Below are 72,089 nucleotides of genomic sequence, written 5' to 3' on the forward strand. Positions count from 1 at the left end.
TTCTTACAATTTCATTGTCATTATCATATTTTATGAGATTAAGCTGTGACTTTTTATTTAAAAAAATTTATCTGTCTTTTTTTAACGCAGAAATTTCATGTCCTTGCAATGGTGGGGAAACCTTTATTTATTTATTTATTTATTCCCCAAATAAGTAGGAATCCAGTTCCCGTGTACTTTGATCTTCATCCTCCCTCTCTTTCTCTCACGACAAGTTATGTACCATCATCACGATTGCACGTAACCCCCCAAAATATCTCCACCACGGGACACTGGCGCCTCCTCCTTTTTTTTTTAATAATATATTTCAGTATTTCACTCTATTTTTAGCAAAGCCCCTCCTCATAATTTAATATCCATCTCTCTGTTTTCCCCTTCACAAAGTGGGATCCTTTTGGTCTTTTGCCCTTTATTTTAAATTTTTCTTTATTTTTTTTTCGGCCGACCAAAATATTTCCCCCATATGAAATGAATTCAACGCGTAGATCTTTTTTTAATTCGAAATTCTTCTCAACTAACGAGGGGTGAAAAGCGCATGTCAGGCTAGAGGGAGGATTCCCGCCATTTCACGTTGAAAGCACCCCTCGTTTTCAGCAAAACACACGCCGTGACCTTCCCACCGTCAAGATGCAGGGTGCGTTTGGGTTATATTTTTTAGACTCTATAATCAGGCTTATAATTTAATTCAGGGTGCGTTTGGTCCGAGCACGCTTGAAAGATGTGGGGATGCTTGAAAGAAAAAAAAAAAATCACACTTTGAAATCTCACACATAATTGATTTTTTGTTGATTAAGCAGCCACGTAATTGAATTAATAAAATGTTGGTGTTTGAATATATTTTAAGAAAAATACCGTTTTAGCTTTCAGAATCCTTTTTTCATCAAATATGAGTGTTTGGTTCATTGGTTGTGTATCTACTAACTAAATAAATGATTTAATCAAAGTGTTTGTATATATTTTGAGGAAAGCAAGGTTTTCATTTTTAAAATTGATTTTTTTTTAATTACACCCCAAACGTGCAGTCACTTTTTGGCCTGAGTGCAATCGTATAAGTAGGGGAATATTCTTTCAAGTTCGCATAAAAGAACTGTGCTCTTCGAGTGATTAAATATTTATTACTATCTTTTATAATGCGAGATATTTGCAGCCAATTATGAGAAAAATAACGGGAGAATGACGTTAAAATCACGCAAGAGATAACGAATAATGGCTGCTCCATCCGTCTCTCTCCTCTTAAAAATAATTATTTATTTTTAAATTAATTTTAATTTTTTATATTTATCTTTATTTAATAAAATATTTAATTTTAAAATAAATATAAAATAATTTATTAATAAAATTATTTGTTTAAAAAAATAAAATAATTATATTTTAAAAATATTTTATATTTTTAAAAATTTAACTCTTCAAATAATATTTTATAATTTTATAATGCAAGATATTTGCAACTAATTAAAAGAAAAATAACGGGAGAATCACGTTAAAATCACAAAAGAGATAACCAATAATGGCTACTCTTTTAGTTAAAAAATATAAAATATTTAAAATTAAATCTCATTACTTAATAAAATAATTAATTATTTTTAATTAACTTTATCTTTCTATTTTTTTATTTAATAAGATATTTAACCTTAAAATAAATATAAAGTGATTTATTTAATAGAGAAAATTTTAAAAAAATATAATAATTATATTTTAAAATTATATTTTTTAAAATTTAACTCTTTAAAAAATATATTATATTTTCTAATGGAAAAAGTGGACCATTAACACATTTTTTCTTCAAAAATAAATTGTAAATATTAAATATTGATTCTACTCATTTCATAAAAAAATATTTTAATTATGAGTTTTTGTGATTGTTTAAATTTTTAAAAATAATTAAAATTAAGAAAACAAAGTTTTAATTATTTTAAGATTCTGAAAATAATGTGACGGGGCAGGTGAGAAAAATATTTTAAAAATAATTTTTATAAAAATTAAAGAAGATACCTTTAAATTTAAAAATAAATAAATAATAATTATTTTATTTTAATCATCATAAATATTTTTTTCATAAAATCTTGATAAAGTAAATTTATTTTCATAAAATCTCAGAACAATTTAAAAATCACTTATTTCTTAATATTAAACAAAAAAGCCTTTAGATACCGGCCGCAAGCAACAATCTTAATTGTAAACTTATGGCTTCATTAATAATTTAGATATCTTATTTGTAATTAAAACTTATAAATTTGAAATTATTTAAATGAATTTGTGCAACTTATTTTTTTAAAAAAATTATATATTAAGAACTTAACTGTTATTAATTACCTATTTTCAAACTCAATCATCATCATCAAAAAATAAAAAATAATGCAAGTCACCTTGAATATCCACCGTAATCTTACCATGTCAATCCACGCCACCGATTTTGTTTACTATATTAGTTCATTGAAAAATAAAAAAAATATAAATTTTAAAGATAGAATTTGGAAAATATTTGTATTGTTTAAAAGAAATTTGAAAAAAGTGTCATAATTTAGAAGATAGACTGATGATGAAAGGTGAAAAAGGCAAAAAGGTCAGACAAAATTTCAACAGATTCAGTGTTCGCAAACATTAGTTACATTTACAGCCATTGAAAATGCCAATTGCTAAGAAAAAAACAATGCATTAAATTGTTTCAATATTTTATTGGAATTTTAAAAATGGTTATACAACGCACATGTGACCACGAGGTCAGCTGGGTGTTCCGGGATCAATTAGCACCAACCTCCAACTTCCAAGTTCAAGCACTAAAACAACGTTTATCTGATTTTGCACCCTTTGTTTTTTTATTAGATCCCACGAATCTTTTGTCCTTTCACATCTACTTCAAACCCACGATTTCACTACTTAAAGCTTGTTAGATCTTTCTTGCCGTAATCATAGTTTAGTTTAGTTGAATGGCACGTTTTTCCAGTGCTTTTGGAGATTAAGCTTATCTGCAATACCAAATATTTGTCACCGGGAAAAAAAAAAAAAAAACCAAGGCCCGTGCTCGATTAATCTGTGCGCCACTATGCCAGCCCGTACTTCACTTGTAAGCAATGGTGGAGCCATGATTGAGAGTCGAGATAACTCAACTTAAAAATTAATAATTTTAAAAAATAATTATATTAGACAAAAATATAATAATATAAGTAAAACTATTCATATTTTTATTTAAAAATATATTGAGAATTTGTTTGGGCAACAAAATTGTGTGGATAGAGTTGATATAGAGTTTAATTTAAAAAGAAAATACTATCACCTAAAAGGGCAACTTTAATTTGTTGTACTTGGATTTTATTACAAAATAAGCTACACTAGATCCATTTTTTTAATAATATGTTTAATGAGTTTTGAATTTTTTGATTTAAATTTATGAAATTGAGTTAAAATATCATTTATTTAAGAAGTTTTTGAACCCAAAATTTTTTATTAAGTCTAAAGGTTTCAACATTCTAAAACTAGAACTATGAGATCGTACTTCTTCTATTAAAAAATATAAGATATTTTTAATCGAATCTCATTTTATAATAAAATAATTTTTTATTTTCAAACTAGCCATATTTTTTCATATTTATTTCTAATTAATAAAATATTTTACCTTAAAATAAATATAAAATAATTTATTTAATTGAATCACTTTAAAAAGGCAACACTTATACTTTTTAATATGGGCGGTGGAGTAAAGACGAGTTATACGGCACGATTCAAATCCAAATAATAGTTAATAATTTTAGTGCGGACGAGCTTGGTGTATAGTTGGTATTTTTTTTCGTGAAAAATATAGTTGATAATTTAAATTGCTAGAATCGAGCTTAATTGGCGTGTAGAATTGAATTAATGTATAGCTAATAATTAAAATCAAAATATAGTTAGTGATTCGTGGATTTGACTACGTGAGTTTATACTTTTCTAGTCTCACCCGCTGCGTACAAAACTTGATTCATTATACAGCCATGCCTTTAATCTGATCAGTCTCTGTTTTGACTTTAAGATTAACTTTTTTTTTTTGGAATTACAAGGAGGAACAGAGCCACAAATTAAAAGCAGCAATTCTAATTAAATAATCTATTTTCATCTTCCATCACCATTACAGAAGATGGTGGTTGATTCAAAATATATAATTTATGTATTCTTTTATGAGCAAACTTAATCAAAAAATGACACAACACGAGCGTTTTGAAACGACACCGACACCCCCCCCCCGGCCCACCGTCCTCTTTTGGAGTATTGTTATTATTATTATTATTTTTTGGTGAAAAGTATTATTATTTTTACTGTTGCCGATACGTCATATGAGAACACGGTGCGCGTTGCACAGTTAATGGGGCCAACACGTGAAAATTTTATATTATTGAAGCAAGTTAACAATCAATCAACAAATGTTCCCATAAATTCAAAGTTTTAAAAATTAAATCATCATTAAATCGAATTAAATACTGATTCAAGATTTATTAATTTAATATGATCGAATTGATTGATATTAAATTAATACATATTTTTAATTTATATATTATAATTAAATAAAAATAAATTTAAATATATATATCATAAATGTTTGATAATATAATTTACTATTGATAAATATATGATTAATATTAATTATAAATAAATTTTTTTTCTTAAAAATCAGGAAAGATGTTGATAGAATGATAAATATTAAATATTTTTTGAAGATATGTTTAAGCTAAATTAAAAAGATTAAGTTTAAACAAAATATATACATAAATAATAGAAAGTGTAAAAATTAAAAAAATGTGCTGATATTAAAAAACATCAAGATATATCATATATGCGACAAATAAATAAGTAAAAATCAAAATAAAAAAGGGAAGGAAAAACAAAGACGAAATAACACATTTAATTGTATACCATAAGACATAAGTGCATAATATTTATTTGAGCCCCACATCGTCGTATGAAAAGAGTGAAGAGACGTGTATGACTATAAAAAAGGGCGGAGCGCACACTGACAGATACAGGGACTGAGCTGCATTTTTTGCAAACATCACAGCTCATGGCCCAAAGTTTTTAGTATTTTGGTTTTAAAACTCTGGTCAGTTTTTTTTTTTAAATTTTTTAGTATTTAGGATAGTTGACCGGTTTTTTAATGATTGATTTAAAAGAGTCGATTGAACTGAATTAAGAGCCAATCCTCCAGTTTGATTTTTAAAACCATGTATAAATCATTTTTAATCAATTTAATAATCAATCACGTTTGATAAACCGCCTGGATGTTAATATGGGCAGTATTTATAAATTAATGACTTGATTTCCTAGATAGTAGTAATCATCATCCCTACGTATAATGAAGCTTATGAAAGAACTTGTATTTTAAGTCGGTACCTTTCATTATTTATATTTTAATTTGGTTCTTTTAATTTTAAAAAAATTCTTTTCCAAATCCTTTCTCCTTTTCCGATTTCCTTTCAGTCTGAATCACGGAAACCGGAGTACGTCACTTCTCTTTTTCTTACTAACGCGTTCATTGAAAGGGTCACAGATCCTTTTTCATTTGGACACTAGTGACAATTACTCATGAGCCACCTACCAGCCTGTTTGGATAGCGTTTTAATGGCAAAAACTTAATTTTTGTCAAAACTATTCAAACACTCATGTGTTGGGAAAATTGACTTTTATCAAAAAAATTAATTTTTTCTCAAAGCTCCTGGACTCAATTTTTGCATTTAAATTATTTAATGAATATAAAAAGTTATAAAAAAAAACATAAAATTTAATAAAATTAAAAATTATGATAATTATACAGCTATATAGTTAAAATTGATTTTGAATAAATTATCTAAATATTTTTAATTTTATTAAAATTAATTTTAAAAAAATAGTATTCAAATAAATTGCGTTATAACATAATCAATTATGATTAAAATTTATCACTTAATTAATTATTTTTATAATTTATTATACTTAATTAAAATTCAAACGGCCACTACATATTTGACATTGTTAACCAATGATAGGTAGTTTAACTTATTTTGTTAGAACCTAGTTGATCTAAAGACAATGGACAAAGGAGATAACTTGAAATATCATGGGGAAAATATTAGCTTGGATCGCCCGAGAAATTGTATATCAATGGGGAATTTTAACTTTATAACATTGTATTGCATTTCATTATACTTATCTGAAAATAAATTTTTATGAGAAAAGACTTAGTCCCTCCATTTAAAAATATAAAATATTTTTTAAAAAATTAAATGTTAAAAAATATAAAAAAATTTTAATCTTTTAAAGTATAATCATTGCCTTTTTTTTTAAACCGTCCCTATTAAATGTATTACTTTATATTTATTATACAGTCTTTAATAAGGGTAAATATAACAAGATAGAGTTAGTTTGAAAGTCGATAACTATTTTTATTAAAAGGTAAAATTGAATTAAAAATATCTTATATTTTTTAACAAAGGGAATAATTATTATCCCTTAAATTTTTATAACTTATTCATTTTTGAATGAACTGTTGTTATTACAAATAAATCATTGTCAAAATTCAAATCAATACTTGTTCATGCATGTTAGGCACTTGTTCAATTCTACATGCCATATTACCTTTTTTTAACTTATTTATTTCCAAATGAATTTTTGTTATTACAAATGGGTCGTTATCAAAATTTGAATGAATACTTGTTTATGCATGACAAACACTTATTTAATTTGACAAATCCTATCAATTTTTTTAACTTATTCATTTTTGAATGTTATTATTGATTACAATTGGATTGTTGTCAAAATTCAGATGAATACTTATTTATGCATAACAACCCTAAAATAAAGGCAATGATTAATTGAAATTAACTCAAAATTTATACAACTCTAAAACTAAACACGAAATTAATACTAGATTAGGATCCTGCCTTGATAAAATTCACTTGCGATACCAAACAAAGATGCCTATCACACAAGAGGGGGCTTCTTTTGTAATGAGAAGACTTGCTATAGATGAAAAAGACACTCGGTAGGCAACTCCACAAATTAAAAACTCAAAACTGAGGGGTATCACAATCTCTAGTAATTACAACAAACTCACATATGACACTTAGCCAGAGAACCACATGCATGATAGTACATACAAATGCCCAAATACTTAGGTCAAGCCAGTCTTGTCTCCATGAGCAAACAACAAGATATAACTCTCACATGAAAAATGTTAAAATGAGGGTGAGATATGAATATCTCAATAGTTGAAGTAAAATTCTAGTCTAGACAAGTATTCTATAATAAAATATAGTTTGATGAAGTGTATGCTCAAAATATCATGTACTAAAACTAATTTCAAAAGTAGAATTTCCAATATTCAAAGTAATACAACTATCCAAAAAGATTTTTAGAAATATATCCTCATCTCATTGATTACCACAAAGTAAAATAATCAACCATACCCAAATACTCCCATTTCATAACTCAAAAGTTATGATTTAAAGAGTGTCCCCATAATCACCCTCATTTTGCAGCCATTGGCTAAAGGTTACTATAATTTAGCAAGGGGTCATGGAGTTGTAACCACATTCCACAATCTAGCCATCATAATTTGGTAAATATGTTTACCTATTGTCTTTTCACTTTCGAGCCCATGAATAGTAGATGATCATTAATAGGTCTTTTTATGTCGCCTTTTTTCCCTTCTCGACAATAAGAATGGGTATCTTAGAGATTGTCAATTACCAAATTGTCATGCTCGGATCATGCCTTTCCCTGATGAGAGAATGGTCGATAAACATAGAAAAAATGGAAGTCACCACTAAAGCTTTTAAGAAATCTTAAAAAACTATATAATGGAAGATGATGGTTTGCAAAAAGGGTTCGAGAGTTGATTATGTATGAAAAAAGTGTTAGGTACCGCATAATACCTGTTCATAAGAATGATTAGCCTGAGTTGATTGTGTAGAATTAATTAATCTTTTAATAATATCTTAATTACCCTTAATCACATGCAAAAATAAAGATTAAAAAATGAAAAAATTATTTATTTATATAGGAGGACTTGACCTAAGAGTAAAACCTAAGGCTTATATGCCTTGTGATGGAGATCAAAGTCTACATAATTCAAAAGTAATATTAATTGATTTTTTAAATCTTTAATTTTCTTGATCAATTTATTTTATGAAGAGAATGTCATTTTGGGTTGCATTTTTTTATAAAAAATTTGTTCCACGGAAATACCTTTAAGTAGGAGGAAAATAACTAGTGTTAGAACTTGCAGATTTAATATCATTCACAATTCATTAGTTGACACTTTAAGTGTACAAAATAATTTAGTATCACTTATGACAAATCCTAAAGGTATCTTCAAAGCAAATAATTTAACTATGAAATTTTAATGTAAAATTTGATAACTGCAATGATTTAGTGTCATTTATGATATTTTATTTGATATTTTTAAGGATTCATGATAATTTAGTATCATTTATGGTGTAACCTAAAATATGTTAAAAGTTTTAGTATTTTTTAATCATGCACAAGAAGGGAAAATTAACCAGTATTAAAACCTATAATGATTTAGTATCACTCATAGTCCACTGATTGATATTTTAAGCATACATGATGATTTAATATTATTCATAGCCAACCCTAAAGAGTGTTTTATTATCGAAGCCTCTTCCTCTTTTTAAGAAAAGAAAAGCAATGATTCATTAGTCAAAACCAAAAAACTCATCCCACTACGTAACAAAACTGTAAGGGTGACTTTGAAACTCAAAATACAAAGCTCCATATTATTATTATTATTATTATTATTATTATTATTTATTATTATTATTATTAACAAGAGTGTATAATTGAAACCCAAGAAGCTTTTTATTTCAAAGTAATTTTGCCAATTAAGCACATAAAGTTAAAGAAACATGGAAGTGAAATGGGATCAATTACCTTTCAAAACTTCACCATATATATTTTGCCTCCTCCAAATTTTCCTCCCTATCCATCCTCTCCCAAAAATCTCTTTTATAGAGACTCAACTAGGGTTTTTCTCACATTAATAACATAATAAATTTTAATTATATCAAATCATTAATAATTTTTATTTGACTTTTGTCTTAATCATTTCCTATTTAAATTATAGCATTTAATCTGATATGATCATAATTGTGGGGATGTGGAGGCCATGAAAGAGGAAAAAAAATTCTTTTAAAGTCATGAAGATATTATTTTATCATTTTAATTTTTTTTATAAAACTCTATTTTTTCTTATTTATTTTATTTATTCAGTTTACTATGATTTATTTATTTATTTTTAATTTATATTTGGAAGCTTGGACAAAATAAATATCCGACAATTTGTAAGTCACATCCAAATCCAAACACAATAATTCCAAATATACCATAATATATATTTGAAATGCTCTTGCACAAGCTTAATGAATTATTGAAACCCATCCCAGTATTCTTAATATGTATATCTAGCAAACATTCATCTCCTATCCATAATGTCAATATAGTATCAATCATTTAGAAAGAAAATGTGATAAATGACTTAATGCTAATTAAGATAGTTAAAGCAAGAAAGAATCAATATTTGAGCTAGTCACATATTATCCCTATTTAATTGTTGGATTAGTACTAATACATTAGACATGATTTTAATCATGTCTCGTTACACATGAAAAATTTTTGACAGCATAAGGATTCAAAATTGTCATACCGCAGTCATTATGCCCTTTCTTTATACTATAAAAAAAATACTTCAAGCCATGTAGAACCAATAATTTAAAAAAAAAAAACAGTACTATAACAATATAAAAATGAATTTTCTTAGGCATAATAGTGTACTATTTTCCACAACAAAACAAAACAATAACACAGCACTATTTTTAGATAGTAAAATCAAAGACAGCAACCCAATATCATCATAATTTGAGAGAAAAAAAACATCATCATATTCAAAAACCAATAATTAATAACTCAGATAACAACCCAATATAAAAAAAAAACAATTAAAATACTTCATAATGCATAGCAGTTCATTCTATCAAGTATACTAACACTGTCACACGTACATTTTGATATTAGGAGGTTAGGTTATATCAGTTCCTTCTATCAATAAATTCAACATGTAGATAAACAAAATTTAACAAAATTAGGGTTCAACTTAATAAATATATCATTTTTATTTAAAAAAATTGAGAAACAGAGGAGCATCACAACAGAGCAAGATAACACATATACAACATATATATTCAAGGAACAAAACAAAACAGAGTAAAAATGATAATCAAAGGAGATTAGGGATAAAAACCATCAATCTCAGACTTTGAAGAAGAAGAGAAGACGCACAGCTAAAAGCCACCAATGGCAAAAACACAAGAAAACCCACAGTGGAGGAAAAAGGCTCTTTGATAGCGGAGAAACACTGGACTTGGCCAATATCACTTTTCAAGAGCAATGAAAGTGGTTTCGTGAAGAATGGGAGAGGTTCGTGGGAGGAAGAGAAAGCTTGATGTTTTTTGAAACATAATGGCTACAAAAATTTTGGAAGCTAAAAAGATTTTAAATGAGAAGCCGCTAAATAGTTCCTAAATAAAAAAAGATTAGCGCTATGTCGTTCAATAACTATTCAGCGATTAGAGATTATATAAAAGGTTTCCATTTTAACTACTATATAGACTCATAAACTACATAGCAATTGTTGTATATAACTGTTAGATAATTCACTATATATAATTATTGAAATAACTGCTACATATAATACACTATATAACACTTTTTTAGTAGTGGCAGATGGATCCCATGTGATTTATACTTACAGTTTGATACACTCGTATGCCTAACATCTAACGTGTTTGATTGCGCCCAATGCAAGGTAACGGTTGAGCCACGTTGAAAATAAAATAGTACCAACCATATTCAACATAAAAACATTTTAGTAAATTCCAAGGCATCGTATTTCCCAAATAGTGTGGTAGCCGGGAGGAGAGAACTTTAACAATCAAAACAAGCGTGTCACAGTGCACGTTCAACCCAAGATTGTTGGAGTTAATTGTGCTGGCTTCACGAGTGCACTCCACATTCACGACTTTAGTTTGCCTCATCTACGAGACACAGTTGCAAAGAAATATCCTGATTCCTGTCTAACTTTTTCACATGTTTTATAACGAAAAATGAGCCTGACACTCCATTGCGGTCTGCCTCAGTACCTGGCATCATTAAAGATGAATAAAATGAAAAGTACAACAGTTGGGTCTTAAAAAAATTTATATCAATAATACCCAGGTATTTCGATAAAATCTTTCAAAAAAGCAAGTTGAAGATATGATTAAGAAATTCTTGCAAGGATTTAATATATCATTAACATAAAAGTTTTATTCAATAAAAATGACTTGTTATCCGATTCAATGATATAAAATTTTATGTATCATTGTTTAATAATTTTATTTTTGAAATAGCATGTCTCTTTAATTTTTTTATCTTTTTTTCTCATCATCATCAAGAATAGAATGCATTTATATTTACAATCACTTGACATGTCATAATTTTATTAAATAAAGCATGGATTATGTGGCACATCAGGTTTATGCAATAATTACTCGATATGAATTTAGATAATTATAAATTTAAGAGCTTTAATTATATACTACCTCTGTTAAAAAATATAAAATATTTTTAAGGGATTTGATGTTCAAACATATAAAACCTTTTTTATTTTTAAAAGTGTAATCATTATGTTTTTTATCTCAAAAGTGTCTTAATGAACAAACCACTATATTTATTTTAGAGTAAAATACTTTATTAAATAAAAATAAATATAAAAAATAGTGTTAGTTTAAAAACGAGCAACTACTTTGTTAGAAAGTAAGATTCGATTTAAAATAACTTGCATTTTTTAATAGAGAGAATATAAAATATTTAATTTTTAAATATAATTTTTATATTATAACTGTACTAGTAGTTCTGTTTGTAATTGTCTAGATTAAGATTTATAATTTGTTTTTTTTTTTTATAAACTTTGTTTGAAATCTCACGATCACTGGTTCAATCGTTGGATACCTCATTATCATCCATTAAAAAATAGATGGTTTGCAGGAAGCGTACCATGTACGAGTCATTGCAAGGATTGGTGGCAGGACCGTGGCCCTGGGCCATTGGGCATCACGTGATATTGCATGGCAACCACAATAAAATAAAAATAAAAATTTGATTTTTTTTTTATAAAATACTTCATTTTATATTAATTTTACCAATACACGCCCCTTCATTTTTAGTTTTTTTAACCAGCGCATCTCCTTCCTTCGTGATTTTATTTTACAAAATCTGAATAATTGCGACGCTCATCATTTCTTGACAAGACAATATCAGCTGAGGTTCGGGTGAATGATATTCTGCCATTAGAAAATCAAGCCAGCCACTATGGACTGAGGTCCGATAACGTAACGGTTATGCCATTCGTGTAAATCATTTTGACACCTATGATTTCTAAAGTGATAGATATGCTATGGCCGAGGTCTGAGGCACATGCGCCTATATACCAAAAAGAAGCAATTGCGTGTTTAATTTGCGAGTTGGAAATGATTCTTTTTCTATTTCACTGGTTTATTCCCTTCAACAAAGGGCATCTGCTAATTAGGATCCTTCTCAATTTTCATCGTGCCTTGGCCAACTTGAATTTTTTTTAAGCCTTATTTGGTATGATAAAAAAATTTTTGATAAAATCAGAATTGAAATTAGAATTAAAATCAGAATTAAAATTAAAATAGAATTAAATTTTAAAAGTGTTAAAAGTAGATGGAATCCGTACACTATTTTTATTTGGCATGTAAGACATGAAAATAGAATTATACATAAAAGACAAAAATATTCCTAAAAATTAAAATTAAAATAAATATATATTAAAAGTTTGATTGTGTTTTAATTTCCTCATGTATTTAGTATATAAATAAAATATTATATATAATGGTAAATATATATAATACAAATATATATTATACATATACAAATATAGATAATACTATTATATATATATATATATATTATATAATTTATATAAAGACTTTACGTCCATAGTAACACCAGAATAAAGAACACAAAAAAAGTAGCTAGAAAAGAAAAAAAAGCTAACGAAACAAATTTAGCCGCTGTTAATTTTTTTTTTTTGTCGAAGTCAGCCACCATATTTTGAAGACCAGAAGCTTTTGATGCACACAAGGCTCACGCTCATGATTTACAGGGCAAAGTTGTGAATTCAATTTTTTATGAGGATAAAATTATCTTGAAAAATAGGATTCTATGAAATTGGTCCAAATTTCATAGCTTTAAGTAGGAAATCCAATTCAGGCTTTTTTCATGAAATTAGGATTCATGGAAATTTTAATTTATATGTACCAAATATCTCTTTATTAAGATTTCTATCCCAATTTTATTTTTATTTTTAAGTTTCAACTCTATCAAACAGGCTTTTTTTTTTTTGGCTAACTTGGAATTGTACAACTTTATTACCCGTCATGTTCTCAACTTTGGCGCCTTGGATTTATGTGGACGGAAATGTTTCCGAGATGAAAACGATCAACTTTTGGAGTTCATAATCGGACGATGGAAAAAAATGTTTTGGTATATCATATTTTTAAATTTTACGTCAGACATTGGAGAATGCCCCAGGAAAATCGTCCAGTGCTGTTGTATTTTTGTCACAAGGAGGATTATTAATTAACACTGTGAAGACCAGTGTCGTGCAGTCATGCACAGTGTCATCATCATGACTTGGGGGACACACTCCATCATTCGCCCAATCTTCCGCGTGATCCGGTGCGTTTTCTTTTTCTTTTTATCTTTTGGGAATAAAGATCTGAATTCTGAAGCATTCTGAATCTCACGTTCTTCCCTGACCCTCTCCTGGATGGATAGACTGCAAGAGAATCGTGACCTTATAATTTATCATGTTTCTCAAAAGAGTTCCACGCAGCTTTGATTATTCTAATCGTTGAGCCAAACTGGACCACATCCATGTAAAGCTCTTCAAATGGCAATGGGATCTTATTGTTGGGACTTAAAGGAACCTCATATTTGTGATTCATCAGGCACCCTTTATCGCAGCTAAAAAAATGTATATTATTACATACGACATCAACTTGTTAAAAAATTTAAAACATTAAGTATTAAGTCTTTTTTATTTTAAAAAAATTAATCTTTTAATCCTTATGATTTTAATTTGTTTAAAACTCGGTCCCTTAAATGATTTTAAACACCCATATATGCACAACTCAAGGAGAAGACGAGAAGCAATTTTAAACTCGTACCTCCATGGCTCAGATAACGATCGACGATGAAGAAGTGTACAGCGATGGAGAAACAATTGTCAATAATGCAGAAGAACTGAGTGACTTCAAATAAGTGAGTTGGAGAAAACGCGAGGAACAAATTTTGAAGAGGACGGCAATTCAAAGAAGCAATTTTAACAATGTTGATTTTCTTTGTCAATTGAAAACCTTGAAGGATCTCGATTTACTTGTTTGGTATATTCATGTGCTTTTTGCATTTGTCACCTCAAAATCTCTCATTTCCTTCTGCTATTTTTCTAGCTATTTTTTTTTTCTCCTGCTGATTCATGATATGAAGTGGATTGATGCTTCATTATTTTTTGCCATGTTAGATGACTCAATGATGACTTAGACCTAAATTATGAATGACAAGGACAAAAATACTAACTGTGCAAATATTATAAATTAATTTGTGAGCTAGTTAAAAATTCAGAGATTGAATTATATTAAATTATACATAAAGGATTGAGTTTTAAACTGAGGCTAAAAGATTTTTTTTTTCTTTTTTTAATATTTGTAGATGATCGCTCAATATCTCCATGGACAACAAATCTATCATTCACTTGGATCCGCTTGTGTGTCTCCTTTTGTCAAAGCATGACAACCCATTTATTAACAAGTAATAGAACCCATAATCCCACGCCATACCGCCGTGTCTATCTCTGAATGCAAATTTAGAGTGTGTTTGGATAACTCTTCATAATTGATTATGGTTTCTAAAATTCCTTTGAAAAAAAAAAACTATCAAAACACTCTATTTTTTTTTTAAACTTCGTTTAGGTTTTAAAATTCTATTATAGGCCTATACAAGAGAAGTTATTTGAAGCTCTACATAATAATCAATTATTTTGAAACTTCATATGATAATCAATTTTACTCCAGTGAAATCCAAACACACCCTTAATCAATCTGCTTGGGCCAACCTCTTGCTCGTCAATCATCATTCCCAAATCATAAATGATGCCTTTACCAAAAAATATATATATATATATATATAAATGATGCCATTACTGTTAAGATATATGGATTCTTTTTGAGATCATAAACATGAACAATTTCTGGGTTCTTTTTTTTTAATCAATTTGAACAAAATATTATAGGAAAGTTAAGAGACTATAATTCAACGTAAAAATTTAAGAAGTTAAATCATAGTTACTTTAAAAAGTGTATAGCCCTATTCGCACCAAGTTACCTAAGCGATTCCGCATGATTGAAAGTCAGATTTCAATAAATTCGGAAATTAAACCTATGGCGAGTCACAAAGCCAGACTATGTCAATGTATTCCATATCAGAGTTTCCGGGTGATGCAAGCTTTTTGTACTAACGAGCAGTTTCTGCCATTTTGATTATTTGAATTTGAACGTGTTCAAGGTTGGTTTGTGTGTGAGGAATGCAGAAAATAGTTTTTTTTTTTTTTTTTACAATCTTGCAATTCGCAATTCTGGACCTAATTAATCGCCCTTGCCAATCTGATTTAACAAAAATATGAGCAGCCCATGAAGGTCGTCCAAATGCCCACTTACCTTCAAGAAGAACCAGGGCCTCTCCTTGACTTGTGACGGACCATTCACAATTTCACACCGTGCGTGCTTGTCTTCTCTATCTACAGGAGCGTTTGGATTTCGATTAGATAAAATGAACTATGAAAAAAAATTATCAGATGAAATTTTAAAATAATTGAATATCAAATAAAACTCCAAGTAGCTCCTCACATGGAATTTCTAAGCCTAAATAGAGTTTATGAAGACATGAAGTCTCCGGGCAATTTTTTTTAGAATGGAACTTCAGAAGCCACACAACTGACTCGCGTACGCCAATCACACTCCTAAAAGCAAGACCAATGCTGTAAGACTAAAATGGCCGAACATGATCCGCAAATATTTTTATTACCAATTCTAAGTTTTAAGGCAAGCGACCAACGATCTAAAAGATCAGAACCGAAAAACATGTTACAGAGAGAAAATACAGATCCAGATGAATAAAACACCGTAGAGGAATCAGCGCGATGGCACCAAGAAACAGTACAACTCCGTACAGAAAACAATACCAGTCTTGATCAGAACTCTCGGGACGACGACCTCTAGCCAATTCAGCAAACCTAATGAGACCATCTACAGATTTGATCGAAATCTAAGATGAGAAAGCCATGCCAGCCTTAAAAAGAAAGCAAGAACGATACTCTGATAATGGCATTTGTCAGTAACACTTGGCTGCAATGCACAACAAAAATAACAACCCTGGCTACGAAATGGCAAGACAAAATGCACCTAACCAATTCATACTATTGTTTTACGCAGTTCAGCTGCCCCGTGTGCAAAGTGACATCTATCTCCGAAGGTACAAGATCCTTTGGCAAAATTCTCACATAGCTTGGTCTTGTAATTGCTTCCAGGTGGGGCTGGGCCACCAGGAACACCAGAGATTTTAGGCGGTGCCGACATTGAGATGGTTGCGAGCAGCTCTTTCACCATATTACTAGCTTCCTTGATCTGTTCAAAGCTTCCCTCAAGTTCAATGTTTCTGAGATTTGGATCTGACTCATGATCCCGAATTGATAGCTTGGCTCCTGTCTGGCGACAAATCTGCTTAGAGTTTACACCACCCTTCCCAATGATTGCTCCAGCTAAGGAAGCTTCTACACTGATCTTGGCAGTGGCATTGGCACCAAAACTAGCCATGGGTCCAGGTGGGGGCTCCATCCGGCTGGGAGCAATACGGCCTGCAATAGGTCCCACAGCACGATGATCTTCCACTGAAGAAGCAATTGGCTTGCCAAGTTCCCATTCACCATGTGCAAAATGACACTTCTCACCAAATTTGCAGCCTTCTGCAGAATTATATTTATTGCATATGCGAGTTTTGACAACAGGAGTGGAGCCATTATGAATTGGTGGTGGGGCTGCAACATTTCTAGGAGCAGCGGGAGTAACAGGGGCTAAATTCATCATCTGAGCAACAGCATTATAACCACCAGGAACATAGTGCAAGAAGTGGCAACCCTCTCCAAAAGGGCAGCCAGCAGTGCTGCAATGTACAGAGAAAATAAACAATCAGATCAAGCCAAACTATTAATAATGACTGCATAGAAATCTAAGTCACCCCCTTTCCTGCAGTGAGGTAAAGGTGTTAACTCATTTTCAAATCCCTGAAGCAACCATAAAAGAATCAAGTTTGAAAAAATATCAATGATCTGGAAAATCCTAAGGGAATGGAATGAAACTTCGGATATACAAATAACAGGGTGTCCGCTATACAAATAGACGCACTATGAGCATAAAATTAGCTCACAGAAAGTTCAAGAATACTGCCTGTGCCTCCACCATAACCAAGTGACACATATAAATGGTAAAATCAAACTGCAAAATAAGAACATGTAAAAAGAAACAATTAACCAAGCACACTAAAGGGAGATAGTTATGGGTCACAGAAGACATTTCTATCAACATTTAGACGTCAGAAGCAAATTTTGGGCGGAAAAAGAGAGTCAGAAGCAAAGATTTGATATAGCTAAATCAAATTTTATCAACCCGAGAGGACATATTTCTTTTTGCTTGATCTCAACCTTTAATTAACTCCCAGTTTCAGCATTGTATCGTACAAGATCAAATTTCCTACAAGTCGTGCTTCATAATTACCATAAAACCAATAAAAGGTTTAAATACTTAGGCTTTGCTCTTGACATAACAGGCCCTGCTTCTGATGAAACCCAACCGCCATCCCCCTGCACCCCAAAAGAAAACCGAGAAGGAAACAAAGGTAATGATATTTGGTTGACTAAATTGGATTAGACTTGAGTTGATATTCACATAGGGTTACATTGTTGAATAATAATACCAATTTTACCATCACTTGTATGGTACACTTTTCCCTCTAAGCCACCTTAAAAAGATCCAAACCCAGACTTTCATGGGTATCAATCAAACCATTCTGCTCTTAGACAGCCCATTCCAAAGTTATATGCGCCTTACCGATTATTGAACTCCGCTAGCCTTATCAACATGCAAAGGTACATATGAAGTGCGCATTTTTCTGGGTTAGCTTCTCCAAGACATGAAGTTCAAGGGTGCATTTACAAATTTTATTATATAACCTTACAATTGTAGTAGCAAATGCTGAACAAATACTCAGGAGTCAGGGAAACACAGTGACATTCATTCGCAGCAAAATATCCAACATTTCTCAACTTAAGTTCAGGGGAAGAAATTCCAGCACAAGAGTAAAACCCAGAAAGACATCACAGGCCTCAAAAGGTATCATATTGTGATTCAAGAGACGAAAATTTATAGCAACTACGAAATGTTTTATGAAATACTTTAGCATCATTTGTCAGCAATAATATAATAGAATGCAGCCAGCTTAACTTGAAACTCATAACTATATAACAGAGTGCATGTAGGCACAAAATCACAAATTTGAACGGCTAGCATACAGAAATTTACATTTTCAATCAATCAATATATACCCAAACCATTTCACCTCCAGTAAAGATTCAAAGATTAATAGAACAGAATGTGTGATTAAACTGACAATGCAATAAAGTAGTTGCCATAGCAAAAGAAAATAATTAGGATTATATCACAAGTTCAACAGATTTCATTAATACAATAAAGGCAAAAAAATAATGAAGAGCACTGTGATTATATTCACCCCTAATTCCTAGACGAAAGTTTCACGTAATCAGAGAGATTTGAATACAATATGTCTAGTTTAGGTTGAAGATCACAAAAGACATGTTTCTTCATGAAGCTCCACAACACGAAAATCCAGGTGCATTTCATGTTGATATCATACCTGTTTCAACCGATCAAAGTTCATTGTATAAACTTATTACTGGCTCACCAATTTAAATGTGGTTCATAAGCCATAGAATCCACAAGGAGCTGAGGATTAGCATTTAATATTGCTTAATTGCATGGGACACATTAATACTATAGAGCTGTAAGGCAAAAATGAAGAGGGTAATTATCAATTTATATTGACATAGTGGTGAGTGCCCAGCACCAACTGAGCAACATAGGAATATATTATCTTTTCTGTACTCCATAAAAAACACTATTCTGTTATGACTTGATTAGAGCAGACAACAGTGTGTACCTGTATAAAAACCTCCAATACCCAGGTTAATTTGCAGAGTTTTATAGCAGTTGCACATTTAATTATTAAATTAACTTATAACATCCTTTTGGAAAAGAATAAAACTGTACACTTCAAAATATTTATTTAGATAAGAATAGATTAGAACCTGAAAAACTTGGTACAAGGCTTCGATTTGCTTCCTACACCAGTTGATAAGGACTCCAATTCTGTTGCAAAACATTAATTACTTTTCCTCAGTTAATATTATCTTGCTTATTAACCTAGAACATTTTATATCAAAATTGTTGATGCTTACAAATGATATCTTACTTTTCAGTATAGGCAAAAGTCCATCTTAGGTCCCCAAAGCTTCACATAAGTTTTGAGTTAGTTCAACGAGTTTATTTTGGTTCAATGTTGTCCTCAAAAGTTTCAAAAAAATGTTTAATATTTTTTTCCAAGCTCATTAGTTTCCCTAACGGAAGTATCTGATACGGCCCATACACATCTAAATATTGGGTTAAATGAAGACGCAAGCCTGTAAAGCATGCTCCAACTCATCAATTTTTTTCTTCGAATAAAATCTCCAAAACAATGTCTAACAAATTGAAGCAACGTCTAGTATTCAAGGTATGCGTGTGTCTAGCAAATTTTTAAATCTTTCATGAGCATTTCCTATCATTGTAAGCTTGCTTGTGGGGTATATGTGGAATGACTGCAGTGCTAAAATGGACACTCCTAGGATCTTGTAAGCATATTTAATTGTTGCCTGGAAGCTTCAGCAGCACCATGCAGTCATTTATTTTTGCTAATTGGTTCAACCTACCAAGAATTGGAGAGAGATCGCTCAACCTTAAAATACATCGGGGATTGTATTGACATTAATAGAAAATTGTGAGTTGCATATAAGCTGGCAGGACTCACCCTCGTCAACTTATCCATCATACATGTGCATTGGTTAAACCATAATAAAACTTTGCGGGTGACATTGAACCAGAATAAACTTATTGAACTAGATTAAAACTTGAGTAAAATTTTAGGGACTACAAGTGGACTCTTGCCCTTTTTAAGTCATACTAAAAGGAGAACATGTTCAAAGTTAATCATTTGCATTGTAACTAACAAATGAAGGCAGTGTTTTTAGCAATCATGGATATTGCCAAATGCAGTTATCACAGAAGTGAAAGGCGCTATATCTTCTAACAAAAATTGGTTTCTTTCATACACAGGACAGCAGTCGTTGATTGTCCTGAACACAGAATGTCTTCCCATTAGTTAACGGACCAATTCAAAACACTTTTAATTACAGCTACAGGTATGCTTGTGCAAGTGAAAAAAGGGTAACCCCAGCAGGGAATATCATGAATGAAAAAATGTTCTTGGAAAAAAAAAATTCTTAGGAACAGGACTGAAAATTTTAGATGTTTTTGCAGATATTCAGCAAGAAATTAGTCTCCAGATAAACTATGCCCGAGACTCTATTTGAAGTCCGAAGATTTTTAGTTTACGCCAGATTCAAAGGCTAGCTGAAGAATAATTCCAGATGCAGCTTACTAATAGGGGAGGCTACTAAAAAATCCAGCTTGGATAGGGCAGGAACCAAAACAAATAATCACCAATGAAAAGCCACTAAACAATAAAGCATAACTAAACTGAAGATGTCTCTAAACATGAAGATCCAAAAACGCGAGACCCGGCTAGAATAACACTGGAATATCTTAAATATGTGAACAGAAAAATATGGAAACTTAAAAAGAAAACCTTGCTTGGTCTTCTTGAAGCCGCCGTTGACGTTGATGCCAGCCTCGGGCCTCCCTCTCTTACGAGCATCCATTTCAAGGAAGCAGTAGATCAAGATCCGAATAAAAATAACCTCAACCAAGATACAAACAGATAACAGATAAAAAAATCGCTGGATTAAAGAGAGATTAAGAGGATAGCAGAAGTAGCAAGGGATTAAGGTAGGAAACCCTAGCCCTACAAGAGGGTTTCGAAAGAGCAGGGCGCTAAGCTGCTCGGGGATGTGGAGGCTTCGAAAGAAAGAGAAAGGTCGGCGGAGAGGATATTTTATAATCAATAATAATAAATTCGGCTGGTATTATTAGAATAGAATGAATTGTTTACTGGTATTTAAGAGGACCCAATAAATAATTGACATGAGGGTTTTACCCCGCTGTTATTCCTACCCCACCGACTCCGAGTGAGGTTTTTCAAGAAGACAAGAGGTTGCTTCAATGTCACGGGCTCCGCCGTGGAGAGCCGTGCACCATCAATACTCGCTGACGTGTGGGTAATTCTAGCATTTCAAAAAACGGTTGCTTCTGTGATGGTTAAAAAAACACTTGGGTCCTTTTTCCCACGTGTTGAGGATGATTATGTGCAATTTGATGGAAAAAAAAGGTCGTTGAACAATATCAAACAATTCATAAATACTGAAAAAATTAGTTCAATAATCTCAAAAAATTAAAATATTATGATGAAACTAAATAATTTAAAGACAAAGAAAAATTGAAAATAACTGTGATTTTAAGTTCCCTTCCATGTCAAGGTAGTGGGAAGGGTGTAAGATAAAAAAAAAAAAAAAAACACATTACCGGGCCATACTGTTTTTCTGGGCCAACATAAAAGTGATATTTTGTTTTCTTCTTGGACTCTTGGCCACTTGGCTTGTAGTTAAAGTCGAGAATACAAGTGAGTCCGACTCTTAATGACTTAAGTCCTAAAACTTAATTTTTTATTTTGAGTCTCATTTGTCAAGCCCAGCCCTTATATGAAGGGTTCAGGGCTAGGCCTGCAAGTTCTTTTTAAAAAAATAAAAAAATTAAAATAAAATTAAATATTATAAATTAATTAAAATATTTTAAAATTAAAAAAAATTAAATCTTCATAATTTTTTTAAAATTAAACAACACACATTTAGAAGTCTAATAATAGAATTTAAATCTTGATTAAAAAATAGTTTATTTTTTATAAATACAAAAACATAATAATTATAAAAAAATAAAAAATATCATAAATTTTATACTATACATTAATATTTATTAAATTATATTAAATTAATTTTAGAATAAATTAGAATTAATAATAATATAATGCGTGTAAAATCAGGTGAGCAGGTCACTGACTTCAAACACATGTTCCACCAAATAAAATAATAATAATAATAATATAACAGGACTTGAAGGGCCACCTGAGCCAAGTCCTTTTTTACGGAGCTTATCATGTCTAAGCTCTTTATTAAAAAAATTATTTTTAAAGCTCAAACACTTATTTAAATAGAGCTTTCAAGCCCAGGCCTCTAAGCCCTGCCTTTATTCTCGGTTCTATTTGTAGTAGGTATCTGATTTGTCACGTTAGGTATTAGCATTATGGCTTTTAATTTAAATAGTTTTGATTTCAATAAATCAATAGTTAACAGTTGACGTTGTATACTTAACACCTGCCTTGATATTATTAACCTAGCTAACCTTTGTATGAAAGTAATGCGTGCACATAATACTCATAACTTTTCTCGAGGCCCAGATGCAGTTAAAGCTCCATCTATGAATGGATAAAATTTTGGTATTAATGTATACAAGTTTTTGAACGTGAAGGCGCAATGGTTAATTTCTTGTTGTATCAAGAGAGTTGATATTGTTCCTTTATTTTTTAATAGTCTCTTTTTCTTTATACATCAATTTAGTATTTACGTCAGCATTCTTCATAATTATACTATTATTTTAAAATGTGAAAAAATATTAGAGTTTCATACTTTTTGTTTCTTTTTTATTAGTTCATTTCATCAATCATTCTTGATCTTTTGAAATGTTAAATAAAAAAATAAATACTTAAATTATAGTCTATCGCATTTTAGGAGACGAGTAAAAACTTAAAAGTAAAAAAAAAAAAAAATCTCTACAATTTTTAGATAGGATGGGAACATATGTAGCCAAGTAGACCAAGGCAATCCACCATGCACGTCATTCGCCCATCACTAAGTTACTGTTATTTATTTTTATGCTTTTGCGTTAAATTTTTTTATTTTTAAAATGCTTATATGAACTCAATTCATTATTTTAGTATAATAATTAGAGCCAAAGGAAAGAGGTTTTTGGGATGCGGGAAAGTAGCAATTGTGGTTTTTTAATACACAATATTTCTTTTTCTTTCTTTGCCTTTTGCATTGAAAGAGCAGATAAAAAAGATTATACAATTCAATCTCAAATCCATTTGAATGTAGCAAATAACTATGGGGCCTGTGAATTGATGTGTATTTCAATAATAAGAATTAGTAATCAACAGTAAGCCTATATTGGTGTTGTTATCCTTGCTGTTATCAAGGAGGCTGTACCGAATATGTTGTTAGAAAGATCAAAAGTGATTGGAACTACAATTGTATGCACTTGTAAAAAATTCAAATATAATAACAATCTGATAATACAATATGATGATAATGTTGTTGTTGTCATTGATCAAGAAGAAAATCCAAAAAGAACTCAATTTTTTCACGCGATCACCCAAGAATTGAGACAGTTAAATTTTACTAAAATAGTTTCATTAGCTCCCTAATTATTTTAAGACAAGACTATAATATGCATAATATATTTATAAAATTTCAATGAAATAGATTAATTAATAGGTTGATTATGTATTTTAAAATTATTATACATATATAAGTACAATAATTTTTTTTGTTGCCTCTGAAAATTTATGCAGCTAAGAATTAAATCCATTGCATTGCACCGGACCATTCTAGCACTAAATTGTAGGAAGATATTTTAGCTTTTAAAGAGCAGGATGCATAATTGAGAAAAGAACAATACTATTTAAAAACATCATTTGATGTAACTAATTCATGGCAATTATTAATGACAAGGGTCAATCCATAATAATATAAAATTAGCTACTGATAATATAATTTGATAAGACTTAAAAACAATAATAAATAGTTGAAAAGGTGTGCACGTTGCATTTGCACGACTATAACTTGTAACAAAATCATTTTCTCGATTTAAGCATGTTATCTTCGTGCAACAAATCTATCTTGATGCCACTGAATCATATTTGTGTGCGTTTTTTAGTAATAAAAGAACTTGTGAAAAATATCACTCTATATTGTGCCACCAAACAATTTCCAACTTCCTAATGCATTATAAATGGCGATTGGGTGCTGATAATATACACAATTAGCACTAGGCAAACGGGTTATGGACCAATCCGCACGGGTTGATATTTTTGCTGGTTGAGTTGGGCCAACCCGTCAAATAAAATGAGTTGAAAAATTCAACCCAACCCATTTTCTAGTGGGCTAGCCAACCCCGGGGTAGGCCACAAAAAATTATCAATTTTTTTAATAATTTAAAATTTATATAATATAAATATATATATTCATTTCATATTTTAAAGCAAATTAGTAATTAAAAAACTTGTAAATAAATAAATAAACATAGAACTCAACCAAACAAATTCATTTTGCTAGATTTTTACTATCACTCATTTTCTCGCCTAGGTGTGCTATTTTTGTCATTGAGAAAGAAAATTTGAATATAAACTCATATTATTTTTCTCAGTTAATTCATATTTATAATTTCAATTAATAAATCTTATGAGATTAATAAATAATATATATTCAAAATATTTTTTATAAAAACTAATAAATCATCTTCATAAACTATACTAAAAATTTTATTTGCAAATTGTAAAAAAGATTTACACTATATTTGAAATATAAAGAACATATTTGAGAATTATAAATTATATATTTAAGAAATATTATCATTATTGTAAATTTATAAAAATATATAACATAATTAAAAAATAAAAAATAATTTTTTTAAATACGCTAGCCTGCGGGCCAGCCCGTTTTAACCCGCTAATTTTGCGGGTTGGGTTAACCTGATAGGTGCTCAGAATAACTAAAATAAAAATAACTCTATTAGGATGATATAGAACAAGAATCTCGTTCTATATTTCTCTTAATAGCCACACTCAGGAGAATCTCCAAAGGGTTTAAAAGACTATTTTATTGATAAACTGATATGATAGCTTCTAAGTTGCTAGTCATATTTATAATGCTAAATACAATCTAAAATAATGGATAAAATCTAGATAACTAGATAACTAAATAATATCTCCTATAATCTAAAATAACTAAATAACTAAATAATATCTCCTATAATCTAAAATACTGAATAAAATCTAAATGGATAAACTACTAGATCTAAATAAAATCTAAAAAATAAAATCTGACTAAATAAAATACTAAATCTAAAGAAATATCAAATACTGAGCAAAATAAACAATGAAATCAATCTGAATTTATCTTTTGACGCTTTCTTCTTGGATAAGTCTTCATGGGAATATTATCTGGAATCTTATCATAACCCAACCCGTTTTAAAAAATGAGTCAATTTTTTCAACCCAATTCATTAAATTATGCGAGTTAAACGGGCTAACCCGCTGGCCTAACTCATTTTTCCAGCTCCATACACAATGCATTCAAACGGCCCCAACAAAGGCTGGTTACTACTGATCAGAACTATGTAAAGCTAAATAAAATTGTCAGTACATTACTGCCTCGGCAAAGATGTAAAAACTCGAGCTATTTCTGTATACTGTACACGTTCATCAGCATCACCAACACCTTGGCCTCCACAATCAGTTTTCATGGCAAAGGTTTGTGTATGCCATAGTCAAACTGGCGAGTCAAGTAACACTTGGCCTTCTGTCTATAATTCCATCCAGAGCTGCTGCTGCGGAATGAGATGGCGATTCTTTATTCCTCTGTGACATCATCTCCTCGCCAATCCCAACAGAGCCAGCCATCAACTGAGGATTTCACGTAAGGTAAGGCATATTAAAGAGACATTAAGCAACGAAGAACTAGCAGGTTCATATAACTTCTTTCAGCAATAGCGTATGAGCCAGCCCAAATACATTAACAGAAATTGGACCAAGTGTGCCCTTCTTGCACAGATGGTTTCTGTCAGGAAGATCACATATAATTACATTGCCAAGGGGAAAAAATACATACTGAAAAAGAAACTCAGAAATACCAGCAACTTTGTTGCAATTTACAAACCCATATGATGATTTATATTTTAATGTGAAACATGCAATGCATGCATTAAAAAGTAGAGCTTCCAGGATCAGCCAGATATTCCTGTTCCGTTGTCTTCTGCCTGCCTAGCAAATCAATTGCTGTATGCAGAACCACTTGATTACTAAGGCCAATACAGAATGATCCCACAATTAGGAGGCGTTTGGTAGTAAAAAGAAGTTACGTAACAGTATCAGTCTTTTATTATTACCATTTTTATCTAGAAATCAAAGAACGTGCTTAAATTATAAGATCATTTTCTCAATTCCACCTCATTTTTTTGTTCTATTTCTTTCTTCCTATTAAACAATCCTTTGATAGTCAATGAAAGAAAGTAAAGCAGGAACTTGAAAACCTCTAAACACAGCAGAAAAGCAGTAAAATTATTAACATACTGCTGCTTCAGAATACCTTCCAATCTTTAAAGTCAAATCTGAAGACGAAGTGACTGTGAGAAACTTCCCCAGAAAGAACTGCGTTTGCAGCAGGAGCGTTTCTCGGTACTGACATAAAGCAAGTGCATGAAGAAAAGTTATAGATAATATCGTTCAAGAGATAAATAGACATAGACAGTGGAGAGTGAGAGTATTATAAGAATTTTCAAAGTTACTTACAAACTATATGGCTTCCATTCTCATTCACTTTTATTTCGGCCCTCCCATCTTTGACTGAAAAGGAAAGAGCAAATAAATTCTCCACTGTCTGGGCAAAAGAGTTCCTATTCAATACCAAATTTTCAAGTTTGACAATTCTGTTTTTCCTCAAGATATTAAACATGGTTAACATGTTTTCATCAGTATCAGCTATCTTTTCCCTGGAAAAACCATCAAGCTGCAACAAGGGGCAATTAAATTGGGAAACTAAGATAATTAAGACACGATAACATAACAATGACTAGTTGTGCATCCTAAAACTGTAAAGAAAATGAGATGCATGTGCGTGTTAAAATCCTTGATGATTTATTTCCATAGTAACTTCAGACACAATGCAATTACACCTTTATTATGTTCTAACTATAACAAAATGTGTAACAAAGGGGCAGAAGATTAGAAGGAAGATTACAGCATTGGCAACTAAAGATAACAATCTACACATGAAAGAAAGGTCTGACAAAATTTAAACCTCTGCCCAACAATTTGTGTCTAGAAAGAACTGGAGACTGTATGTTTTACCTCTTCTGGCCGAGCAATTTTAGTGGGTCTCATTCGCTTTCTTTGATTAATAGTCTTCCTCTGATTTATTTCAGTATCCATGGGGCCAATCCTAGAGAAGAAAAAATCGAAAATGAATATCCAAAGGAATGTTCAATATGACAACAAATAACAGGACTAAGAACCCTTAACATTACATGGTGCAGCACCCGGCACCTCCTTTGAAAACACATGACACAGCAACTCCAATATCCTTCCAAAATATTGAGTTCCTGCAGTCCTGAGCGCTAGTATTTGATCCACACCGTTCTCCAAATTCGCTAAGGATACGCAAGATAAAGTCTGAAGGAGTCAAGCCATCACTGATGTGAGCTTTCACAGTCGATGCCAAGCACTCCGTGATGTCCAGAAGAGCTTTTGCATCAGCCACTTGTTCTCTGGGTTTTCTAACTGAATGCAGGGAGCACAGGCACAATAACAAAGAATAAAATCTTATATAACTTTTATCATGAAACAAGAGAGGCAGCAACCATATACGACGACATTTGATGCCAACAAAGGGAAAAAATTCATAGGGACTCAAAGGTCATCAAATGTTTATTTGTTATCATAAATTTATTCAATTCCGTTATTTTAATCATATCCAAAACAACCAAGACTGCCCTTCAACGTCATGAAATCATGAAATGCTGTCGATATCCAAATTACGGAAAACTTTATACCTCGTTGATTTAAGCTCTCCAAGTCTCTAAAGATCAAATCAAACTTGTCAGAGTGAGGCCTTGTAATGTCTTCCCTTTCATCTGCAAAACAAAATAGTAGACTGCTATTTAGTAGTTGGTGAGGAAAAAAAGGAGTCAACAAACACACGGAATCTGGATTTTTAAAGTAGGTTTCGTTAACCACTCAATCAAGAGTAACCATCGCGATAACTAAAAAAGTAGCAACGGACAGCAAAAATAATCACAGGGAATTAGAAGTAAAATCGTGCGTTCGAGACTTGGGGTCCAAGTTACGGTGTGAAATCATAAATCAAACACGGACAATGCAGCGAATATGAAGAAAGAGATAAATATAAACAAATTACCGTGAATAAGGGTCTTCACGAACTGGTAGCGAGAGCGAAGATCTCTTCGTTCTTCGTTGCTTTGAGAAGCAGAGGCGGGGGTAGCAGGCGCTTCAAAACCAACCTTGCTAGCGCCCAATTCATATTTCACAGGCCTGACCATCTTTGTGTGATTCCTCTCTCTCAATTTTTCCGGATTTCAGATGTAATTCAGCGCAATTCGAATTTTCGGGGTGCAGGCAGAAGTTCCGAAGCCTGAATACGTAAAGAGGAAGATCGCAAGCCGTTTTCATATACCCTGTTTTTTTAACACACACACAAACACACCCACACCCCCTTGTGAAAGAAATTTGTGCTCCTTTTTTTTTTATTATTTCTTTCTTTCTTTATTTTAAATCCTTTGTAAAGATATGAAAAATGAATACGCGTATTCAAAGAACATGATGTGCAGAACTTGCCCAGAAAAAAATTAAAAAAAATATCAATAAAAAATCATTAAAATAAATTTATATTAATCAATAATCACTTGTTATAAAAATTAAATGAATAATTATTAATTTGAATTAGTCTTTCATTAATAAGTATTCATTTAAATTTTAATAATAATTTATTTTAAATTAATAATAATTTATTTAAATTTTAACAATAATCAATCTTTTGAGAGATATAAATTTTCTTGGCGATCCTTGATTAATATTTTTTTAAAAATTTAATTTTGGCAGAATATTATAATATAAAATTTATAGTGATAATTACATTGTTTATAAGCGGCTGACCTGACGTTTTGTATCACATATAGCAAATGCGTGTAAGAGAAATAGACGCAAGAAAATTACCAACTCATGTTATTTATGACTTTTAAATGCTGACAATAATTGTGATATTTTATATTAAAAAATTTATAAAAAGTTATATAATTTACAAATCACATTATACTTTTCCAGCGCTTTACATGACTTTTCATTTTGTATTTTAGTCTTCCTTTATACTTTCCACTAGAGATATATGTTTTCTTCCAATCTTTTTCTGGATATTTTAACACGGTTTAAGTGTTGAAAAAGTGGGTACAATTTAATTGAAAAAAATAGAATCTCATTTGTTTCAGATACGGGAAAAAAAAAAAAAGCAGACGTCTAATCTAATCTAGTTTACATAAAGCTCCTTCAAGCAGCATTTCAAAAGATCAGGATCATATAGACTACCTCTGTTATCAATCAAGAATAAACGTAACTAAGTGTAGTTGATATTTGGAAAATAATTTTTCCTGTTTTACTCGTAATTAGTATAGGTATTGGTCTTATAAAAAAAAATACAGGTATTGGTCATAGTCCACCATAATTTATTGTTTTAATTCCTTTATTACTCTAATTTATTGCTCTACGTTAGAGGATATTCCCGACATATGATTTATAGTTTTATACTTTGTATCGGAAAAAAAATTATTTATACTACCTTCAAAATACAGTGAACAAAATAAATTATGTCCAGTGAAGTAAGTATTCTTTTCACTTTTGCTTATCATTAAAAGAATAGTAATATTTGTTTTATGTAGAGTGGGAAACTTTGAGAATTGGGAAATTTTATATAAAAATATTTTTCAGTCCAGCCTGTTTAAACTCTAGAAAAAAAAAAAAAATCTAAAACCAAGCTACTCGTCTAAACTCATATTTAGTTTAAGTCTAAAAAAGTGGGGTATTTTAAATTTTTAAATTAAATATAGATTTTGAAATATATGTTTTAACTTTAAAATTAGTGTTCATACTATTTATTTTATATTTTAGAATATTATAATTTATATCTTGGACAATAAAAATAAAATATTATAATATCAAAATTAATTTTTTAAAAAAATAAGAAATAACTTTTGAGCATGAGGGTGAGTCCAATTTATAAGGTTTGAGCTTAAAGAAATGGTCGATCAACTACTCTTGCACTTGAAATTGGGTAAGTAACGGTGACAGAAACAAGATAGGAAGGGTGGGGGTCAAATTTAAAAGGAAAAATTGCATATTGGTTATATGGAGTAGATCTATTTATAAATATATTCTGCAAAATTTAAAAATTACAGTAAAGTTCCTTAGGACTCAGTATGATTTAAAATTAAAGTGCAAAGACAAAATTATCTTTATTAAAAATATTTCAATCAATGAATTTATAATTATTTCAGTAGTGATCTACAATTATCATCTTAATTTTTTTACAATTATAACTTTACATATTTATTATTTAAATTGATCATGCACTTCAAGTTTACTATTAATTATATACAATTACCTCATCAATAACTTACAACTATCACTTTAATATTTTACAATTATAACTTCACATATCTAAATAATTAAATTAATCATTCATTACTAGCAAAGTTTAATACTAATTATTTATAATTATCTCATTAATAATTTACTACTATCAATGAGCAGCAATTTACAACTATCACTTCACTATTTTATTACTATAATTTTACATTTAATTATTGAACTGATCATACATTACCAAAATTTTTTTAACATTAATTATTTACAATTACTTCATTAATAATTTACAATTATAATTTCAACTTTTTACTATCGTAACTTCATAAATTTAATAAGTAAGGATGATATTGTCTTTATATTTTAATTTTAAATTATACTTAGGTCTTCAGAGACCTGGCTGTAATTCTTAAATTTTACAGGATTTATTTGCAAAATAAGTTTGCCTCACAAGACCTGTACATAATTTTCCTCATTTAAATATATGTTATTATATTAAAATATTTTTATAATATGAAAAAAAAAATCACAAGATAAAAGTAAAAAAAATTAAGGATCAAAAATTTCTGTGAAGTATATATTAAAGATTACAAATTACCTAAATTCAATAATAGATTATTATTTATATATCTAAACCTAAAAAAGTTTATTCATTTATTTTTTTATTAGTAGGGCCACAATTGAATTTTTTAATACTTTCCTTCCTCCTTCCTTTCTCTCTCTCACCCTCCCTCTCCTTTGATTTCTCAACCCCTTCCTTCCTTCACTTACTTCTGCCCAGCTTTATCGTCATGCCTGTCCAAAGTACGTCGTCATCGCTGCTCGCACTCTCATTTCCACCATGATAAGGTTGTGCTTCAAGACTCAAAGCTGTCGACCTGTGTAAAATATGGCCGTCATGCCTACCACATGTCGCACGCGGATGGAAGTTTTTTTGCACCTATAAACTATTTACTATTTTTTATATAAGGAAACTACATGTATGCGAATGGAAGAGAGAGAGAGGGAATGGAGAAACATGTATCAGGTCCAACGGGGATGAGGGAGATGGCACACACTTCCTCTCTCCTCCACTCCTCATCGAACAAATCTCTCTCTCTCTCTCTCTCTCTCTCTCCTCTCTCTCTCTCTCTCTGTGGTAGCGGTCACACTCCCTGTTCAAGCACACACTCTCTATGCATAGGGCGAACGTGATGCCGCATTGGGGGGGGGGAGGTACAGGAGGTTTGGGAAGGTGAATGAGGCCACGAGGGAGGGAGAGGGAGACGAGGGCGAGGGAGACGAAGAGTGTGAGAAACACAGTGCATGCGTGTGTGTTCAACCCAACCAAGGAGGCTAGCGACAGTGCAAGCGAGCGTGCATGGGTTCAACCCAACTGAGGAGGCATCCATGCTCATCTGGTCCAGCCCATCCGTAGCCAATTGCCAAAGCTGTCATGGTATTGGTGAGGATGAGGACCAAAGAGAGGAGGGAGAGAGAGAGAAAGTGAAGGAGAGAGAGGGGAGAGGGAGATTGAATCGAAAGGGGAGAGATAGGGGAAGAGGGGGAGTGAGAGACGAGAAGGGCAAGAGGGAGGGGACGATGGAACGAATTGTAGAGAGAGGGAGAAGGAGAAAGGAGAGAGAATGAGAATTTAAAAAGAACAATGTGGGTCCACAAACAATATTTTTTAATAAAAAATTAAAAACTTCATATATGGCCCTGCTAACAAAAAAATAAATGGATAAAATTGCAGGATAACAAAATAATTTTTGTTTAAAATTAAAAGATATAAATGACTTATAGTTAAATTTATGGTCATTTACAATCTTTTTTATATATTTTAAAAATATTTTTGACCCTTAATTCAAAGTAATAAGTGTATGTATTAAAAACTCTTTTGGACAATTTAAATGACTTTTAAAAAAAATTATGTTTAAATAGAAGTATTTTGATCAAATATATGTGATTTAATAATTAGATAAAAACTGGATTGTAAGTTAAAATCTTAGAAGTAAAAAGTAAATGCACTAAAAATTCTTTTAGGTAATTTAAATGATTGTTAGAAAATATCTATATATAAATAGAAGTATTTCAATCAAATGTATGTGATTTAACAATTAAATAATAAGTGGACTAATAAATTAAAATCTTAGAAGCAGGAAGGGGATTTGTCTTTTGTAACTATTGATTTTGTGAAGGGTTTGAGTAGATTTTTAAAATAGAAGACATGCATATGTAATTAAAATAAAATAAATAAGAGCAGTCACAAGCGAGAGTTTGATTTAACAGAAGGAGTTAGTCTCTTATAATATAAAGAATTAAAATTTACTTTTTTTTAAAAAAATGCTTACATGTAATGCTTCAAATTGAATTGTCTCCGTTAAGAGAACACTTGTGAATAATAAAAATAAAATAGAAGACAGATCAATGTACTTTACTCACATACTACCTCCTTTTAATATTATAAAATATTTTTAATCGAGTTACACCTTTAATGAGTTAGTTAATTATTTTTAAAATTATACACTCTTTACATATTTTCTTATTTATTAGAGTGTCTCTATTAGAAAATTTTATTAATTACATCCCTAATTAAAAGTATTTTTTAGCATATTACATTATAAAAATATTTTATATTTTTTAATGGAAGGAGTAAATGTTAAGTTTTACTTTTTTTGTTGATAAAAAGGTAATATTTATTATGCATCAATAAAAAAAATTATAAACCAATATAGTGTAATATACAAGGGTATCCAGTGATGGATCCAAAAACATTCATGTGAGAGGCCAAAATACAAATTACATAATAATAAGGGGCAAGAATTAATTTTAACATTTTTTACAAGTAAAAATTAAGTAATTTTAACAAAAATTTTGTGGCATGCGGTGCTTGCCCGCCAAATCAATTAAAAATTTATAAAAAAAATCTATAATGAATATACAACGATATATTATTGATGAATAGAATAAACTAACTATAATGCATATAATATAATGAATATTAAATCATTTGCTTAGTGTATTATATAACATAAATTATATGCGCAAAAATCCCGATTAAATTGTAGTTAGAGGTTCAAGTAAAGGTTATTTTTTTAAAGAATATTTTCATCCATGATAAAATTAAGTGGCCTGACTGATTTTAATTAATTATCTTTTTTTTTGAACGAAATAATTAATTATCTTTTAATATTTGTAAATTAGTTATATTTCTCTAATATTCAGGAGCCAATGCATATTTGATGAGTAAGGATTCCCTCTTCTTCCCTTCACCTCCGGGCTCCTCCTCCTCCTCTTCTTTTTAACCATTAGATCAAGATTTTAAAAAATATTAAAATATCAAGTTATAAAGATTATTATTTGATCTCCCATAAAACTATCATTAAAATATTAAGTTATTAAAAAATAAAAACATAAAATTCAAAATGCTAAAATTTAATATGAACAATTAAACAATAAAACAAAATAAAATATTTTATGTGAGATTAAATCTAAACTGTCCAGATCCTAGCTAATGGTTAAAAATTAAGATGAGGAGAAGAGAATGGGAGTTTGTCTTGTGTTTAGTTTTTCTAATGATTTTGATGGATTTAATGTAAAACTTAACACAGTACTTAACAGGTGATGCAGCGATTTACTACAGCAATATCTTCATCGCGCGGTTGATCCACCGGTAATCTTTGTTGCTAGCATCATAAATTGCCATTTTGATATGCTCTTAACTTCTTATCTCTTTTTTGGTTCCTTTTTGGAAGCAAAATATAATATATACAATTACGCTGCGCTCATCTTCCGATACACCTCTTGTCGCTCGAAAAGGAAGAATAAATTACTACTTCAAATAATATTTTCTTATGACTGATTCGGATCTTAGAATCAATCACACAACAAAACGGGTAAACTTTTGGTTATCTCAAATGGTTCATCCAAATATACCCCTCTCGGCAGCATGCCTGATGTTTCCTGGAGCACTCGTTAATTAAAATTTCCCACTCAAGCCACACCGACCTTCCTGGAGTTCTTTGAGAAGGTTTAGCTTTGACGTTGGCTTTACACATAAACTCTCGCCTGGAAAGGAACACCTGAGATGATAGCTTTATTATGCATATAAATTAACAGTGACTTGGCAGATAAAACTTCTCTTTGTAAATAATTGATCCATTTCATAAATGCTGGCACAAGTGATAGAATAGACTGCACTGCGTGATTTTGCAGCATCAGGCATGCTATTGATATGGGCAATCACTTACCACCCTTCACTCCTTTGAACTCTAATTTTTTTTTAACACAGATCAAAGTGGAAGTGATAGGAATTGATGCGGGACATGGAAATACTTGGAAGAGGTTTCTTTGCGATCGTCAGCAGAAACATGGTTGTGTAACTTATTGTGAAGGTTTATGAAATAGAGAGCTTGAGTTGCCATTTTCAGATTTATAGTCTGTGGCGGTCGGCCAGGGCTTATTGAAAAATGGGAATTATCGTCTTGCACTCCCTCCATCCCAAATTATAAAACACTTTTAGACAAAAACTCATATACTAATAAATTTTATTAAATACAATTAACAACCTTATCTTTTCAAAACAAAAATATAAACTTCTAAAAATACCCATCATTTAATACATTAAAAAGAAAAAGGATGAAAATTAATTATAGAGAGAGAAATAATAATATTGGAATTGGTACATTTAATGAAATTTTAATCTATTCAAAGTTTCTTATATTTTGAAATGAAAAAACTCTTTCAAAAGTGCCATATAATTTGAGACGGATGAAGTATATGAAGTATTTAAGATGTGCCTGATAGATGGGGAGTCCTCATGTTCTTAATCGCCACCGAACACGCAATTGACATTTACTAAGAATAAAGAGCCAATTGACAGAAATGCATTACTGGAAAATGATTACTGGTCATTAAATACAGATGGGTCCTTTCAAGGCTTGCCCCTGGATTCATTCACAATTTCGCTTCCATAAAAATACCAGAGAGCTTAAATATTACCTTTGAAGAAGCTCGTTTCCCTCCGGCTACCCTCTCATCCAGTCTCCATTAACTGCCCATCCAATGGTGGGTGTTCTCCATCTGTAAACAAGGCAAATAGATCATGCTTGTTGCAATCATCTATGAAAATAGACCGATGGTTCACGCACATGTTTATGTATCCAAACAAGGCAAATGGATGGATGGATTCGCCTTTGTTTACACCCACCAACCTTTTATTTAAACTCACACCCCATTTATAGAGTTAACATTCTTCTCAAAATTTCAACCCAAAAGATTAAATTACTAGATATTCTGTCTATTCACATAATGCTAGTTTTCGCATCCCACCCCCTAAAAGAATGAAACAAGTTGGAATATTCAATATAATACAGCATGAATATGCTGACGGTATCTGGTCATTACCACTTTCACCATCAGATGCATCTGCAAGCCTCGCAATAGCATCAACAAGTGCCTGCTCATGCTCCTGCATGAACAACAATTAGAAAAGCAATAACATTGGAGCATGAATGTCAAGATAAAAAAAAACGGCAATAAGTTCAGAGATTATACTTTCAGCATATTCTTAGCTTTCTCAAGTTCCATAGGATCTGGTTGGCTCACAGCAAAAACCCTCTCCACCTGTTAAAGTAACCACACCACCATAAATGACAAATATTTCTTACTCCCCATGAAAATGCTTAAACATGCCACTCACCTCTTTAACCAGTAAATCTGTACTCAGCAACTCAAATTCATCCAATACTCTCTTCACAATGCCATTTTGCGGGGGGTGAAATTCTCTTCTGGGCTGAGCCTTCGGGTGTCCTCTCCCTCTTCCAGTACCCCTAGTATCAACACTGCGGCTAAAAGATTTCCTAACCCCATGGCCTTGCCCAATAGGACCACCCCTATGGAGTATGCCTGGATCTTCATCCCATCGTATATCCTCAGGTGATATCTATAACCAATCACGTATCAACATCCTAAAGATGGAAATTACCATCCTCTCGGAAAATCCTTGTTATTGCAGATATTCTTACTCATTAAATTTTAACTGACCACAGCTTCAACTTGATAATAACCAACAGAAAATTTAAATGCATATTACAATTCTGGAAATTCTCAAATTCTTACCCATTATCATTCATATGATAAATAACATAAGTTGAATCATTATTATATGCATTAACTACAAAAAAGAAAAAAGAAAAGGAAAGGAAATACTATATCCACTGGAAAAGTGACTCTAAACAACTTCAAATCATGGGGGCAATAAAATTCCATTTGAAAGAGAAATTCTAAATCCCTAAATATTATTAAATCTTATTTGAAGTTTTACACGGTATGCATGAGTAACTAGAAAGAAATTCCACAAGTTGCTTCTTATTAAGTACCAACATAACAAACTCCAAATGCTGTTGTATTATTATTTAAAAAGTCTGATTGACGCTCAAGCACGTGCAAACATTGGCTCAAGTTTGTCACCATTGTGGTCATATATGAAAGTAATGTATTGAGTCCTATTCTTTGTGTCCCGAGGCTTAATATTGTTGCATATTAATATATCTAGCGGTATTGCTGCACTGAAATTAGTAGCAAATAAATTAAAGTAGCATTTGTATTGATGGATTTAAATTTAAAATCTTACATTTCAATCACATGTGATTAAAATCCTTTGTTTGGGCAGTTTAAAAAATTTAAAATGAAGAAGAGAAATGAACTGAGGTTCGAAACAAATATGAAAAATTGGAAATGAAAAAAAATGTTTGAAGTTATTAAAATTTCAAATAACTAGGGTGTAAATGAAATTTAAAATTACAAAGAAATTAAAATTACAATTTGAATGGATTTGGATTTGGAAATATATAAATTTTTGTGTATCCAAACAAAGGATTTGGTTCAAAGCCAAAGCCAAATCCAAATCCTCATTAATCCAAGCACACCATAATAGTAATTGTTTCACCCTATGCTACAAAAAATAGAAGTACCTCTTTGAGATCAACCCATTCCCAGGTTTCACTTGGTGTGTTAATGTCATAAACCAATGCATGACGGCCCTGAAAATACTGGGAATCCAGTAAGAAGGAAGTATAAAACACTAGAATGATCTAGTGGTGAGGGGCGTACGTAGATATAAATAGACCTTAGATTCATCAAATCTCTACTTCATTATATAAAAGCCAAAGATATGAAAACCTAAACATACCTCCGCAGGGTTGTAATCAGTTATGACACCCTCGTAAAAATGGTTGTCTTCAGGCCATCTAGTCCAAACTTTCTTCCCAATCAACGGATCAGAAGCGGCTGCTTCAGCAGGTGCATTAGATGGACGGGCATTAAAAGAACTGCGACTTGCCAAATGCCTACCACCAGCAGCCCCAGCAGGATACTGCACAGACTTCACTGAAGACAAACCAGGTAATGACTGAACCTGGCACCAAAATCAGCAGAAAATGTTGTTCAAAAAAGGGAAGCCAAATATGCATGACATTTCTTTGTACTTCTCTATAAAAGAAATGAATCACAATTCTTGGTCCTAAAGCAGCTCCTTGAAGGCAGCTGAAAAAGTACGTTGAAATGCATAGAGCTACTACTAGAGCTGTTAAAGTTCACATCACTTCATGTGCAAAAAAGAAGGTACCCATTGGGATGTCTTCTGTTTCTTACGAGAAGCAGAAACAGTTGGACTGGGCAAAACGTCCTGAAGAGGTTGAGAGCTGCTGCGAATTGAAGGTTGGTAACTACCAGTTTGTCTCCACTCCCTGCTTGCATTTCCCATCACAAATCATTGAATAAAGAAAAAACCAACAGTAGTCCACAATAATTTGGCAACATCATAGCAAATGTTGAAAGCAACACTATACCGTATCCGGTGGATAATTTCATCAGCATTTACCCTTGTAAGAAGCTCTCTGTGTTCATCATCTGAAACCCTTAACTCTTTCCTCAGCTCAGTTATCAAGCCCTCTTTCTCCTGATGAATACATGAAATGGTAAAGATTTAAAGCAGAAAACTACAAAGATAGTATAAGAAGTCATGGAAGAAACTAAAGAAATACCCAAGAAAGAGCATCAGACTGGGCTTTGAAAGCACGCAAGACAGAGGAGTAAGCTTCTTGCTCAAGTAGGTGAATTTGATCCTCCATGTCAATGTACATTCTGAAAGGTGGGAAAGAATCTATAGCAGATACTGCATTGCCAGAAACAGCTAGCTCTCAGAGTTCTGCTTTGATTTAGAGAAAGATGATCATTATCAATAACCAAAGTTGTTTTACAGATAGGAATTCACAGAAAGCTAACGTATATGATGAGAGTAAGAATTTCCATTGTTTTTTGTGACATATAGTGGCTTGTGTATTCAACATAGAAAGGAATGTCATAATATATATTGCCCATTTTTAGGGGCTTCCAATAATTTGAGGGTCCCATACCACAGCGATCACTTTTTAGATTTCCAAATTTTGGTCAATCCTAAAAGTCTACCAAAATGCACTGCTCAAGCTACAAGCAGGGTTCTATTGAATTCGTCACCCAGTATGTCAACTTAAAAGGAAATAAAGGGAGCGGAGGTCAAACAATAAAGATTCAGGATAACTAGGTTCCGAGAATTTTTTCCAAAGTTTAAAAATCAGTGTCAATGTGATACACTGGTGGTAACAGACGGATCCCCTTCTTTTTCGTCATCATGATGGTTACGGCATTTAAACCCAGGACATGAAGGTCCAATTACAGACAAACTTTGCCAGTGAGATCCCATTCTTCTATTGTGCAGTAAAGCAATACACTCCCTTCAAGTTCAAGCTTTAGCTCTTTACGAACTAGCTCTATCATTTAGCACACTGCACACCTCGTAAAAGATAAACCTAATCCCAGTAAGAATTTCACAGCATATTAAGTATTCCTGAATTATAATTTCAGGTATTTCATATTTGCATATCACTGCTGCACACAACTTTACCAATTGAAGCATCTTTATATAAAGACAAGCTGGTAAGATTTGTATCTTTATGAGCTTGCCCGGTCTTGGCACAATGCATCCCACTTATAACTGCCCCAGTTAGAATTTTGCAACTAAATTATGTTTGCAGCTGCAGATAAGTATTTGCTCCACCCCAGTGCATTGATTCACATGAGAATTATATATCCAGTTCATATAGAATTGATATACCTACGTTGCAGTGAACGAAATAGTAGCATGAACAACGTAAGAGATACCATATAGGGAATTGGATATAGGAGATAGAATGGTACCTCCGCATTTAGACACCGTATATCAATTTCCGATCCTAGTATTACATAGAACACGCATTTTTCTCCATTCAAAGTCATTCACGAACAATATTTGGATAAACAGAAAATATCTTGCCCATTGTTTCTATCATTTACGGTTTCTTCTTTTTCTTTTTTCTGGTAGACGGTTTCTTCTTCTTCTAATTCCTCTCTATACCCTCTTTTATCAGCTCTGTTGGAGATTTTAAGCTCCCCGTGTAAACGAATATAAAGAAAATAACCCTAATTCTATTTCGTTTATGTCCTTCAATATCTCACTTAATCAAGACGGACAATAAACACTGCAAGACAAATTAACATCAAGACCGCATTACCGACTTGGACCAACACAAGCTTCAAAAACCCAAACGCTTTCAAACGTTTAGTCAACAGTTACAACGAAAGATAGAATCCTCGCCCGACCACTAAAATCATAAACATAGTCGCAGAACAAAACAAGAAGAAATATTTTCTTGAAGAAATTGGCCGGTCCCAACAGACAGTTAAAAATAAACGATAAAATTGTATGGGGATCAGGTACCAGTACCAGTAACATCCAGCAAGCCTCCTCGCCCTGATAGGATAATTCGAAGCGCGCAAGAAGCACGGCAATGTCAATCCCTATAGATGAAAGTTAGAGCATGTATGGACTACACTGGGCTCTGATTGACGAGGCTGAAGTTGTATACAGTGCGCAACTAAGGACGGAGCAGGCGAAGAGAGCAAGAGCGCACGAAGACTCGAAGAGCTTAGGCGGGTTTTGGGGACAGGGCTTTAGCCTTTTAGGAGACAGATGAACCTGAGACCAATTGGACACACTGACTAGGTTTTATAGAATGAGTTGGCCGGCTGAAAAGGCTGTCTTCCTACGTGTCAAGTCGTTTTATCCCGTGGGCGAATTATTACATTCTTTCCACGCGTTACTATTTTTCCTCTTAAAAAAATTATACTAGACGTTGAGGGACGATGTGTGGAAAAAATGTTAATAATACATAGGTAATGAAAATTGAAGATTTTAAAAAATTATTAATTATTAATAATAATTATTAATTTATTTAATTTAAAAAACTGAAAATATACTTTAACATATGTTTTCAATCTAATTTGTTTGACAATGGTGTTAAAAAAAATTATGTTAAACTCTCATAAGATGTTCTCTTTTGTTATAACAAATAAAAAATAAAACTTAGCTAAGGTAGACTTATTAAAATTAGGGTGTGTCTTAGAATTCAAAAAGCATTTTGTAAAGATATTTATAAATCATCTGCTAACAAAATATTTACATCATATCAAGTAATAATTGAATTTAAAATCAAAACCTTTTAAATTATGCATCAAATCTTTATTAATTGAATAACTTTTGTTATGCATTCTCCATTTATTATTGTAACTGTCCAACAAAAAGCTAAAGATAATTCGTACTGTGACAAATACTAAATAAATAATGAATAAGTCATAAGCTCAGGCGTAACATCCTCAATTTTAAATCAGGTTAATAAAATGTGTGGCTAAAGGAGCTTAACTTAGTGTAATTGTTGTGATTTTAACCTTAAAAGTGGGTCTGGATCGATGACGGGCCCCCCAGGCAAGGAAAGAGGAAAAAAAAGTAAAGGTTTGCTCTCTGTGCCACATGTCGCGGTGCGTGGTCAATTCACTGTGATGCATAAAGGTAAATTTAAATTCAATGGGCTCTTTTATGCCATGCGCCGTGGTGAAGGGCAACATGCACAGCGACGCATGGCCAAAATTCTAATATATCAGCTTTGTATCTGCGTGAGAGAAAGAGAGAAGAGGAAGAGAAAAATGAAGAGAAATGAAAGAGCAATGAGAGAGCAGCGCTAGGGCTTGGGAGAACTGAGTATTGAAAGTATTTTGGAGCTCTTAAATATCAAAGGCAAGCTTTTCTTACTTAAATCTTCCTTTCTTATTCTATTTTTTGATGGTAAAGATTAAGGTTTGGTTGATAATAGTGATTTTCAGTCCATAGAAGCTATAGGTTCGAACCCATTGACTTATATAAAGTTAATGGGAGTAGATTGAGCTAAGTAAACTTGGTATTTATGATTTTATAATGATTAGTGGTTGAAGGACATTAAATGTCCGAAATTCTCATATATTTGATGGTTGGGGACAATGTGGTTTCATTAATGACTATTTAGGAGCTCAATATTATTAATGAGAGTTAAAGAAAGCTAAGAAACCTTATGGATATTTTTATATAAGTCAACAATAAATCTTGAGTATTAAGAAATGATAAAGTGTTAGTATAAGATAGCTCAAATATGAATATTGATGTTTTGCATGGCTATGCTTATAGAGTAACTACCATTGGCACCATTCAAGCTTCTTGAAAACTTTAAGAGTGAGTAATTGAGGGGTAAAACTTTTGACCTCTTAAATGTTTGAGGTAACTGGGAGAATTCTATTTTATACTTTTGTGTGTCTATTAGTTTATGAATTTATGACTTATCATTGAAATGTGTAAATTAAAAAAAAATGCAAATATGGCTTGATTTGTTAGAAAATTCACTAGATCAAATTTGTGAGTTTTATGCCTTGTGATGTAAAATTTTTTTGAGAACAAAATTGGTGAATTTTTATATTATACTTATTAGGAGTTCAATGATTTCGCGAATTGAGAAGTAACATGAATCTTTGTTTATAAGAAGTTCAATAATGTTTGAAATAGTAGAGTTCAATAATTTTGAAAGCGTGAATGTACAGTGATTGTGAAGTTGAAGTTCAATAACTTACTTAGTTTGAAGTCCATGAAAATGTGATTAAAAAGTCCAATGATTGTGTAATGATAAAGTTTAATGAAAATTGATAATGTGAAGTTCTATAAATTGTATATGTGTAAAGTATGGCATAAATGTGTATTGCATGATTTTGAGAGGTAAGAGTTTGCCTAGAAAGAGGAGTAGATGATAAAATCTACATGGTAAGACCCTATCCATGTGATGGTTTGCCAGATTGATTATAACTATATTCTCTTACTTATTCAAGGGGGAACTATCCCATTGGTTTAATGAGGGACTCAGATTTAGTTAGCTATCCACCGCTTCAATAAGGAGACTAGTCTAGGGTGTATGACACCCCATAATATGAGAAATAAAGGAAATCGTGTTCTATAAGTAAGTTGGATGCACCTTGATCGGGTAACCCCTCACAAGTGTTTAGGCTACGAGAGTCATAGAATATGGACTATCTCATTGAGTTATAGCCCATAGTTTTATGTCAGAGGAATAAGGAGGATATAAAGAAGGTGTGATCATGCTTATAGTGAGTAAGGGCACCTGTTGTCTATATTAGGTCTTTAATGATGGTATCACAAGTTGAGTTTTATTTTCTTTTAATGTATTTATCAATGATTTGTGTGACTAACTCTCTTTATATGAAAAGTGCTAAAAAGCATTGTTTTTTAAGTAAATGCTATTATGTGAGTGAAACTGTGAATATCTATTTTCAAATGCTTTACATGGGTTAAAGTATTAATATTAATTGCTGCTTGCATTTAAACTAATTGATATGCATTAGTATGAATTAGTCTGATCTTAGTTACTGAGTAGTTGTACTCACCCCATTATCTTCAATATTATAGGGAATAGCTCAAGAGGTGTAGACAAAGGAAAACATCCAAAGGCTTAGGACCGCAATCCTTTTACAGTAGGCCTTTTTATTTTGAATAATTATATTGTATGACAATTTCAATTGCTAATTAGGAATTCTCATTTGTTCCTTACTTGTATTATGTGAATTATAAATTATAAGTGCATTTTGGGCCATAGGAAGTGAGTTGACAAATATTTATTATTATAATAGGGCTAAAATACTAATGCAAGTAAGAGTAGAATATATTATGAAATATTTTAGAGAACTTGATGAAAATTATGGTAAACTCAGCCTCTTTATGATTTTGAGTTTAAGGGTTGAGTAGTGAAAATTTAATTTGAGAGTATTTCATGTGATATGGTACATTGTACAAGTTAATCTTAATGATTTGTATGTGGTAAAATTGGTGTCAGTGGCTATTGGCTGTTATTATTTGGTTTGGACACTTAATTTTGTAAAAATTATTATAAATTTGAAAAAGGTTGTCTAATTTTTATTTTAATAAGAATTTAAATTTGGGACTAATACTATAGGTTAGAGCTTAGAAAGAGCTTTCTGTAGACACCTAGTTCATCTCATTCAAACATTATATGGAGATTTAGGGTGCATAAAAAATTAGCCTTAATGCTGTCAAATTGATAGCTAAATTTACTGTCAAAATTTGTGCAATTGTGCTGTGATGTATAGTGCCATAAGTCACGGCGCATGTCATAGAGGCGAACACGCTACGGTGCATGTTTAAAAGGCCACGATGCATGCTTCAAAATTTTCTAGAAATTCTCTTGTTTCAAATTCTTAAGTAAATGCATTCACTTATGTAATGATCCCATGCTTATATATATTTGTGAATTTTGATTTGTCCAATTGCAAGACTTTCAAAATGATTTTAGTTTTGTAAACTTAGAGTCCCCATTTTGCTAACCATTGAAAACTTTATATTTTGATAATTACTATAATCTCATTCTCTAATTACTTGAGACTTACTTTTAATTACGGGATTAGAAGGAGGAGGATATTACACCAGGGCAAGCTTCAAACAAGACTACATGATGTAACTTTTCCATGGCTTATGAGGAGACTAATTTAATATTTATATGGAGAAGTGCATCAAGAATTGTTGGCATTTAGTAAACACAGAGCAATCAAAATTTGGTAATCACAGAGCAATCAAAAAAGTAAGCTTTGTCCAACCCTTATAAGACCGGTGGTATCATAATAGTGAATGTAGAGGACTAAAATATAACATGAACAAAATGAATTGGGACATGAAAACAAAATGAAAGAAAATGTACCATGATTCACACAGATTATACGTGATAAAAAAACTTTCTTTTTTATGGATAATGGCTAGTAAAATCTTTAAAAGATTAAAAAAAACATCAGTTTAAAACTGTCTAGCCGAGGTATTTTCCCTGTGTCGGTCATGCAAAAGTAAATCCATACAGCCACTAGGAATTTCATGAAGAAAGAAAAGATGGCTTGGTCCGTCTTAAGCCAAATGAGCCAAGTAATCTGTAAAGGAATTTGCTTCACGAGACACATAGTGCAGCTCCAGATTTTGTTACTCATAAATATATGCTTGTATTGCCACAATATCATTATAGAATGGATGGTCTTCTACTGTACCTTGGGAAGTCAAATTTAAGGCCTCCAAAGAATCAGACGCCACATAGACATTTCCAGTAGTAATGTGATTACAAACTTCAGTTCCATTCTGAACTGCTTTAAGCTCAGTGATAGTGATTGGTATACTTCCTTAAGTGAAACCAATAATCCATCCCCTTTCAGAATCCCTGATCAGGCCTCCACAAGTAGTGTTGTCTTGCTAGTTAAAAGAAGCATCTACGTCCAGTCAAAGTGTTTCACTTATTGGTGGCGTCCATTAGTGATCTTGATTTCCTTCTTGGACATCGTGTTGCAAATCAAGACTCTAAAGATCACGCTTTTTTAGTTAACTCTAATTTGCATGCATTAATAATGTTTCTAGTATTGCAAACACCTGCATAAAATATGAGTAATAATATAATCTGAGTCATGTCCAAAGACACTATTTTTAAAGGTTATTCTAGTACAGGACAACAACTGCTAGGATTAAGTGAATTCTTTCTGTAAAAGGCAGGGACACAGAATAATGAAAATTCACATGATGAACTCAGGCAACATCACAATTGAAGTAGTGTGATAGAAGAGGAGAGAAATCCTAAAAGCTCAAAAGCTTTTTTTTTTTTGGAACCTATGGCAAGTGTGGCCTTTTATAAGTAGATGCTTTAAAAAATTGGGCAATAAAACTACTTAATCACCATCAAAAGTTGGTTTCAAAGTAATAATGTGGTTTAATTGGTTTCAAAATAACAATGTAATTTGAATTATATGTTACAAAATAGACTTAAATAATAATTAATATTATAAATTTATGATAATTTCTTTTAAAATACTTATAAATATTTTATAATTCCAACATCTAGTAGAGTGTTTAGTGCCTTCAAATATATCTTAACACCGAGTAGTCTCAAGGAGCTAGCATATATTCCTAAAAACTTTACTCCAATCTAGCTAATAGCATTAATTTAACTATCAAATTATTAATCTATTAAAAGTTAGACACTCATTACAAAACTCACGCCTTTTAATGTAAACACACAACTTGTGTGTCCAAACTATAACACAAGTGTCAAAAGCTTATACTAACTTTTAGATCACATTCACTAGACTATTATGAGCTCATGCAACACACTACAGTCAAACCATTACATATAAATTATAATTTCAACACTTAACCCTTAAACTAACAAAAACATAAAAAGGGGAATGAATTCACATAAAATTCACAAAATAATTATCAATGTTATCATCTACACTATACTCTACTTATACCAGTATTTTAGCTCTATTAAGCTTTTCAATCACATATCAATAGTTCATAGCACAAAATACATAAGATATTTTCAACAATAATGCAAATAGTTAAAAAAATGAATTGTATAATGTCCTAGTTGGAAAATAATTTCAAAATACACATAAATACAATTAAGAGGCCAATAAGTAGTATTTACTTAGAATCCTAGGCCTCCAATCATTTTTCCCAGTCCTAGTTTGATAAGTTAGGCTTTGTAATATTAAGAAATAAGGGGTGAATACAATCATTTAGTAACCAAGGTTAATCTAGCCTATACAATTACATATCAGTTAATTATAAATGCAAATGGCAATAATTTTACACTCATCATATGTACATATTTTGAATATAGCCTCGACCATAAAAATAACAATCATGTGATATGACTGGGCATGCAAGACATATCATCAATTATATTTCAAAATGCACATTTTTGAAAAGCAATAATAATAACTATGTGCCTCTAATGAAAACATGTCAAACCATAATAATAATAATCATGTGGTCGAAAATAAAATTCATATACCCTTCTGATACCTACAACATGAAACATGTGGCTGTTTAATGACTACATTCATAATGTGAACTAACTTAGGCTTTCACTTGCGAGGAGCTTTCTAGCCAGGGCAAGCCTACTCACTTGTAACCCTTAGTTTCCTCCAACACTAACAATCATGTGATATCATACCCTTAATCTATCCTTCTCATGGACCAGTAAAGATTAGTTAAGTTTAAGTCCTTCAAAGAACGAGTGGGATAGTCCCTAATCAATTATGAGATAATGGCTACCTCTCGATTCTAATGGTCGGTGTTAAGGCAAGCTTTTGATTCTAATGGTAAGCCACTAATTTCATATAGATTTACCAATATTCCTCTCCTTCAGTGAAACTCCTGCCAATGATCATGCTATGTGCATATTGACACATAACATGTACACATTTATTCTCACATCATATTTCTCATATCTCAATATGCATAATAATTCATGATATTTATTTTTAAAAACATACATGCTTTACTCTGTTATCAAACATGTATGTACAACTTTACACTTCATTCATGTCAACCCACATGCATATTTGCACATTAAATAATTTATCACATTGCCAAATTTGCATTATATAAGTTTACAAAATATCATTAAGTTTCAAAAACAATTTTCTAAACACATAATTAGTTAACACACAAAAGCATAAACTAACTTTTTCTCAATTACTTCAAACCTTTGAGAGGTCAAAGGTTTACCACTCAAAACACAACTTCCCAAGCTTTCCAAATAGTTTAAATGATGTCAAGTTGGTTAATCTACAAATTAACCACAAGGATAATCATTATTCACCTTTATTCAAGTATTTCTATCCCTTAAATTCAACAACTTCACTCTCAATCATATCCATTGTGTTTTTCTAAGTTCCTTTAGTTCATATTGTCATTAATGAGTCATTTAAACCACCACTAATAACCTCATAATAGCTCTAACCTCCTCCATTAATGTCATTTTCAGCCATTTACTCTCACCAACCAACAACCCATAAAACTATTAATATTAGGTTTAAATATCTCTCATTGTCTCTATTTAAGCCAATGGATTTAGAGTCATAACTCATATGATATCGAAAATCATTATTTTTAACTCAAATCCTAACTTGAATCCTCTTAAACATAAAAGAGAGAGGAAAGAGGAAGTACATAGATCTTACCTTAGGTGTTAAGAAGCTCTAAAATATTCCCAATAGTCATACAACTCATGCCCTAGTAGAGCAAAAGGTGTGCTCTTCGTTTCTCCTTCTCTTTTCTTTTGATTTTTCAAACAAACACAAAACCACTTATACAAAATTTTGACCATGCACCAAAGCGAACACAATATGCACTGTGGCGTATGGCACAGAGAGGTTCCTCTTCCACTAATCAATATACATGCACTGTGAAAAATAAGCCACATGCCACAGCGAATGGCACAAAATCACTCCTTTCTGATTTTTTACTTTTTGACGACTGAGTGGCTTGACTTCACTTCGAACCTGAATTTAAGGCTAAAATTATGACCAAACACATTCATTAGACCTCTCTGGTCACACATCACATTAATTCACTTAATTACTTTCTTTTACTTAACTTAATCCTAATTAGTTTTCTAGATGTTACAACGAGTACCTTGGTTCGGTAACTCCTCATAATTGGAGAGCAGGCCTAATCTAATCACACGAGTTAGTTCTATATAATCTAGTAGCTCGTAGATTCATTTACAAGATATAAGGAGATAAAAAAGGTTGGAATACATACGATCATGCATAATTGTTATAATTGAATTATATGTCAAACAATTAATGTTTATCAGCATTATGATATATGTTGAGTATCAATAGAACGTGAAATGTAAATATTTTCCTTACATGCTTGTATTTGCCATACTTTTATGTACTTGTTTTATGTACCTTAGTTTCCCAGATTGTATAATATCACTCATGCATGTTTGTTGACATTTTTCCAATAAATGCTAAGAGTAAGGCTAAGGAGGAAGTAGTAAAGATTAGAGATGCTTAACTTTACAAGTAAGGTCTACAGTTATTAGTTTGTGTAATCAAATACTTATTATTGCTAATATTAAGGGTTTGTACTTATTAAAATGTCCATTGCATTTGCATGAGGCTAAATGTTGACCTGGGCAATCCTTGTTATGGCATTACTATGGTTTTTGTAATGGGAACCAATTATGCAAGTGTGTGATTAAATCTTGATTATCAAATGAATTGGCATATTAAGGAGTTAAACACGTAAAGTTTGATTGTGATTTATGTCATTTATGGTTGTGGTGGCTAGTGGCTAGTTTTAGAAAGGGGACACGTGGTTTATGAGTTGTGAGTATGACAAGTATGTTATAGTCCTGAGGCTCGTAAGATCCTTCTTTGGTATCAAAGCCAGTAGTAGAGTATCTAATTGTATGTGTGTGGATATTGCCATGTTAAGATCACCTTAATTGGTGGGCCAAGTAGAAAGTTAGGTGTCTAAAAAGTTAAATTTTTAATTATTGTCTTTTTAGTGTTGTACTATCATGTGCGCCACAATAGAATGCTTCATTAGCAGTGGTGAACGTGTCACTTGCATTGGCCGTAGTGAATGGCCTTTATGCCACAAGTCATTACAGTACTTAACCATGGTAGATTTGCCCAGAAATATTGAAATGACGTTTTTACCTTAGTTTAATCTATGTTAAAGCTTAATTGCTTCTCCAAGCTTCCACAATGTTGTGTACTCTGATTTTTTATGTTTTCAAAGGCCTTAGCTTGTGGTTTTTAAACTTGTTCTATCCATTTACTCATACAGTATCTATAAATAAATTTTAGAGTTTCAAATGGCTAATATTAATCATATTTTCCTCTGTTTTACTCCTTAGTTTAATTAATTAATTGGTTTAAATATTGTGATTTTGTATAGATAATGATGAAGGTCATTACATAAACTGATCAAATTTAATTTAGACAAGCCATATCCATCTCATGAGATGAGATGCAGTTAACACTCCACATCTGTTGGTAAATGTTTTTTTTTTCCTGTCTAATTAAAATGGATTCAGTGTCTGTCCACTCTTTCTTTGTAACCAATAAAAGGGCACCACTGACAATTTATCTTTTAAACCCGGTGCTTCCTAACAATAACCCAATATATATAGCGGTGAGGTACTATAAACATTTATTAACTAAATTTCCAAATAATAGAATGGGTTCTCTCTTTGTATTAAAAAAAAAAAACGGCTGGGTTCTCTCCGTCACCTCCTGAAGACTTGTCAATCAAAGTGTGCAAAGAAAGGGAAAACAACCCTGCGAATGAATACATCACAAACCCAAGGTCAGGTGAAGATCCAATGATTACGAGGCCATGGTCAAACTGTGCATACCAGTATTTTATTCGATTTTCACGCTAGGACTTGGCTAGCACTGGGAACCTTACGTTTCAAATCTTGGTTCGAGATTTTTTTTCCCCGCGCCGATTCAAAATCACATGAACGCTTAAGCCTTGGATAGTTGAAGAGTGTGAACAATCTGACCATGAAGAGGTAAACGTAAAGCTACAGCACCAGGAAGTCAAAATTCACGTCCAGATCTGGAACTATCTAATAATAATATATTACTATACATTGATCCGCAAGATTGGCTGTGGAGCTGTGTCATGTGACGAGCTCAGTAAATATCATCTGAATATCATCTGAACGTACTGAATTCCCTTCTATTATACGATTCCATGCACATCTTCCAATCTCGGGAAAACAAGAAGAATCTTGAGCACAGACGAAAGTGGGAAGAAAACAAAACTTTGACTGGATTAAATCTTCGTGTAGCACTGGTATTCCAAATGTACCTGACAAGCCAGCTGGGTATTGGGTTAAAATTTAGAAATTGCACATTACCTAGAGTAAGGTTTTCGCATATTTTTATTGTAATTGGCGCTGGGGCTGTCAAAAATTGGTGGGTGTCTGGGAGATGACAAATTAGAAATATATTAGGTGTGGCTAAGAAGGTTACTTCCTAATGAGAATGTAGTTTTAATTAAGGGGCTAAAATATGACTAAACTGATTAAAGCGATTTGACTACATAACAGCGAACATGGGGTTTTATCAGGCGTTTAGTTCAGATTCACATGTTCAATCACGCTGGTTTAATTTGAAGATTTTAACCGTCACAGACAGCATTAATATAGTCAACTATGCCTCCCATGATCAGCTGCTTGTTCCAGGTTTTTCAACCTAGTAATTAAACAATATAGATATGTGTGACTGTTTCAAGATTGGAACCTTCACGTGAGAGTTGAGGTAATAATTGCATATATATGCTGAAAAGCACACCCCAGACTTACAATTAATACAACTAAGGGGAAACCACATGGAGAAGGAATGCTCCTGCCTGTTCATATAAAACCTGCTGATAAAACTCCTAGCTTTATCACTTGCTATAGTGCCTTACTACCCTCTCTGTGATCTTAGCCTGTTTCTTACTGAAACCATTGCGATGAAGATTAACAACTATAGAGTTTTGGCTTTTGTGTTGGCCTTGATTCTGATTCACTTTCTTTCGTTCCCTTCATTTTGTTTTCATCGCCATGAACAGCGATTTTCGGGAGGCACAAATCTGTCGAGGAAGCTGCTATCATCATCATCATCTCTGGCTTCTATGTCAACAGGTATAGGTAAATTAAGCAGAAGCAGGAAACGGCCCAATAAAGCTTTGGAGCCCCGTTTGAAAAAAGCACCACCAAGCGTCCCAAATCCTATCCAGAACAAGTAGAATTGGATGTTTTCGCCAGAGATCTCACCAAGCAATACTTCATTTTTTAAAAATCTCGTCTGATCTAGCTAATCTTGTTTTTTCTTGGTGCTTTTGTAATATACCGGAATTGCCAGATCCTTGAGAGTTTCTTCATCCCGTTCTGATTAACTATAGTGTTGTTTAAAGAATCAGTAATGGCAGAATGATGCAGAAATTGTATATAAGCTCCACAATTAATGGAGCATGATTGGGAATTTTTTACTTGAGGAGGCCGAATTTCGATTAAGATCATGGCAGAATAGAATGATCTAATTTTGTTGGTTGATTTACTTGGATTGATGTTTGTTTCTTAACCTTTCTGTCTTCCCGCGTATTCTCTTCCTAGTCGTCTTCACTGTTCCATTTTCAATTGATAATGGTATTGTTGGTAATGGGAGGAACATAACAAGCTAGCTACAGTAAAAGAAGAAGCTAGCATTCACCTATTATTTTTTGTTTCTGGGTCATGAACTTGATAAAAAGCACAGAACAATTCAGTGCACTGAATGATGGGGAAGGTCAGGGTGGGTCAAAAGAAACAGATGGAAAAGGAAGGAAAGCACGTTTGGTTGTTTAAAGGTGTAGTCACATGCCTTTGAGTTTGATGCATTAACTCGAGCTTTACAGCCAACAAAAGATGAAACTCCCTCAATGGGTCAGTCCCCTGCCCCTTTATGTGTAACATGGCATGATCGGATTGAGAAATTTGAAACACTACGCTACTTTCTTACTCATTTTCCTCTTTTCCTAGAAATAACACTTGACTACTTATTCGAGGGTTATGCTCTGGACTATTATAACAATGCAAAATTATAGGAAAAATTTACAGTGAAATCCAAGGATCTGCAAGTGGCAAGTGGAAGATATCAAAGTTACAATGAAATCATGTGATTCGAAATCAATATCCAAAAGGAACAGAGATGAAAAGCTGTTCCACAATAGAGGAATATATTGTAATTGATAGTGTGAACGTTTATGCGGTGAGCGAAGAGAATATATGAGTTCGCGTATGATTTAGTTGTTCTTTAATTTCATTAATTTATCAGGGTTAATTGGACAAGTCCTAAGGCCCATTCAGAGGGGATTGAAACGAGCAAAGCCCACGAAGCCCTTCAATCCTGCCCTGTAAACCTGTCTGCATTGCTGTTCAGATTGTACAGCCAATTTTTAATTCATTTCTTCCAATTTGTTTTTTTCCCCATTCGTTCATTCGATGCAGAAATCACTACCCACATCCTAAAAATCATGTCTTCTCATTAAAAATACTTCAAATTTTAAATAAACACCGTGCAAACATGAATAATGTAAAAAATAGAGAACGTGTATGTATTAGAAGTTTATTATTTCTATTAAGACTATTTTTGCTGACACACTGAGATGAAGTAGCTTTTGTATTCAGATCCGATTTGCCTTCTGCATTCTGTATTTGGCCATATATTCATCGTCGGATTCACATCAACACAGAAAATTTTCTCAATTTTTTATATTCAAGTTAAATTGAAGTTTAACCGATATTTATGATTTCTTTTTAAAAAAATTCTAGGCAGCCCCTGTTATGTGTACAAAACTTACATTTAGGAGCCAGACACTGTGACCAGAAAAGACTGTCTAGCCTGACCAGGTGTAGATATATCCTGTGGCATGTGGTCCAACAAGTAACCTTTACAAGTTTGAAGTGATAAACAGAAGAAACTTCAGCTGCTCCATGTTTGATATCCTGCACAAGAATAAAAAACCCGTAGAGGTTTCAATCATTCACTTTTACATGTATGTTTAAAGCCAGTCCATTCATCAGGAAACAGGCAGACCAAAGGAACCTAATCTAGCCCTCTACCTCTCTTCTAAAAGCTTCCTTCCTCTCAAAATAAAGCAGCTAAAGAAGTTTTGGAATAAAGGGAAAACAAAACCCTCTCAATACCCAAAAAGAGGCATCAATATTGATGCCTTCTTTCACTGTACTATGATCCCCTCTACAGTAAAAAGCATACTTGACTGGTCTCAACATTCACAGAGATCAGAAATATACGAACCGTTACTCTTTGAAACATGAAAACTAATTACAGGCTTTACCATTGATATTGTCCAATATCTATAATACGCTAGTGAGTTGCATCAATAATGCTGGGTCTCGTATAAAGACAGTGTGAGGTACCACTACATGGCTGAACCAGACAGGTACTTGTCCCTTCTTTTGTCTAGTTCCACACTCATTTCCATTTCTTTAATAAGAAAGATCCTTGCAGCGTCCCGCAAGATCCAAAGACATTAATTATTCCAGAACGCCTATCATTGACCAATGATTATCCTAGACTCCTAGTCCTCTCGTAGTTTTAGAATTAGTAATTATTAGAAATTAGGTTTATTAATCTCAAATCCCGGAGACACACTACTCTAGGATAAAAGAAAAGGATCGGAAGAACTTTCCCCCCTTATTTTACTAGACAAAAACAAATTCAGCTTGGTTATCGAGAACCCATTACTAAAACTATTAGAAGCAAGTTGGACAGCTGGTATATGGAAGCAAAAAAAAAAAAAAAAATCTATTTGGATCACTGGTTTAGGTTTACCGTGAAAAGGCAGCAAATGTTTACTCTTGCCCTGATCTGCTATATAGTCATTTTAAACTAATCGATGTCCGAATTTGGAAACATCTATAAACCTTTTTGCTTTCATTTACATTACTGCATCAACGTATACGACATCAGCGACTCTATGCTTTGCTCATCCACATGTGCTCAATGGTAATTTTTGTTAGCAAGTGATGATCTGCCACATTTTTCACAAACTATACAGTGACAAAGAGAACTGAAAGTTGATGAAAATGACAAAAGATGATTTTAATTTGATGATGAGACCCTGTAACTCATATGCAACGAATATTAATCATTTGAGCCGGCTTTTGTACTTCTTTTCTTAGGACAAGCTTCACAATCCTCTCTATTCTCTATGCCAACAAATTAAACGAGGACATATGCACATTGGAAAAACATTTATATAAGCATGTACCCAGGGCTAACGACGAGATTGATTCTTAGATTTTTAGTTTACCCATGTCTGGGATTTTGGGTTTTGCAAGAAAGAAAATATAAATATTGGATCCTTCACTTTATAATCTATCTGCCACCTCCAAAATCAAAGCCTTGTCTAGCTGTCCTATCCTATAGTGCGATTTGCTTGAGAGTGCGTGGTTTGATCCATGCATGTAATTGCCTATCTAACGGGGGACGACCCGGAATTTGATATTATCATTATCTGAGTCAGTGTCGAGATTAAGATTTTGTTGAAGAGCCCAATACAATAAATAGTCCTTTCTGTTGGTGAATCTTCCACAAAGAGCGTTATAGAAAGCATTTTAGCTACCTAAGCTATCTTAATAATTTATTCTTCTTTTACTCTTTTCGGGCGAACTTTATCTAACGAGGCTAAGTTAAAGCTATGAATATATATATATATATATACCAATTTAATTATACTCAATGTGTATGAAACCAGATAACGTACGTAAACAAGTAACAATAATTTTGTACCAAAAGTCAAACAGAAAAACTTAAGGTGGGTCGGGGTAGGTGAGTTAAGTAATAGACGGTCGAATAAAATTGAAGACTATAAAATCAGACCAAACTTACGAGAGTTCTGCAGAATCGTATGGCCTATATATAGATGGACATATGTACTACTGAAGATTTTGCAAGCAAATAGCAAGAGATACAGTGGCGGAAGCCACATGAGGTTATAAACCAAATATTAATTATTACTAAAAAAGCGAAACACACATTCAATTAATAATGCACATGCCACAAGTCACACAAGCGCTAGCAAACAAGGACAGTGGCACCAAATTATATTTATCGTTCAATTTACTAATCATGGTGTCCCGGAGACCATGATGGCGCCGTTTAAAGTGGTGTGGCATTGAACTAAATTATATATTGTCCATAAACGCAAGCTATTGCTGTTAGGTTAGTTCGATCGAAGGCAATACATATAATCAAAGTATTTTCCTTTTTTCTCTTGTTTGAGATTATCCACAACACATTATAATTCACCGCCTATATACAAATAAGTGGCAAGTAGTTATAGAGAAGATCTGGTGAGGAGAGAAATTGAAAGTTGAAACATTGAAACTTGTGATCGATCACACTTTAATATAAAGCCCGCTAGTTAGAAAACCATCATGGAAATGCCTATAAGTCAAAAGAAGAATCCCACATGAATTCCAATTCAGCTCCCATGTCGATTCTTTCTTTTTGAAAGGTTACAACAAAGAAAGATGAAAATAAAATATGACGGTAATTCAAAAGCCCTCGCAAACATTACCGTAATTGAGTTTCCTTGTTATTTTACACGCTCCTGGCCAACATTTCGTGAAACCTCCTATCAGACTCCTGCTTTTCCAGCTTAAACTTCTCATGGCAATTCGCAATAAACATTTCGGCCAGCACGTCAATCTCGTTAATCTCCTGTTTCTCTTCTTCCGAAGAACCCTTATCCTCCAGCCACTGAAGGTAACCTGCGAGCTGCGCCTCAGGACATTCCTCGCCTTGTAATTGGTGCTGCTCGCAAGGAACATTCCAGGTGGCATCATAGTAAGAGTTTGTGGCTGCCGATGAAGGCAACTCTTGGTAAACATGCGCGGGGACCGGCAAGACATGGGAAGATTTCGAAGAACACCAATTGTAATGAAGCCTAAAGGATCCCAAGATGATCTTCTTGTTCATGGTGTAATGCTTTTTGTGACAGGAATGGAAGTGGCTGGACTGGTTGTCTCCGAGAATCTCGACGATAATGGTTTTGACTTTGGACAGTGCACGAATGATTCGGCACATGCGCGAGACTATGAGGGTGTGGATGAGGCTTTTCAGCTTCATGGAGCTTAAGCTTGAAGATGATGATTTTACAGAAGAAGCTTGAAGAGGGTGCAGAGTTTTGAGATGGGATGGGCTAAACATCTTCGGTTGATCGATCACTTTAGATCAGTGTTGAAATAATCTCTCTCTTGTGTGCGTGTCGGGGTGTGAGCTGGAGCTCTACATATAAATAAACTGGATTACCAGTTTACCCCTTGACTTGTGGTTTATTTTAAAGGCATGCCATCTACCTTTTTTGTGGAAAAATTAGCGTCAATTTCCTTTTATTTATCCTCCTTTCTTTTGTCTGTGATATCAAATATGGTGGGATATCATCAGAGGCGCTTCCCATTTTTTTTTAAAAAATGTCGTTGGGTTTTTGCCGTTTTGCAGAGTGATGCATGAACACTTGCATGTGTGTGTGTGTGTGTAGCTTGATCTTGGCTTTGTGTAATGTATTTAGTAAGCAGCTCGAGAACGGTGTTTAAGGCTTAAGAATCGCCACGATTAGTAATCCAAGAATTAATGTTATATAACATTGTACATTGTGTATTGCGGAAAGACTTGTTTATTTACATTACATAGAATTTGTTTATACATTAATTAATTGAGCTGCGCAGTTTCCTGAACATGTTATAATTACCTGATATACGTGTTTAATTAATTAATTAATATTTAATATTTTAATGCGCAGAACTTTCGTCCAAACCTGCACACAACGCAGCAGTGATGTGTGAAGCCTTATGCTCATGCACTCAGACTTTGACACTTTCAAAATAGAGACGTACGGACTTTAATTATTTGCACTGCGATGTCATGATATGTCACTGAGTGACATTTGAAACTTGGCCAATCATGTATTCATGAAGCGTCTTAAAAAGGAATTTTTATGATAGCAAATGAAAGGCAAAATGTTTACAATATTGTGACATTAGTGCGCCAATAAACATACTAAAAAGAGATATTGATCTCACAAGCTTTTGATTTTCAGTGAGATTTGATTTGTCATTTTATTTTAATAATTACCTGTCTTCCTAAATTGGAGTTTTATTGTTTTCATAGATCCATTGCACAGGGCAGGCGCATATGCATGCATACATATGTCAATCACATAAACTTAAAAATAGGATATATAATCTATATTTAGAAATGAATAAATAACATATCAGAGAAAAATATTTTATTTTAGCAATAAAATATCTTGTGGGCTATGTTATTTTGAATTCTATGTGGGATTTCAAAAGTAATCAATTATTTTGGGAAAAACTATGGTTTGGGTGAAAAACACCCAAACGATTATTGTTCATAATCGATTATTTAGGCATAAACCACATTCTAGAATAAGGTGCCACAAGTAGCTTATCTAATTCAATTTCACCGTTAGAACAATTACACATGATTTGAAGTACATATATTCTCATCTTCTAGTCAATCTCTCCTCTCTTGTGTGCTCTTTCTTCTCATATGTCATCCTCCTCCCACCCTCAACCTAGTCATCATCCATCGTCTCCTATCCATGGCCACTGGTTGCAACCTCCGACCACCATCAAACAAGGTCCATGTTGCCCCAATCTACTTGCCCTATCTTCAATCTGCTCTTCCTCCAACATGTTGTTTGTCTCCTTCTCCTCTAGCATGCATTGATCCACTGTCTTTCATGTTATTTAGGTCTCTCATAAATTTGGTGTGTTTTATTTTGATACAGTGCCTCTATGGTCGAGCAACACTTTCTATTGCTTCTCATTTCATTTTCTTCTAGCTTTCTTTGTAGTTTGTATTTTGCTTGAGACTCTATTTTGATTTTATGGAAGAGTAGCACCTTTGTTGGCCAAAAAAACTAGGAAAAAAAGAAAAAGAAAAATTAAGATTATGGCAAGCTAGGCTGAGATTCTTAGGTACATATTTACAAGGGATATTAGTTTCTAATGTGCTCTTATTGATTCAACAAATATTTATTAGCTTAAAATCTATGATTTGTTCAAAAGAAGAAGAAGAAGATAGATCTAATAGGTGTAAAACTTATATTCCCTCATCTTCCTAGCCGTAGGATTGTGTGTGATTTAGGAAAAATGACCTGAGGCTTAGGATCATGTGTAAATCCTAATAAAGGTTAATTTGATGGTTAATTTTCCAACTAAAATTCCATACCATTTTTTTGAACTACTTGCATTATAAATGAAAATACTCTATGTATTTCATGCCTTGAGTTATTGTCTTGTGGTTGTAAAATCTACATACGACTGAAATACTAGTGCAAATAGAATAAAGTATATTTTGATTATTTTGAATGAATATTAATGATTTAATGTAAAGATACCTCCCCCTTATGTTTTGAGAATTGAGGAGTTGAAGGGTGAATTTATTATATATGCGTGTTGATTTGGTTGTGATGGCACGAGTCTTAAATGGTCTATTGGGTGTAATCTAAGAGTTGATATAGGCTTTTGACGCATTGGTTAGAGTTTGGACACCCGAGTTGTGAGTTTTTGTGAAAAAAGAGTGAGATTGATATTAGGTGTCTAACTTTTGATAGAAAAATAATTTGATTGTGAAACTTATGCCATTAGCTAAAGTTAGGAGAAAGCTCTTTGTAGACACCTAAATAATCTCAATCAGACATTAGATAAAGAAATGAAACTTGTGACACGTTGAAAGTTTGTCCCAAATGCTGTCATTTGATAGCAAAATTTGCTGTCAAAATCATGCAATGCACCGTGACACATGACACAAAGACATGCACGCCGCAGCACAGGAGTGTTGAGCCACGATGCACGTGCAGTTTTTTGCACAATTCACTGTTTAGAGTTTTTATGCAAATATTTTAATTATTTCTCGATTCCCAAGCCTTCGCAAAATGTTTTAAATATTAAGACCTTGGGATCCTATAGGGAGATTTTACACCATAAACCACAATGCCTACCACATACATTGAGGCATGTGGTACAAATGACTCTTCTTTGTATTTTCGTGACTCATGGACATCCCATACACACATTGCAGGTGGCACAACCGCTTCTCCTTGTTTTTCTCTCTCTTTAAAGTTTGAGCGTCCCAACTTCACTCTAGACTTAATTATAAGGTTGAAACCATAACCTAAAATAATCATTAGCTCTTTATAACCATGTACCAGGTTAATTACTTATTTAACCACATTTAACATGGCTAATTAGAGTTAATTTTCTAGGATGTTATAGTGCACAATAGAAAGAACATTTAAAACTCAGAAGAATAAGTTTGTAATTTTACATAATATCCCTAGCTACGACTACGATATACAAGTTCAAATAATTGTTGCAACAATAGTGATATACATACTTTCATTAGAAGACAATCTGATCCTGATTTTATGCATCATGAAAAAAAAAATCAAATAAAGCATGAAGAAGACTTTAATTACCATCATCTATAACATCTTCATCAGGCATTGCTGGTCTTCACGACGTTATTAAATATCAATTTTTATATTATCAGCCAACTCTTTAACTATTGTAAAACTCATGTTTGTTATTTAAGAATTATATCTCTCTCCTTTATTAAATTTATTTGAACTTAGCTATACTGATTTATTTTTCACATACATTAAATTATTAATATTAATATAATTTAAATTTAAATTTATATAATTAATCAAATATATAAGTTAAATAATATACTTTACTTGTTAAATAAAGGTGGATAAATTTAATAATATTATATACAACTTGATCAATATTTTAATTTTAATTTCAACAGCAATATCCTTTATGACAATTTATACATCTAAAATTAATTCTAATTAAATTATCTAAACAATTCAATTATGTCATCATCAGTTTAAGAAAACAATATCCAAACATGATCATGTTCTAACCAATTATAATCAAAATTAATTATATTAATTAATTTTTTATTATCAATTATATTCAACTAAAATTCAAACCGGCCTTATGGCATTGACAACTTAATGTGCAATATAATATAAAAAAACATTAGTCACTTATATTATTATTAATAACATATGGTATAAATCAAACCAAGAGGAATATTTATAATTTTAAATCCATTAATATTAATCCTTGTTTTTTGTTGGATTTTGGATTAAAAAGAAATAATTGGTTAGTAACAACCAAAGTTATTTTAGTTGATAAAAATTTGACTCATAATTTATAAGGTCGTGGGATCAAATTTTATTGGCAATTTAAAAACTTTATTGATAAATGATCTGTAAGTATCTCTATAAGTATTTTTTGGACCTTGAGGCATGTTTGGGCAATAATAAATCCTGAAACCCAACCCACCTCAACTTTTCAGCATCAAAAAAAGAAATAATTGATCATCCTGCGTTAGAAAAAGAAAACCGCTCTGAATTAACTAATAATTAGAGCATGGTAATTAATTAATAAAATTAATTCCTATATCGTCAATTAACACCGATTCCAACTTAACTTTTAACCCTTTCTCACATTGAAAGATGTATTTCTGAGACGCAAGGCACATATAGCACATCTAGAATAATTTTAAAAATTAAATGTCATCGAGAAAAGTCGAATAAAATAACACATGGAATTAGGGATGTTTAAACGGGATGAGAAGTTTGTTCGCTTGATTAATTCGGAAATAAGAACTAGAGTTATATTTTTTTTTTGTTGATTAAATCAATCCCATGTAAGTCAATCTTATAGAAGAAGCCTTGAGCACGCTCTTACATAATTTGTGTTTAAAATGAAAAGTAGTATAGAAGAGCTTTAATTGAGAAAACAGTATAAGATTGGTTTTGATTTGTTTGGATTTTGGAGGGGAATGTTTACAAGGTATTGAGCGAGGGACAGGGAGAGCCTTTCCAGGGCAACAATTGAAGAGAGGATAAGGTTCGTGGAGATAAAGGTTCAAAAGACGGAGAGGTCTGGGTCCGCCCCCTACGCTTTTCTATATATCTAATCGCCATCACCTTACCTTCACCCTTCAAACCAAAACCAAATCAAGTTGGGATAAACTTTTTGGACAGAAGCTCTATTATTAACATTTTTTTTTATCACGCACAAGTTTTTTTTTTATTCGAGATAATATAGATAATACCTGAGAACATATATTTTTATTGAGATTCAAAACTTAGTTCTTCACAAACAATGATATAACAATAATTTCCATTGTAATGAAAAGGAACAAGATAGCAGCGCGCTAAAAAAATATGTAATATAATTTTACCCAAAAAAATAAAAACAATCACCCCACTGTATGGGGAAAAATCCTTTAATATATTCCCTCAGCATCTCCTGTCAATGTCAAGGAAAGTCCCATGAAATTCTACATTTTTAACTTTTGGTTCGTGTTATCAGGCATATTTTAGGTTTTTCTTTATATGAAAAAAAGAAAATATTCGGTTCAGGAATCATCAGTGGTATCCTAGACGCGAATTCATATCTTCAAATAAGCGCTCCCTATTCCTTTAACATTTGAATTCATATTTTGCAAATGATTCTTAACTTTCCAAAATATGTCTTTCTCCTTTCTGATTGATTATTCCACGAGAACACAACAAAATATATGCGCGTTATTTGTTACTGGTGGGGCAGTACAAATTCAGAAAACGTTGGTTTTCCAGTTTAGTATTGAACAGATTAAACTAGCAAAGACCTAAAAGCTAGCTCATCACATGGCCAGACCAGACTGAACATCTTTAACTGTGACAAATTTTGAGTGACTCGAAATAATTTCCCTCAATTGAATAAGAAAAGATCTGTTGCCGAAATTAAGAAGCAAGAACGTAACACACATCACGTAGATGTAATTGCATATAATGCGTTGAACAAGTCCGCCGCAAACTTTGCTTTACATTTCCAGTAAAGGACACAGATGAGTGAGCTTTATTTTGCTTACAAATGAAGAAGCAGACGTGATTGCCTTACAGAGGCCGATCACACTTAAGCTATTAGCCCTTTTGATGTCACGTACAGGTACAGCTCGAGCTGTAAAAGCGATTATATAACCATTGGTAGCCTCCGGGGTTAGGTTAATGGAGATCGTAATAAAGAAACAGAAAAACCCATTCATGATATAATCAAAAATCTCGTGTCATTTTCATTTATAGATCTCCTTCATTTTGAGCACATGAAACTGGCATCAGCATATATTTTCTATGATTGCAGTGTCCCTTTCATTCATTGCTTTGAAATCTTAACAGCATAATGGTAAATCACAGCAGCTAACACGTGTTCCATTCACTTTGACTCAACCTATGATACAGCAGTAGTAAACATATACATATATACATATATACATATATATATATAATTAACCTCAACTAAGTAATCTGATACATATCCACACACACATACGTGTTTACTGGGGGTAGATTCTTGGAAATTTTTTTAAAATTTGGTGATAGAATCTTGCAATGAATGTGCGTGGGCACGAGAGAGAGAGAGAGAGAGAGAGATAAAGTAAAGAGTTCCCACCTGATGGCATGCATGTGAAGGCGTGAACTTGTTATTCGTTGTTGTGTAGCAAAAAGTTCTGAACTAGGAACAGTTTGATGATGAAATTTGGTGATAAAACTACAAAAACATCGCTCTTCAAAACAGGCGTTTAGAGGTTAATGATTAGGAACAAGTCGCATTCCTGCCTCCTCCATTCTTCTTCAATCAACTCATTCTAAACTACGTCCGTTTGGTCCCTTTCAGTTTTCAGCACCAAGCAGCTTTAGTCAATACATGTCGATCCAATAATATTTATATGCACGCATGTAGAAACAAAATCAAACAAATATCCTTGCTCCGATTTATAAAATGCGTGATTTAAATGAAAGCCCTTCTATTCTAATTTTATCGGATGGGAAATGTCTTAATATCCGACCAAAATTAATTGCTACAGTATTTTTTTTTTTTTCCTTTGGACAATATATAAAATTGGCCCAATGGTTAAGGGTGCGAATCGAATTAGATAAAGATGCCAGCTTTGAACTTTGGTTTATTGGATTATGAATAATTAAGTCATTAATCACTTTTCAGCGCATGTTGGGGGAAAGTTGACTGGCTATGCATGTGCTTGAGAAAAGATCCACTAGATATAATTATACCTAGTTAATTAATATTGGCTGTTTGTGATTGACATATAATCAGATAAAATTAGGGGACACCAATTGTAGTGTTGGATTTAAAGCTATCATTGACGTCAACCTCCATATATGCTCCTATATATGCATGCGATTCTACCTATTAGAGTATTAATTTTAATAAAATAATAAAATGTTAATTAGACTATAGCTTTCGACCCCGGGCCGGAAGGTTTTGCTTTTTGAAAAAAAAAAAAAGTGGTTGAGTATGTACACCAGCTCACAGCCTTCCGGACCGGTTAATTTGATCGCGATAGAACAAGTGGAAATTTTCCTGCACGTTGCTGGAGGTGAAAGCTGGCTTTCAATTATTTTCTGTGAAAATTAGCTAATGTTTGAACAAGGAATTCGGAATATTGGATCTTTTTCTTGGAAGGCCCAAATAATCCAACAAGCGATCCATCATCCCAAATTCCATAGCCCAGGCAAAATTATTTTTCTAGCTCGTTAGCCACCACCTTCCTAATCATTCAGATCTTTTTGTTTGAGAAAATTATGCCTGAATTTCATGAAAGAGAATTTATTATTGAGAGATATCATAAAATTTAAAAAATATTTTTAAATTTTAAATCTTACACATTTATAATTTGATAAAGGACATTTATCACTTACAAAAAGAAAATTGCAACTTATAATAACAAGTTGCACACTACTAGAAAAAATCTCTTTTAACTATGCTTTTTAGCATGGGTTATATTAAAATCCATTGTTAAAAATAAAGTAGTGGCACTATTGTAAATAACTGAAATATAATTAACGTTAGTTTTTATCAAACTGATATCAAATAAGGTTTCAACGTTGGTTTCACAAGAAATCGATGTTTAAATATTAGTTTTTCACGTCATTGATGATCAAACCGATGTGAGAAACATACAGTATAAAAAATGGTTTGGTTTTAATGATGGTTAAATTATAATTGACATTGTGTCGGTTTTGCTAATAACCGGCATTGTTTCTGGTTTTAAATTTCCAAACTTGAGAACTTTTGACGCAAATCCAAAAAGCCATAGTGTGTCGGTTTCCTTTTTCTCTTCTCTCACAATTTCAAACTCCCACAGCATCATATCGCACTGAAGTGTGCCGTTTAAAGTTGTCGCTATCAAAGGTAGGGTTTACCACCGTCGAAGCATATGCCATTGAGTCTGCAACCATTTTCCGCTCCCATCACTGTTCATATATCCTCTTTTGTGATTTTAAAACTTTTGAGGTGCGTTTTTTTTTTCATTTCTTTTTGTGGGTCAAATATTATTTGATTTGGAGTTTTCATTTGCTTTATTCTTTCTTCCATTTTCTTTCACTGTAAGTAAATCTTTCGTTTTAGTTTGTGCTTGCTTCTTCCTCTTCCTCCATTATTAGGTGTTGCTTCAAGGTGGATTTTTGGTGTCCATAGATTTCAAGTACGTATCATTATTTTTTATTTTTCTTTGATTTTTTGAAAATTATATTAACTACTTAAATTTGTGTATGTGTGTGAATTTTAGCTATTTTTATTTTTTATAATTATTATAATTTTTTCTTTTGTGTGAGAGTTAATTTTTTTAAAACAAATTTCAATTTTTTTATGGGACTTTCCATGATAGTTTTTTTATATAAATGGCTTGAAAAGTAATTTTCTAAGTCAATTAATTAACTGACATGAAGAATCTACTTTCCTATTCATTTTTTTACCTCCCTTTAATAACCGATATTAAAAGTTTAAAATAATTATTGTTAAAAGTCTTTCTTGCAATAGTATAAATGCCTGTTGTCCAGTTATAAATATTATTTGCCATGTTATAAATGCACATGATTTGAAACTTTGAAGTATTTTATAAATTTCATAGAACCTTTTTTTCTATTTTATGAAACCTAGGTGTAATTTTTTCTTCTTCTTCTTTCTTTTGCCTGTGAGTTACTCAAGTCATTTTTGCAATTAAATTGATATCCTCTATATTTTTTGACATGAATTAGAGTTTAACCTGTCGAGCTAGGTTTAATATAAGGGACTTGTTCATCATAATATTGCGAACTAAGATTTAAATTTTCGCTAAAAGGTGTGCCCACACTTATGCAATATTTGATATATATATATATATATATATAATTTTATCTCAAATTATCTTATAATTTAAGAAAGAGGGAGTGATAAACTATTTTCTAACAAAAATTGAAATGCACCTATGCAAAACGTCGCCTTAATGTTTAACTACATTTCAAACAATATAGTAGAAAAAAAATGAATACATTCACGATGACTGTGATTGGACATTATAACAAAGTTTTAAGGACATACAATAACAAATCATCCCTTAACCCAAGGATGATGTGCAAACTCCAAACCATGGGGACTAGCTATGAGGGATTTACAATAAATTTCCTTACTTACATGCATGACCTTAAGCCATATATATAGGCTTAGATTGACAACTAACCATGACTAATAATTTATTAATATTCTGACACCCTTCAAGTTGACATTACTTAAACTTATTAGAGTGCCAACTTGCAACCACAACAACAATGAGGGAACAACATCATAGATGAAATATTGATCATAATGAAAAATAATTTATTGGTCAATCAAACTAGCACAAACTAGCCTGCAAAACAGCATGAATATATCTTCAAAATCTATCTCTTTTCTTCAAATCAAACTAAAATGCACTGCAACTTCTCAAGCTAGTCATTAGTATTTCCGCATAGACAAAACTTCAAATTCTTAACCTTTACTGGGTACCTTCCTTTGACAGGTTTGAGCATTCATGAATTTTATAGCTTACGCTCTGACAACCCAAAAACGGATAGAAAATGTAGTATTAACCATACAATAGCAAAGCACCTAAAGAACATGCTTGCTAATGAAAACTCTCTAATGGAGTACTTGAAAATCTCTACGGCTTCCATGAACATGTCGCTTGCATCATGAAAGGCAAGGGCTATGGGGCCAAGCCTTGAAAGAGCAGCAATGCTTTAAAGGTAGAACCCACATTAGCACCTATAGAAAATCTTTAATGGACTCTTCAACTCTTGAATTTTCCAACTATTGAAGTATAATTTTATATCTCCACCGGACCATGGCAATTGAAATTAAGAACAAATAATAACACTGTAGCATCATAAGTTAGTTTTCACATTGATTTAGAGCATTTTCCAATACTTAATTATGCTGCCTTATTCATCCTTAAGCAGCCAGAACCCTTGGTCAACAACTTAATAGCCACATGCACATTAATTCTAGATTCCAAAATCATATAGGCTCTAGAATTAGAATAATATTTATATGAAACATAAGATTAGTCTCTGCCCAAACCAATCATGCACATGTCCACAATGTAAACATAGTCACTATCTTTTAGCTCACAATCATCCTGAAAAGCCATAGGCTTCTCAGTTTCTTCTCTAATCTTCCAATAATTCACCACTAAATTAAAAAGCCTAGGAAGAGAGCCTGAGTATTTGAAGTCTGCCAAGAAACCCAAGTATTAGCTAGGAGAGAAGATGCATGGGACAAGCAAGGAGAAGAAAAAATGCATGTAACCTAGCTTTGATACTGTATTAATGTTTTAACAATGGAAGAAAAATAAATACATCCATGATGACTTTGATCTAACGTTACAAGAAAGTATTCCTTCATTTGAAGGATGTACAGCAACAAATCATCCCTTAACCTAAAAGTGATGTACATACTCAAAACCTAGGGACTAACTATGAAAAATTTAATTACAATGAATTTTTCTACTAATATGCCTAACCTTTAACTGCACACAAGTGTATGTGGATTTAGGCTAATAACTAATTATATGATCAACAACTAACAACTGGTCATGATTAACAACTTGTTAATATTTTTAACAATAATATTTTTAATAAGAGAATACTTGTGTGTCAATAAATAAAAAAACTAAAGTTTTGGAACGATGCTAAATTGGTACGGTGAAATATTAAATTTTACATTTTTTGGTTAACAAAAAACTTTTCAAAAATTTACCTTCTCGGCTAGTTAGCATATATAGAATAAACTTTGAAAAATTAAATTAAAATGAATTGAGGGTTTACTTGAAAATTACAATCATGATCACCACTGGACAATAGTGAAAAAAATTGATATAGGTCAATGAAGGCATAGACATTATCAACTCGTTCTTATGATAGAATGGATGTGTGCGTGGACTCAAGTTGAGCTATATTAAAGAAAAGAAAGAGAGGTTGGCAGAAAAGGACGAAGAAGAAGAAGAGATAACTTGTGGGGAGAAAAATGATAAATGTGAAAGCAAATACAAATGCAAGTCCGTTTGGTGGTTGATTATATATAAATGTTATATAAGATTCCATGAGAACGGAGCTCTCAAGCTATAATTAATTAGCTTGAGAATTAATGTTTTCCACTCCTTTATACTCAATGTAGCTGTCAGCTTTGCATTAAGCCATCAACATTAACGCACAACACCCCTGGAGTCCCAAAAATGACAGCCCGCATTTTCCCTTTCTTTTATTTTCCTATGTACTCCTTTTGTCGTTATATATAAAAGATTTTTTGAATATTTTTTAATAAATTGATCATTATATATTTATTAAATTAAAAAAAAGTAGTCTCATTAATTTATTTAAAAAATTATTTTTTATTTATAATAATTAGTTAGAGCAAAATTGAAATATTGCTGTGTTTTTAATTAGATAACTAATTTTTTTATTTTTATAATTTGATTAAAAATATCTTATATATAAAAAAGGAGGGAGTAAATGTTTATACACACATAACCAGTATTTGCAATCGAATTACACCTCATAATAAATTATTAATTATCTTTAAACTGATATTAGCTTTTTATATTTGTCTCTAGTCTCACTTTAAATTGAAAGGTTGAACCTTGAATGATTTATTTATTAAGAGTATCTTGGACAAAAAAACATTTACTAATTATATATTAAAAAATTAAAAATGCCTTGTGTTTTTTGAATATACAACTTTAATAAAAAATGTCTCCTATTTTTTTTTAAAGGAGAGTAATTCTATTAACTTATTATCGCTTCCAAGTATGTTCCTTGTGAGTCCCAATTTTCCACATTCAAGTATCGAATCTTGGAAAAAAGGCAAATTAAAGTGAATTACAGTTTTATTTGAAAATTATAGTCTAGAGCCCATGCTTGTTTCAACTTTGTATCTATCAGCCTAGGGCCGTCAGCCACATCACCATCATCGGTCGATTGGGTTCATCTTATAGTGCATATTTAAAGTATTATTTTTACATTTAAAATAAAAATTTATAAAAAAATTTAATAAATCTTTTTATTACCAATGTAGTCTAGATTTAATTTTTAAGGTCTAATTTAATATTTAAATTTTTATATATTAACTATCCAGATGTACTTTATGCAATTTAAATTTATTATTAATTTTTTTTATAATTTTATTTTGATAAATACAATATTAAAAGTTAAAATATATAAAACTAAAAACTAGAAAAAATTATGAGTTAAAAATTTTAAGTACAAACTATGCAAAGTATATCTAGATAATCAATATAAATTTTAATATTAAATTATATCATTTATCAGATTAATGAAAAAAAAGATTTATCACTTTTTATAATTTTTATTTTAATAAGTATAAAATAAAAATATAAAATAATTTTTTAAATCTAGACCACCTAAATTAAAATATGGATGATCCATAACTCACACCCCGTTGAGGGTCAAAGTGAAGAGCACCAAAGATGAATTTAGCATATTTTCTGTCTTGAAAAGCTTGCCCATCGTTTCACAAACTCCATATGTCATAAATCTGGGCTTTGGATGTATATATATACATATATTATAGACGGAATATCGGCTATAGCAGGTTAATGTGCTTTCAAAATTCCTACCAAATTAATTATTTCTTCTTATCTAAAATATAAATATTTTTTTCAGCTAATTTTGATTCAAAGTATAAATGAATCTCTCACTCATCATAAAATATATTGATAATTGGAATTAAAAGTAAAAAAAAATATATTTTTATGGAAATGAGAACTTGATTGATATGTTTTTTTTAAAAAAAATTACTTATATTTTGAATTGGAAGATGTATTATATAAGATTCCTAGCTGTAAAATTGAACATGATTCAAAAACTCTACGCTCTCTAATTGTACATCTTGCATAATTCAATGAATATTGTTAGAATTATAATGGATCAATCCCCAAAAGAGAAAGGGGAAGGGCATGACAGATCAAACAAAGTCCTTTGGAGGCTGTAGGCGTCATGTTGTGTTAAAGATTAAATCCAACAGATTAGATTAGACGCGGCGACAAGCAACGGAACTCCATGAGTTTATCTCAATTCATATGACAGCATATCGTAATCTCGTCATCTTCTAATGTTTCCATGCTATTCTTGCCGACTCAACATATTGGTTGTATCTATGTGCATCGGCGTCGACATCAATGCTTCACAGAAATATAGATCCAAAGGAACAATAATATAAATGGCAATTAATTAACCGGAGCACGATGCTCCATGACACAATATGCGCACTAATCAATGCTTCTTTCTTTTTATAAGCAAGCAAGTAATAATATTTTTTACGTAAATTAATGAAATTAATTAAAATTATTTTTTATGAAATTTTGAAATTATCCTCAATAAAAGTAATCAGATAAAGGAGTTTGTTTAATTAGTTAAAAAAATTATATTCTCTCCGTCTCAAATTATAAAACACTTTTAGACAAAATTTTATATATCAATAAACCTCATTAAATACACTTAATCACCTTATCTTTTTAAAATAAAAATATAAACTTTTAAAAATACCCATCATTTAATATATTAAAAAAAGAGACAAAAATTAATTACAGAGAGAGAAAGGATAATATTGAAATTGATGCATTTAATGAAACTTTAATTTACTTAAAGTGTTTTATATTTTGAGATAAAATTTTTTTTTAAAAGTGCCTTATAATTTGAAATAAAGAAAGTAGTTAGTAAGGGACATTGGGTGAAAAAAATTAACGCTTCAAACAAAACATTTTATATTAAGAAACATATAAGAAATTCTCACATGGGTCTAGTGCACCATGTTATTCATGATCTATCTCATAAAAATGTATCGTTTTTGTATCAATTTAATTAAACAAAATCTTTTGTGTTATTGCACACCAAAGAAAAAAAAAATCTTGTGTGCTATCATTTTCAATGACTTTATCCTTAGAATTTATTTTTTAACTCTTTTTCTCTTTATTATCATTAATAACAAAATAAATTTACATTTACAATCACATGAAATAGCATATTTTTATTAGACAAATCATGAAAGACGTGTTGTATTGAGTCCGTACCAAAGTTTCTTGAAAAACATATTCCAGTTTCTTATAATTAGGCCTGAAGGTAGGATTTCCTCGCTAGAAAACTTCGTCCTGAAATATGCCTCGGTCTCTTGCTATAAGTGGAAAAGGGGTATATAAATAGTAATATCCATCACTCTCGCTGATTAGTATATATAATATACATAGGAGAAAACGCAGCCAACGTTAATCGAACTTCCACATCTCAACAATTAATTCTTCTTAGAAAAATTAGAGACAAGTTTGAATATATAATTCAAAATTAATCTACATGTCATTGTCCATGAGAATTTGAATGCAAGACATTTTTGAAGTCAGACTCCTCTCTGACATGTTGGAATATTATTTATGAATTAACATTAATTAATAAGCTCAATAAATTGGTCCTTATGATCTTGTGTGGACCGTGATAGGTGGACCACACAAGTGAGCCTAATGGGCAGAGGCCCAACCCACAACCCAGTAGCCGTCAGTTATTTCCTATCTCTTAACTAACTGAGTCAGAGATAATAGATAATGTAATTATTTAATTATTTAATAAGGCGGTTACCGATTTGATCTATATAAGATGATTAGTCGGTAACCGCAAACACACGACTCATTTTTTCTTTTACCTCCATTATCTTTGAACTCTCTGAAAGCTCTGAGGACCTGTGGATTGTGTACCTACCTATACTCGAGGTAATCGAAATCTCTCCAGCACTCATGAATTCTTCAGGTACGCATACATTACTTTACTTGTCTATATGAATTGAGATATTCAGAATTAACACGTGGTATCAGAGCCAGGTTATGAATATTAATCTGAATATCTTAATTCATATAGACAAGTAAAGTAATGTATACGTACCTGAAGAATTCATGAGTCAAAGGAAGTTTCAATGGTGTTAGATTCAAAACAAACT

General features: G+C 31.9%; 4 protein-coding genes across 8 annotated transcripts; all 4 read right to left on the reverse strand.

Moving 5' to 3' along the window:
* Positions 1-16,131: 16,131 nt before the first annotated feature.
* Positions 16,132-21,408, reverse strand: LOC129316060 (zinc finger CCCH domain-containing protein 14-like). The gene is made up of 3 exons (XM_054960311.1): positions 21,112-21,408; positions 19,517-19,577; positions 16,132-17,298 (listed from the first exon to the last, which is right to left on the reverse strand). The coding sequence occupies exons 1-3, from the start codon at positions 21,182-21,184 to the stop codon at positions 16,551-16,553; spliced, it is 882 nt and encodes a 293-aa protein (XP_054816286.1). The 5' UTR covers positions 21,185-21,408; the 3' UTR covers positions 16,132-16,550.
* A 4,418-nt stretch (positions 21,409-25,826) lies between these two features.
* On the reverse strand, positions 25,827-28,913 carry LOC129291814 (non-structural maintenance of chromosomes element 4 homolog A-like). Of its 2 annotated transcripts, none has more exons than XM_054929343.1 (7): positions 28,667-28,913; positions 28,302-28,382; positions 27,777-28,029; positions 27,601-27,691; positions 27,043-27,259; positions 26,840-26,931; positions 25,827-26,157 (listed from the first exon to the last, which is right to left on the reverse strand). In XM_054929343.1, exons 1-7 carry the CDS (start codon positions 28,806-28,808, stop codon positions 26,035-26,037), a joined length of 999 nt encoding a protein of 332 aa, XP_054785318.1. In that variant the 5' UTR covers positions 28,809-28,913; the 3' UTR covers positions 25,827-26,034. The 2 variants fall into 2 exon arrangements, with proteins under 2 accessions (XP_054785318.1, XP_054785328.1); XM_054929353.1 differs by lacking the exon at positions 25,827-26,157 and adding an exon at positions 26,167-26,552.
* Positions 28,914-34,672: 5,759 nt separating this feature from the next.
* Positions 34,673-40,935, reverse strand: LOC129291498 (protein EMSY-LIKE 1-like). 4 transcript variants are annotated; one of them, XM_054928897.1, is made up of 11 exons: positions 40,685-40,935; positions 38,928-39,058; positions 38,733-38,842; positions 38,510-38,630; positions 38,075-38,299; positions 37,857-37,934; positions 36,584-36,826; positions 36,439-36,507; positions 36,289-36,352; positions 35,884-35,964; positions 34,673-34,964 (listed from the first exon to the last, which is right to left on the reverse strand). In XM_054928897.1, the coding sequence occupies exons 2-10, from the start codon at positions 39,024-39,026 to the stop codon at positions 35,918-35,920; spliced, it is 1,056 nt and encodes a 351-aa protein (XP_054784872.1). In that variant the 5' UTR covers positions 39,027-39,058; positions 40,685-40,935; the 3' UTR covers positions 34,673-34,964; positions 35,884-35,917. The 4 variants fall into 4 exon arrangements, with proteins under 4 accessions (XP_054784872.1, XP_054784889.1, XP_054784880.1 ...); XM_054928914.1 differs by having other exon boundaries at positions 37,857-37,925; positions 38,928-39,091; XM_054928905.1 differs by having other exon boundaries at positions 34,673-34,950; positions 38,928-39,091.
* Positions 40,936-56,049: 15,114 nt separating this feature from the next.
* On the reverse strand, positions 56,050-56,952 carry LOC129294800 (uncharacterized). Its single transcript, XM_054933296.1, has one exon. It carries the CDS (start codon positions 56,893-56,895, stop codon positions 56,287-56,289), a length of 609 nt encoding a protein of 202 aa, XP_054789271.1. The 5' UTR covers positions 56,896-56,952; the 3' UTR covers positions 56,050-56,286.
* Between the last annotated feature and the right edge of the window lie 15,137 nt (positions 56,953-72,089).

Source organism: Prosopis cineraria, unplaced genomic scaffold (genome assembly GCF_029017545.1).
Source record: "Prosopis cineraria cultivar Desert tree isolate PC_DT_omini unplaced genomic scaffold, ASM2901754v1 PC1, whole genome shotgun sequence".
Taxonomy (NCBI): Eukaryota; Viridiplantae; Streptophyta; class Magnoliopsida; order Fabales; family Fabaceae; genus Prosopis; species Prosopis cineraria.

What these genes read in the sequence shown, in the direction of transcription:
- LOC129291498 (XM_054928897.1), bottom strand. Translation starts at nt 39,026, where the DNA reads ATGTACATTGACATGGAGGATCAAATTCACCTACTTGAGCAAGAAGCT. An exon ending in AAGCTAAGAATATGCTGAAA is followed by an intron (nt 36,353 to 36,438) that starts GTATAATCTCTG and finishes TTGTTCATGCAG; the next exon opens with GAGCATGAGCAGGCACTTGT. An exon ending in TGCATCTGATGGTGAAAGTG is followed by an intron (nt 35,965 to 36,288) that starts GTAATGACCAGA and finishes CCTTGTTTACAG; the next exon opens with ATGGAGAACACCCACCATTG.
- LOC129291814 (XM_054929343.1), bottom strand. Translation starts at nt 28,808, where the DNA reads ATGGTCAGGCCTGTGAAATATGAATTGGGCGCTAGCAAGGTTGGTTTT. An exon ending in CGTGAAGACCCTTATTCACG is followed by an intron (nt 28,383 to 28,666) that starts GTAATTTGTTTA and finishes TTTGTTTTGCAG; the next exon opens with ATGAAAGGGAAGACATTACA. An exon ending in TTGACTTTAAAGATTGGAAG is followed by an intron (nt 26,158 to 26,839) that starts GTATTCTGAAGC and finishes TGAAATCCTCAG; the next exon opens with TTGATGGCTGGCTCTGTTGG.
- LOC129316060 (XM_054960311.1), bottom strand. Translation starts at nt 21,184, where the DNA reads ATGGATGCTCGTAAGAGAGGGAGGCCCGAGGCTGGCATCAACGTCAAC. An exon ending in CTTCAAGAAGACCAAGCAAG is followed by an intron (nt 19,578 to 21,111) that starts GTTTTCTTTTTA and finishes GTTTTGCAACAG; the next exon opens with AATTGGAGTCCTTATCAACT. An exon ending in CCTTGTACCAAGTTTTTCAG is followed by an intron (nt 17,299 to 19,516) that starts GTTCTAATCTAT and finishes TGTACATTGCAG; the next exon opens with CACTGCTGGCTGCCCTTTTG.
- LOC129294800 (XM_054933296.1), bottom strand. Translation starts at nt 56,895, where the DNA reads ATGTTTAGCCCATCCCATCTCAAAACTCTGCACCCTCTTCAAGCTTCT.